Source organism: Squalius cephalus, assembly GCF_949319135.1.
Source record: "Squalius cephalus genome assembly, chromosome: 20".
Taxonomy (NCBI): Eukaryota; Metazoa; Chordata; class Actinopteri; order Cypriniformes; family Leuciscidae; genus Squalius; species Squalius cephalus.
In genome coordinates this window covers 30,155,282-30,211,586 of record NC_137141.1, presented here as the reverse complement: position 1 = coordinate 30,211,586, position 56,305 = coordinate 30,155,282, and the positions used below count along the sequence as shown (strand labels likewise).

At 38.0% G+C, this 56,305-nt stretch overlaps 1 protein-coding gene across 1 annotated transcript; it reads left to right on the top strand.

Moving 5' to 3' along the window:
- The first annotated feature begins 10,943 nt into the window (after positions 1-10,943).
- tmem260 (transmembrane protein 260) lies at positions 10,944-50,949 on the top strand. Its single transcript, XM_079853766.1, has 16 exons — positions 10,944-11,528; positions 18,549-18,580; positions 21,047-21,198; positions 34,137-34,314; positions 35,524-35,637; positions 36,166-36,345; positions 36,478-36,518; positions 38,127-38,213; positions 40,028-40,136; positions 40,224-40,396; positions 43,104-43,275; positions 43,377-43,516; positions 44,711-44,887; positions 48,350-48,403; positions 48,513-48,597; positions 50,097-50,949. The coding sequence occupies exons 1-16, from the start codon at positions 11,423-11,425 to the stop codon at positions 50,349-50,351; spliced, it is 2,055 nt and encodes a 684-aa protein (XP_079709892.1). The 5' UTR covers positions 10,944-11,422; the 3' UTR covers positions 50,352-50,949.
- Positions 50,950-56,305: the final 5,356 nt, after the last annotated feature.

Sequence of the window (56,305 nt, the reverse complement as noted above, 5' to 3'; positions counted from 1 at the left end):
GTCTAGCGCAATTAGTCACTGTTTGCCGCTGAAAATGTCCCATTAATTATCCACGGCCTGTAAGTGGAGCTGCTCGTGGCTACAGTGACTGTCTGCAGATTTAGGGAGAGGTCCGCGTTCACACACACTCACCTCTGGAAATGAATGACGGGTCTGAAACGTCTCTTTAATTGCTTTTAAAACGCGTAATCTTTGCCTCGGTTTGAAAGAACGGCGTGAGCCTTCTCGGTTTGTCTTCTGTTGTCATCACAGATTGTTTACGGGCACCCGAGGGCGCGAGAGTCGTGGCGCACTGCTGTTTCAATACAAATAAAACCCTTTTACAGTAGGCCTAAGTTACACATGACGTCAGATTAAACGTCTGCAGAGACTAGGACTGTCACATGGGCTGGAGACAAAAACCCTATTAACCTATTATCTATATTGTTTACAAGCACCTAGTTGGAAACTTAATTTGTGAAATTGAGTTTTGTTTCATCATCGTTTTACTGATTAAACAACACAATTACCATTTTAAAACAATTATATTGTGGACCATGGCTTTTACTTCAACTAAATTTATTTTTTTTAAGTAATTTAATTTAAGTAAATTAAAGGGGTGGTATAATGCTCTATTCACAAGATGTAAAATAAGTCTCTGATGTCCCCAGAGTGTGTATGTGAAATTTTAGCTCAAAATACCCCACAGATATTTTTATATAGCATGTTAAAATTGTCACTTTTTAAGGGTGAGCAAAAATGCACCGTTTTTGTGTCTGTCCCTTTAAATGCAAATTAGCTGCTGCTCCCAGCACGGGGGGCGGAGCTACAACAGCTTGTGTCCTGAAAATTTCAAAAACTTTTTTTGTTTGTTTAAATTTATGTAGCTGATGTAGAGTTCACTATCTTCTAGTCATTGATTAGCAAATTCTGTCATGATAATCTATAAATCGCATTCCCGGGGGCGGGGTTTATGTAAATTTTAGAGTTAGTGATGTCACTAACCCGGGAGGAATGTGGTGTAGTCTCTACCAGCCATTTGTTGTAGTCCTTAAAAAGCAATTTCTTTAAAAGCAAATTTCTTTCTTTGCTTTGAACTTTGAACATCGTAACTTTGCAGATGTTGTTTATGATCAAACAGCAACATTACACACTAACTAAAGTTAGAAAAGTGAAATCATAATCAACCACCCCTTTAAAAGAAGTTTCTTTGGTCAACTTGTGTTAAAATGTATATTTTTTTCCTAGGCAATAACGATGGAAATTTTCAACCCGATCTCATGAGGAAATTGTTGGGAAATTTGTATAATTCATAGGTTGTTTTTTAAGTATAACTCCTAAAGCTGAGTGGGGCGTAAGCAGATTGTATGAAAACGTACAAATGAGATTGTACAAATTCATATGAATTGGCGAAACGTAAAATAGTTATGAATTGCCATATAGGGAGTTTTCTTGGAATAGTCTTGGGAAAAGACAACGGTAAACAAAATTTCACTTTAAAGGTACACTATATAAGTTTTGGCCATAGCGGTTAAAAAAAAAAAAAACTTAATGCATTTTGCAGAAGAACTTTGTTTTGGTTGTGCTTTGGTTCTTTCTCTCAAATTCCAGCGCAGCGCTACTTTAACCTTAGTGAAATGCCCCTTCACAATAGATAAAACACAATACAATACACAATACAGAGCTACATATGGCAATTTATCTGTTCAATAAAATGCCTTACTCTCCTGTTGAGTAATAAAAACACCATCTCTGCGTCGCTTTACACATTTCAAATCCCTCAGTTCTCGCCATCTCTGAAAAGCCAAGTTAATGTTGATTCTTGTTTTATTACGAGCTCTGTTGCGTTCTCTTTTTGTCAGCAGGTTTCCTCAGTTCTGTGTGTTTTTTGTAACGGGTGATTCCCCAGAGCAACTTTTCTCTATTTACGGATATGACGAGAGACACACGGTCGAGTGATGTATATATGCAGTTCCCCACGATAACCATCCCAACAGGTCTAAAATATAAACACTAATAATATGCTAATCATAGCGAATCAGTGTTAGAAAAAACACGTTTCGGAAGAAAGAATGATGATGTATTGACTCATTATTTAAATTTTGAACAAAAAAGTTACACAATGCACCTTTAAAAATGAGCCCGTGAAGTATTACATGGAGTAAAGAGTGTGACAAGCCCTATTCTCCTCCATACATATTTGTGACCCTGGACCACAAAACCAGTCACATGGGGCAATTTTTTGAAATTGAGATTTATACGTCATATGAAAGCTGAATAAATAGGATAGGACAATATTTGGTTGAGATACAGCTATTTGAAAATCTGGAATCTGAGGGTGCAAAAAAATCGAAACATTGAGAAAATCTCATTTATGTTCGCGACTGTGCCGCATTCACTCACAAAAATAAATGTTTTATATATTTACAGTAGGAAATTTACAAAATATCTTCATGGAACATGATCTTTACTTAATATCCTAATGATTTTTGGCATAAAAGAAAAATCTATAATTTTGACCCATATAATGTATTGTTGGCTATCGCCACAAATATACCCGTGCCACTTGTGACTGGTTTTGTGATCCAGGGTCACAATTATTAAATATAATTCAAATGTAATACACCTACAGTAACTGCGGAATAGTGCTGTGAAAAATATAATTTTTAAATTAGAGCAACAGCCCGTGATGTCTTTAATAATACATTGACCAAGCCCGTTCTCCTTTTTTAACGCAACAATATAATTTCAAAGTAGGGCGAATTGCTTCTACTAACCCACATCGTACATTTCCATCTATTTATACAGTTTCTTGTCTTCATGGCCAATGATAAAACAAGAGTAGAGTATTTATAGGGCTAGGGCTAATACACAAACACATCACAGGCACTGAGCCCCTCTTCTTCCCCCTCTCTAATTTGCAGCTCTATGGCAGCAGTGGCACTCTCAGCTCCACAAGAGGACAAATGACTTTAATTACAGAGTAATTGCCGAGCGTTGTGTTAATTAAATCTTGATCAGTTTAAGTAACTGGATTGCTCCCACATGGAGCCCATGCTGTGATGTGCTGTCTCACTCTCCCTCGTGCACATCTTCAGTCTCACACACACACACACGCTCCTCACACCTGCAGTATCCGCTACGCTAAAACCTAATCTTTCTTGAACCACTTCATTTAGCTCCATCCTTTTGGTTGAAATTTGTCATAACTCAATTAGCTGATACATTAGGTAACAAGAACTGTTTTGTGCAGCATTTATTAATCCAGGTTAATGTTCATTCTATACCGTGCAAAAGTTTGGGATTGTAAGATTTTTTGAAAAAAGTCTCTTATGCTCACCAACACTGCATTTATTTGATTCAAAACAGTAATATTGTAAAATATTATTACAATTTCAATCACTCCAGTCTTCAGTGTCACACGATCCTTCAGAAATCATGCTAATATGCTGGTGCTCAGGTAACATTTCTTATTATTATAACTGCTGATAAACATATGTTGCTAAAATTGTTTGGGGACGTTGCAAAAGAAAAGCATTCATTTTAAATAGAAATCTTTAGTAACATCATGAAAGTCTTTACTCTCACTTTTGATCATGTGCCCTTGCTGAAAAAAAGGGATTCATTTCTTTAAAAAAAACTGCACTGGCCTTAAATGATATATTGTACATTTATTGTTTGTACATAATACAGTGTTCAAATGTAGTAGATGAATTAACAGTAGATGCCGTAAAAGTATTGTTCACTGTACATTCATACCTAAAGCATTAACTTACAATCATTGCACATTTGTGTAAAGTGTTTGCAAATTTGACTTTTTAGTTAAAAGAACAACAACTCTAAATTGAATGTGTTCTTAAAAATGTTTCTTGCTTTATACCAAAACTGTCTCAGTTACATTACGTTTTCTTAACCCACCCCCTTAATGAAGGTTTTGTTGCAATGGCTGCAGGTAATTTGCGAAAATGCCATAACAAACATGATAGAAGCAGAATCAAGAGAGTGGCATCTACTGCAATTTTAGATACATGCATTATCTTTAGGTTCCTGTTGCTTCGGCCAAATTGAATCCTCTTATTTTAATTGGCCGCCATTAGGTGTTCTGCTCAAGGCAATTCCAAGCAGCCCTTGCTTTTGTTGTGCCTCATACTCCTGGCCCCGCTAAAGAATATTAATCACAATTGTCCTAATCTTTGGGATTTTAATTGGAGTGCTTTGTAAACCACAAGGAGGTAAACAGAAGACAAAGGTGGCCTAAATAGTCGGTTGATGTGCACAAGAATCGCCTTTTTGTTTTGCGTCGGCTTTTAAGAAACCGAGATCCCAATGAACTGTATATCATTACATGCCTGTCTCGGAGATTGTAAAAAGCTTGTCTGATAGAGCTGTATAATAATAAAATATAGGGTGCACTAGTAATACATGAGAGACATATTGCATTTACCACTGCAATTAATCTGTTGCAGACCGAATCCTTTCATTGCTGTGCATATTTGTGTAGCTAACACAGAGGATCATGGGATTTTTCTCTACAGATTTTAAAGGGCTTTATTGAAAATCCACTTGTTTGCTAGGCTCTTGGGTTTAGATTAAAACAGACTGTCAGTGTACAGTAAGTAAGCAGATAGGTAAGCAACAGGCTGGAGCTGAAACATATTGCAATGAGTGGCGGATTTATCTGCGATTTAGGAACTCTAATCCAGTTTTCACTGATGCATTGAGCGATTGAATTCATGTGCAGATGTCGATATGTGTGATGATGGCTTTGCTCTTAACATTCTGTGATTTTCTGGTGTCTTCTCTGCACTGGCTGTAGTCAGTAGTCATTTCACACACACACAAAAAGGGGTATAGTAAATACTTGGCATTTGTAAAGTGTTTTGAGGTCATCAAATAAAGATAAATTCTCATCAGATGTGTTTTTTTTTTCTGACTAAGTCTAAAAAATTATTCATACTTGCATTGAAATGGTAAAACAAACCCCTGAACTTTCAGAACGGCAGATTTACCAGTTACAGATTGATGAAGAATTAAGACGCACCAAGAATTACCCAGATTAACCTGTCAGAGAAAAAAAAAATTAAGCCTTCTCCTTTAACATTTCAACCCAGATGAATAATTCTCACATTCTTTGCATTTAAATTGAATGAATGCTGCACTCAAACTGACTCTTAGTGTAGAAATGTACCTAGCACTGCAGATAGTTGCCTATGTGGTTACTTTCTGTTTATGTAGCATCAACGCTCGTCCTCGTAAATCACCTTTATTGGTGATCACCTTTATTTTATTATCAAAAATTGAGTGTAAACTGTATAGAGTGTAACAGTCGTGTTCCATTCATTTTCTCCATAAGGAAACTTGTGCACATGTAAAGACAGCCCTACTGTGAGCTATGGGGTTTTTAATCGATGGTATAGCCGCTAACCCGCATTATTTCAACTTATTTTCTCAAATAATCGTTTAACAGCAGAATTCTTGGTGAAAAACTACATTACCCATCATGCTATACAAATAATTTCACCAATCAGAGTCGAAAAAAGCAAAACGAGCTCTTTAACTCCGCCTACTCTCATAAACATAATCGAGTCTTATGTATATGTGTGTGTATATATATGCGTGTATATATATATATATATATGCATATTTTGCATTAACCTTGAAATATATTGTTTATATATATATAATCAACATTATGTAAATGAGTTACTGTTAAGTACAGTCTTGTACCATTGTATTTTTGTGCGATTTTCTAAAACTTTTTTGTAATGTTATGATTCACTTCGCTGGTTGGTTTGGCTAATGGTTTATAACACTTTAACAAAGACTTTTTTTTAAAATCCCTATTGGAAAAATGAATGGAAAAAAGTGTTATGTTTTATATTGGTTTTAAATTTAAAGTAAAATAGCTGGGTTATGTATTATTTAGGACCTATAATTATGATATAGGATTATAATACAGTATTTGTAATTTTGTATCATTTTCATAACATATTGACCTAGAAGCGATTTTAAATTTTTCTAAAGAGCAATTCATATATTTTGCTTTGGGGAAAGAGGTTTGTGGATGTGTGTTGTAAAAAGGAAGACAGACAGTGCATGTGTGTGTGTGTGTGTGTGTCAGGTAGGTGGTTGAAACAGTGATTAGACAGTAGGGACAGTAGTAAAGGGTGGAGGGGAGCGTGGAGGATTATGAACTCGGAGGTGCTGACACATCTCTACCTCTCAGAGCTCTCAATTTAGTCAAGGATCAGACTCAGTTTAGATAGTGGAGGATTAATGATCAGTCTAGCATGACATTTTTATGAGGGTAACCCTTCCACTCTTCAGGCACAGAAGGGTCTCGTATTACATCCACATCTCGCAACTGCCACCAGAAAGAATTTTACTAAAACTACAAGACAAATAATTTCAGCGCTGAAGCCTGATTGAATGAGTCACACTCTGGAAAATAAACGAAACACACTAATTAAAGGTCGTTAAAAGTGTGCACAAGGATTTTAGTAAGGGCAGATGTCATTTCATTTAACACAAATTAAAATAAGGCTGTGGGGAATGAATGTTTATAGTCTAATTTAAAGTCCCCCTGTAGTGAAAATCAAGCTTTTAACATTGTTTGTCTATGTGGTGTTTTTAATATGCTTTAAAGCTACACTGTAGGATTTCAAGATGGAGGCGCAACATGGCTGCCGCCATTCGAGCAACTCCCTCGTATGTATTCTAAATGGTAGATTCAACGCTTACGAGAATACTTGATTAGTTGGTAGAAGTAATTACAAATTAATGAGCACATATCATTTTGAAAGAACAAAGTGTTTTTAGCTAAGAATCAACTTAAAAAATTACACAGTGTAGCTTTAAGACAAACCATGTGCATATTCACAAGTCAACACCATTGCTAAGTAATTTCTCCTAAAACTGCTGTGAAAAAATACGATTTGAAATCGCTGGTGTTTCTGACGTCACAAACTACATTGTAACCAATCACGTCACGAGGTGGGCGGGCTTTAGCATATTATTAACTGCACTGCAAAGCAGGGCAGTCTCAAGTGAAACTATGTTATCCGGGTATATTTTTCTGTTGATATGAAAAATCGGGAATATTTAGCAATATAGCGAGTGAATTATGTATATGATGTATATCCTTTTGTCCACTGACGTTCTGAGTTGTTCAAAGTGTTTCTAAGGATGCTGATTGTTAGAAGGCATCTGTCTGACTCTGAGATATGAACTTGAACATGGTTTGTGAAACATTAGCAACACATTATTACACTGTAAAAAAGCCAACTTACTGAAAGTTCTCCAAATAAACATAAAACAGTAAAATGAACTGAGATATTTTTATTGGAAGTGTTCATGCATCATACTAAGTTGATTCAACAAATTCGTTACTTAAATGATGAAAACTTACAATGTTTTGTTGTTCAAACTAAATCGTTTTAGTTTTCATTGAAGTCCGCGTTTTTTGTTAGCGCGTGCGCAGTTTGAACCCTGAACGCATGCGCAGTGTGAGACTCGGCGGTTAGGTCTCTGTCTGCAGCTGGTGAGAAGCATAGACGGATGAGAAGTCGGTAGCAAAGCTGCCTTCAATTCAGCGTTTCTGCAGAATCACTGGTATGTATTAATCATTTTTATAATCGACTGTATGTTATTTGTCATATATGATGTTTTGTGCTCTTCCCAAACTGATGGCCTGATGTAATTCACCATCACTGTTACAGGCCGCTGTTACATCACTACCAACTCTGACCAACTAATACTGGAAGAGGCCAATGCTGATGTTATCCTGCCTATTCAATCCAGCGTTTCCAAAGAGTCACAGGTATGTATTAACGACACACTGACGGGAATATTGCTCTTTGTGTTGTTTACTGTTACCACCGGCGCTCTCTGGAAGACTACATTACCCATCACTGCCTAGAACTACAGCAAACTACGGCAGCTCAAATAGCTCAAAATACACAGCACGTTGAGTTTTTTTTTTTTTTTTTTTTTCTCGTGGTGACTCTCCCTGCATTCCAAATGGCATAATGTTATGTATTTTAAAAATAATATTTTTTTTATTGTGAATAATTTTTTTTATTTTAAAGTAATTCATTAATGATTTAAGTAATAATTGATGTGCTATGTTAGACATTTTTGAAGTAGAAATCCGTTTTGAAAGTTTAAAACACTGTTAATTACAATTACTAGGTTAGCTGAAAGAAATATTGTTAAAAAAAAGGTACAAACTAAGACTTGACTTGGCCTTTAGGGACTTGAACATGTCTGGTATTTATCATTTTTATAATCAACTGTATGTTTTGTCATATCAAATGAGATGTTTGCTCATTATGTATTTACACTAGTTGAGGAGTTCAGAGAGAGATGGCCTGCCACCTGCACTTTTTCTAAAGGATGAGGTAAACCATTTAATAGCAACTGTTAATATTATTATTTTTATTATTATTTATAAAGATTATTATTAATTATTATTTCTTTAGAACATTTTAGGAATACTTATAGTAGTAAAACTTTGATTCTAACTGACTCGTTTTTTACAGATCTCCATGGAGTTTTCGTGTATTTGTAACGTCGACCATGAGAATCTACTTTGAATGAACACATATAGAGAGGAAAATAGTAAGTAAATAACTTTATAATATCAGTTATCAATATCATAAACTTAATTATGACATCAGTCTGTTTTTCATGCAGTTGTCAATTGGGAAACTGTATATGATTTATTGACAAATTTTATGATTTTACTTTTTTGATTCCACTGTATGTAAAAGAGCAATCTGTACATTCTTTAAAAAAAATCTTTGTTATGGACCGAGTCATATGGATTTGGAATTACATGAGGAAGAGTAAAAGATGACAGAATTATCATTTTTGGGTGTGCTGTATACATTTAACTCCCAAAGCAGATCCCTATTTTAAATTATTAAGAGTTAAGGTCATAGTGCATCTGCAGATTAAAATATATATATATTTTTTTTTCCTTTCTTTTTAGGTGGGTGACATTACCACACGTCAGAAAACAGATCTTGAGGGATTGCCACTTTTCCAGCATGAAAACTCTACAAGTTTACCCAGGATGCGTCTGGTAAATTACCATTTTCATTTTCATTTCTTGGTCATTTTTTTAATCTATTTATGTTTTACATGTATTCAGGTTATTTACACAACAACATAAATAATAATAATGTTGTTGTTGTTATTATTTTTAAATTTACAGTTCAATTAATACCCCTATCTCATGAATTATTCTCCCAGGATACTGATCCTTTAGACCACGGCACCAAAGATGTAGAGATCTGAATCCTTACTGTGGCCGAAGATGCCGCTGTTACATCCCTACCAACTCTGACCAACTAATACTGGAAGAGGCCATTGTTCTTGAGGACATTACAGATCTACCAGCAGTATATGCTTGTTCGGACTCATGAATGCACTGAATATGGATTGATGATGACTGACTTTTCATTTTTGGGTGAACTGAACCTTCAGGCTAATGTTCTTTAACATGCATTGGTAAGTACCATGCATTGAGTTAACAAATTCAAGACTTGCTACGATAATGTCATTGTTGTGCATCAGACACAAACTGTTTAAATAAAAAAAGTTATCTGACTCGTGTTATGGTCTGTCTCTTATTTAATTAAACTATTTACATAATATATAATAAATCAATATAGGCCTATAAGATAATAGGCCCATTTGTGTTCAGCCAACTAAAAATACTTTGTTCTGTTATTCATTAGCTAAACATGACTATTTATGTTGAAGCAACTTATGATTTTAACGTAATCTTTTTAGTTGCGTGGACTTCAGTCCCTGTTTGTGGAGTTTACTCAAAAAAGAGCTTGCGATAAGTTGCCTTATTTTTTTAAGTTGACCCAACTTTTTTTTTTTACAGTGTAGCTGTTTGATAACGTAGTCAAGAAAAAGACTAATCATATTAATTACCGTTATGTGTCCGCCGCCGTAGAAAGAGCATTACCATTCTGACGCATCGCCTTGAAAACAAGCCTGTATAATTCACTCTTCCTCTTCTTCTTCTGAATCAGTTTCTGGTTCAAACATTTATGGCTGAATTAAACCAGTATTTCCACTTGCCATTGTGCAGCATTCAATGTCAGGAAAAAAAGTCAGAATTGTGAGATGTAAACTTGCAATTGTGAGATAAAAAGTCGTTCTGGCGATCAAAGATGAGCTTTAAGGGTTAAAATGAGCTACAGGGGGACATTAAAGTTGGTTTGTCCAATGTAATTATTCAAATGTTTAGAAATATATTTTCAAGGTTCCATATACATATGCTTAATGATCTATATCAAGTTACATAACAGTGCTATCTATATGCCGTCTACCTTGACCCTAAAAAATTATAATAACCATATAGTTACAAGCTGTAGGCTAGTTACTGTTATTAAACTATGATAAACTAATATGTGATTTCCTTTAAACAGCATACGTTTTCAGGAATATTTGTGTCACTTTCATTTATTATTTTGATAATATTAATGCAAAATACCATGTTTTATTGTAGTAACAGTTAAAGTAACACTTTTAAGGTAAGTATGTTTATAGTAAAGAAATCATTATAGTAGGCATGCATGAGTTTACACATCACCGGATTATAATGGGATTAAAGCCTGAAACGATGGTCCCGCATCTAGAATGGCACAAAATATAGTTAATGTTAGGGGGGAATAAAGAAAAGAAAGGAAATAAACAAAACATGTTAGTTAAAAACAACACTACAGTTAGTTAAAGCAAAAACGTAGCAACTCCGTATTAGCTATTGCCATCAAAGAGAGATTAAAAAGTTTCTGAAAGCTTATATTACAGTGTTTATTTGAGATCCGTATTTATTTGTTTAGATTTTGCAGTAGTCACAAGAACTGTAGCAACTTCGGTAATTTGCCGGAAACTACGGTTACTATGGTAATTTTTACAAGCGCTAATACAAACCCCTCCCAACCAGGAAGTGAAATCCAGCACTATCATCGAGTCCAAGCGGGAAAAAAGTCAAAAGATCAACAGTGCAGATGTAAATGCAGATGCAGTCCAGATTGTGCTTCTGAGAAGACTAAAAACGCACAATGACGCGATGTTTATAAGCTTCAGTTCGGTTTGTTAAGAGCAACATTTGCAAAGCTCTCTACATAAAGGCTGGCACCACCGGGATAGATGAGAGGGCAAGTTAAACGATAACTTTGTTATTTTAACACCTTACCTCGATAATAACGCTTCCGTTTATTGCCGTACAGCATATATGTTTATATATATATATATTTATAAACATGTAACGTTATTTATCGGTGTATTTTGAGTACGCTCCGGATTGCAAACTAGATGCGCGAGACGAATGCTTCTCCAGACACGTTGAATAAACGTGTAAGTTAACATACAGGACGTTTCTTATAATAAGCACTATCTTGAAAGCTCAGAAGACGTCTGAATGTCGTCGGACAGGTGGACATGGACCCTGACAGGAGCGACAGTGGTGTGTGTTTTGTCGGTGTATGTGGCCTCGGCTCCGCGCGCTGTGCCCGGTGGAGACTCAGGTAGGACTGCAGTCAGTCACATGTGTTTGTGTTTATATCACATGCAGCCTATCACAGAACAGCAGATTGTAATATCACATAGTACGCCGTATGACACGACGCTTTTTGAAGTGTGAATCGCATGAGATTATTGTTCATCTTTCTAGAACCCTGTCTCAATCCATCGCCTAACAGTGGAACCCAAAAATGATTTGGACACTCAGGTCTTATATGTATGACACTTGAACCCAGGAAAAGACTTTTGTCCTCTGTAATAGACTATATTTTATTGCATTTCTCTGACACCATACATGTACACCAGCACATTCAGGGCTTTTCAGAGATACCAAATGTTAGGTTTCAACATGACAACAACAACTCCTTGGTCTTTAAAAATGACTGACATTAATTTAGTCATCGAATTTAGCACTCTTATGGAAATATGATAATATTCTGTCGTTTTCATTTAAATCTGACTACTTTTCAGATTTTCGTGAATGTTATGTGTTTTCTAATCAAAATATGACTTTCTGTTTCAAAACAGGCCATTGATTTCATACATGTCCTCTGTAGAGACACCAGGACTTAAAGCATGTTTATCAGGCATTCTGGGAGACACAACAAGTGAATAGGGAAAGAAAATGTTGCCAATTATTACACCAATTATTACTCCCATTATTACACTTCTGTTTTCAGTACATGTTGTCCCAAGAACACATTAATCTGCAAATCAGATACAGTGTATAGATGCATTGTATTGAATGGGACTACCCATTTATGGCCATTTTACCAATATTTCATAAAGCAAAATGGTATATCAATTAATTCCGTTATATATTTCATAGCATAGTTGAGAATCATCTTTATACAGCAGCGTTTGTTATTTTGTTAGGTTTTAAATGACAAAACGACAAAAAGTCAATTTTTGAGATTGCGTTTACAGATGCCTCTTTTGTTTTAGCCTATTATATTTTGTCATTATTCTCTGCAGACATTATCATCTGAGTGAACAAATGGGAAGGTTATTTACTGCTGGGTCAGACTAGAGGAGTGTGTCTGTGTTCCTCTCAAAGCTGTCAAGAGAACAGAAATACTAATCCCTGACTGACGTCAGACCATTAATCACAAGAGAGAGAGAAATACTGTACATGATGATATTAACGCACTGCAGAATTGGTGAAAACTTGCAGCGCTCTGCTTTCATGTAATACATGAAATCTTTTAATGGGTTAGTAAAAAATAGTCAGCAGTGTACCATTTAGATGCTTTGTTTAATTTTCTTTATGTTAGCCCTCTTATCATAAATCCCAGAGAGAACAGTTATTTAATGTTTTTTTATTTGTTATGAGGTCTTATTAATGTAAAGTTACTCTGGCATGTGTAGCACTTTGTGCAAAATGAAGTAAAAATGTCACTGGGATACAACTATCCTGATATCATAATGAAGAAAATGCTTCATTAAAGTGCATTAGTGTAGTTCTTGAAAAGGGCTTCTAATAAGGTTAATAATATTTCTATATAATATATAATATTTATATAATATTAAAGGTTCTAATATTAAGTGGTTTAATATTTTTAATATTATTTATTCTGCTTCACTGCTTCATGTACAATCATGTAAAAAAACTTTTGTCCCTAAATCCTGTGATATTACAAACAAAGTCATCCATAAAAATGCATAATTTTATGCATTAAAAAAAATGCATAAAAAACAAGACAAATAAAAAAAAAATTGTCAGACCATTTGACCTTTTTAAGACAAGGCAAGATTAGCTCAGTTTGTAAAATGTCATATGGTCTGACCTCCCAAAAAATGTATAATATTTAATTGTAATAGTTAAAATATTCATGAAAGACATATTAAAACTGCACAGGTTTAAGTAAAACAATTTACAAGTTTTTAAGTGATAGTTTGACCACATGACATTAGTCATTAAATTTTTTTTTTTTTTTTTTAATGTATAAAACATTTTCAAAACCATATGAAGCCAGCAATAATACAAATTACATTTGCAAGAACTTGGCATGTGTTTTAAACTAGATTTCTTTATTGTGTTTTATTTATACACTCTTTTTTTTGTCATTGACCCATGAATGCACTCTTGCACAATGCTTTTTAAAAAGTTGTCCTATAGACAGCCAGATTCACTAATTGGATACAAAAATAAATGTTTTTCTTCTGGGGGGGGGGGGGAAGCAAACGACAAGCTTCTTTACAGCATGTGCACGGGCAGGGTGGCTTTTGGAGGCTTTCGGGGGGGGGGGGGGGCAAGAAGCTGTTTGGGGCTTACGGAGAGAGAAAAAACAGCCAACCCCTTAAGCGTGGCGTTTAGGGACATTGCAGGATGCTAGTGTGATAGCGCCAGCTGAATGCTCGGCAGAAATTCTCCAGGTCTCCGTCTCGCAGTCCTAATCCCTTTAGGTGTGCTGCGCCCCGGAGAGGCTGAGCGGGCGCCCCGCGGGACCGCTGTTGTCTAGGAATGCGAGTGTGGAAATGATGGGGATTATGGGGGGGGAAAGGCTGCTGTGGGTGCCTATCACAGAGACACTTCGCTCCTTCCGCCGCTGTCCTGCGCTCAACTGCATCTGTACCCCCTTTCTCTGTTTAGCCCTCCCTCCATGGGACTGGGCTCTCTTTTGGGGTCTAGACACACAGAACTGCACTGCCATGAATGAAATTGTGATGCATAACATGAGAAATTTTGATTACAGGGAGATCCACATGCTTTGAAATGCGGTAGACCTGGCCTCACCGCGCGTGTATTTATTTCTATTCTAAATGAGACTGTGAAAGCAGAGGAAATTCAGCCGCTGAAGTGTGAGGGGTCTGCACCTACAGATAGAGGACTTCCAACATGACAACGAAAACAGACGACCGCTAGTGATACGTAGGAAGTGCCAGCTAACAATTTCAAAATTTTGTGATGCACTGAACATTTCACATTGCATCAGAGAGCACAGATTATAGGATTTTACAGTGTTTAGACGAGTATTGCGTCAGGCAGCATTGCTTAGATTTATACAACAGGGCAAAAACATTTGGGATTAGTTGGCGAAAGGACTTTTTGCCCTTTTTTTTGGTTTGTAGATTTCTAGATTTTGGTTGTAAAGTCTTGAAATTGCTACCCTTTCCACACCTAAACCTCTCTGTATCGATACTGTAATGAGCAGGGTTTCCACAGCCATGGAAAACCTATAAACATCTAGGCCTATGAATTTTAAAATGTTGATTTCTAGCATGGAAAAGGAATGGAATTGAATGAAATTTGAAGTCATGGATACACAGTACTTACAGAGTCTGTAAGATTTTTTAATATTTTTGAAAGAAGTCGCATATGCTCACCAAGACTGCGTTTATTTCAGGGCTCTTTGATAAATAGAAAGTTCAAAAGAACAGCATTTATTAGAAATAGAAATGTCTTTATTGTCACTTTTGATCAATTTAATGCACCCTCTGTGAATAAAAGGTATTAATTTCTTTAAAAAAATGAATTAATGTCATTGTAAATGTAAATACATTTATTTAAATATAATTAATTAATTAATAATATATTTGAAATATATAATGTAAAATGGTTTTAAATTTGATTCTCAATTGGTGGGTCTTAAACCAAGTTCAATGGCCAGTTAGTCTGTCTGTTAAAGGGGTCATGTCATGGATTTTTTAAAAATCATTTTAATATGTTCCTTGAAGTTCACTATCACTAATAATGTTGATAAAGTTTCTTGCAAAAAAAAAAAAAAAAAAAAAAATATATATGTGTGTAAAAACCATTTTTTCAACCCTTGTTCTGAAACAGGCATGAGCCTCTGTCTGAAATGATCAGTTTTTAAGGGGCGGCTCGTTTAATGCTGGTCAGTAAATGGCCGCTGTTATGATTGGCTAACGTTATCGCATATGAAATCTTATCATCACCCACTCACTATTGCACGTGATTAAGTGTTCTGAAAACATGATATAAAACCGCAATTTACAGACAAAGCATTATGAAATATATGGTTTGCGATGTAGCCGCTGTCAGGTCTAATACAGCTGACTGCTTCATCTGTCAAGAAAAGTTTCTCTGTAAACTTTCTATCACACTGTGCTTCATTTGCAAAACAATCTGCAGTCAAATTCTCAGAGCAAACATCCTTTGACGCAATCCATGATGGCATTGAAAATAAACCATCCACTTGTTCCTAACACTGGGATCCTTAATGGGTTCTTGTGATGGGTCGATCATGAACGATTCATTCATTTTGAAAGAATCTTTTAGCCTGGCAAACCAGACCTACATCAAGATGTTAGGTCTGGCAACTCACCATAGACATGGCTCAATCCGAGGGGCGGGATAAACGGCTGTCTTTCAAATTCCCTCTGCACGCAATAGGACAGCGCTTCAACCAACCAGAGCGTTTTCCCAACAGCGGAGCTAACGTTAGTTGATAGATTCAACTTTTGGCATATCTGGCCGGCAAAACTACAAACACATCTTCCTTTTTTAAGAATGACTTAAGTGCCGTTCTTTGTTCTTTTCTCTTTTCTCAAAGAAAAGCTTAACTCCAAGTCTTCCAGAGTCGCGGCCAAATCCGATTCGAAAGACCGCTGTTCGCCAGCAGCCATTCTTTGTTTTCAAGTAGCAGGGAATTCACACGGAACCGTCACAACTCTGTCGTCATTATGTAAAGCCCGCCCATCGACTCTATACACGATGTGATTGGCCTGACCTGAGTTTGGTTTTTCCAGCTCAAAAAGTCAACGGAGAGTTGCTAGACTACCCTGGAAGCAAAATAAATGTTGCTGCCGCTAGGGTGTGTCTAGATTTCTAGGCTAAGAATCTTTAATATGACTAAGGGATAACGAGTTGTCTCATAGAGTGATTCGTTCATTTTGTGTTGACCGTGCATGCGCAACATCCCATAGATCAGGGGTGCCCAATCCTGCTCCTGCCGATCGACTGTCCTGCACAGTTCATCTCCAACCTTAATCAAACACACCTGTAGCAACCAATTAAGGTCTTCGGGTTCACTTGAAAATTAAAGACAGGTGTGTTTGATTAGGGTTGGAGATGAACTGTGCAGGACAGTCGATCGGCAGGAGCAGGATTGGGCACCCCTGCCATAGGTTCTGTACAGGAAACAGGAATGATTAGTTCACCTCCAAAGTCTTCGAGTCGTTCGTTCTTTTGTCACGTGACTTGACAACCGTATTGGATACTGAAATAATAATTACCAATCTTCCTAACAAACAAACGTGCTGTTGTTTTTTTTTTTTTTTTTTTACTCTTACGATAAAGTGATGCAGTTCTGGCCTCAAATTTCTTACAATTTATTAATTTCCCTAACTTTTCGATTTTCCTTTCCATAATTCATGATGAACGAACAACTCGGGAGGTGAACTAATAATTTCTGCACAGACTACATAGCTTCTACGGTGACCGGGAGGAGACATGTTCGGTTCACTTAGTTTTGTCGTGGCCACAACATAGAAACATAATAATTTATCGTGGGCACGAGATCGTATGTTGAGGGACATCCGTTTCTCGTGGCTACGAGTTTTATAACATGTGGGAAACGAATCTTCACACGCGACACGTGCTCTCCTTTTACCCCGGGCATAATTTACTTTATTATTTGTTAATTTAAGTTTCTCATAATTTGTTTTTGTTTATTGCCTTAAACGGGACTTTATTCGTGACCCGAGTATTACATTCAAGCCAGCAAATTTCCGACGAAAAAGCCCATTCAACTTAAGAATGCGCTTCAGGTGTCTTTCACTTATAACGCACCAATGTCTTAATGCCAGAGAGCGCACTATATCTTTATATGACATTCCTAATTCAATGTAAAATGTTATTTCATCAGTCATCTCCATCTCCAACTGCTGTATATGGTTACAGTATTGACCGGTGTGGTTCCCTCAACATAACCACGAGAACTACATAACTACGTAGCCACAAGAAATATGTCGTTCTCTCAAAATATGAAGTCGTGGCCACGAGAAAAATATATTGTTCCCTCAATATATGATCTCAAGGCCACGACTTTAAATCACGTGGCCATGACATAATGATTTCGTTACCGATACAAAATGATCTTGTGGCCCTGATTTATTATCACCTTCCCACGACTTAATATGAAGTTCCCACGAATTAATATCTCATGGCAACAAAATCTTATCACGTTCCCACGAGTTTATATGTTGTGGCCACGACAAAACTAAGTGGACCGAACATGTCCCATCCCGGTCACCGTAGCTTCAGCCTATGGTGCTGTGACATTTCAATTATTTTCTGTTGAAATTCTGCTGAGATTTGTTCATGGAGCTTGATTAAACAAATGCTTTGTTTATAATGAGGTGGACATTTTAAGCTCTGAAACTTGCAGGATGTTTTAATGGTACAAAGACCTCTTAAATGTCAAAAGATCAAGGCAAATGTGATTTGTATTCTAATAAATATAATCTGTAAAATCTATTAATTCAGGTGAGATACATCCAAAAATACACTGAACAATCTGTCTGGTAATCATGAACGCCTGGAAAGGTCCTGGAAACTGATTGGTCAGAAAGTGTGGGAACCCCGAATGAGAAATAGGTTTATGATATGTTGATGGTTTACAGGACTAGATATGTGTGAATAATGGTTGTGAGTGGAAACACAGAAGTTCTTAAAAGGACCACAGTCACTCATAGAGTTTTAAAGGGAGCTTTTTGTATGCGTGTGGCTCTGCACAGAGGGACTCACAGGCGTTTACGTCCGACGGATGGGGCTCTGCACATGCATCTCGAGTCACAGAATATGTGAAGAGTGAATAGATTTGCCTGTGTATGTGTGCGTCTGTCTGCTCGGGGATCAGGGGAGCCGTGTGCGATGGAAGAGAATGAGCGTGTCGCTTAGGAAATGTCACACTGGGAAGATTTTGCAGGTTTTGATCCGGGCAAATTAATGCAAAACCCAGTGCAAGTATTTGATTTGGGAAAACTTTCAGGAGCGGACTTGTCTCTTAATAATAATTATTGGGTTTACATTAATTTCCCTCTCTGTTTTTCTACCACAGGAGAGCTGATCACTGCTGCTTGTGAACTGGGGGTAAGCATTAGCTGCATTGTTTAATCAATCCACTCATTAACTCTTATAAGCATTAAGGAAGTTTAATTAAGTATGGGGGGAGAAGAAAGATGATTAATTTACTTTTCAGGCCACAGGTTTTTTATCCTCTCTTCTTTTCTATGCACTTCTTTTTTTGACTAAGTTAGGACTAGAGAATGCTATAATTTGCAACCCTGTTCTTCAAATCCAATTAGACTGAATGGTTAGGCGATGGCTTTTGTAAGCTTCGCCTTATGTACGGTATAAGGCTTATTATACTCAACCCCTCTCCTTTTTGTGCATGCGTGTGTGCGCGTGTGTAAGCCGCAAAGAATGAACTAAATCGGGTTAACAGTTATAATAAGTTTTATTATTTAATAAAGTTTATTACGCCGTCGCGATCCTTTTAGGGAGTCAGTGGCGGTGTCACTATGCCAGTAATCCCTCCCTCTGTCCGTGTGGCCTGCCTGTCTGCGGCTCTCCCCAGGGTCGGAGGGCTCTCTCCGGGCCACAGGCCGCCGGCCCTCCCTTCCTGCTCCCTGGAGCCGTGGATCTTTTCTCCTTTACACTCCTCGTAGCAGGACTGCCCCCTACCGTGCATTTCGCCTTTTTCCACCATGCCACCCGCGCTTCCAGACCCGACGTTTCTTTCCACGCCGTCGGCCTCGCGTGGCACCAGTGCAGGCATTTCTGCCACACACCTCACACGTCACTTGCGCAGTCACGCACACCTTGCTGGCACTTCCAAGCGTGCCCTTCGCGCCCCTGCCATCTGTTTGCCATACTGTCTCTCTCTTTCTTTTGTCCTGTCTTTGTGCCCCCTTCCAAGCCTCTCTGTTCTTCTCTGCCTTGACCTCTCTTTCTTGTCTTCAAGCTGTCCGATCTTTCCTCATATTGAATTAGCCTCTTTACTTTATATTCAGACATTTGGCAGTGTTGGGGAAGCTACTTTACAATCGATTCTACTCATAATTTAAAGTCGCCCAACTAAAGTCAGTTGACAAGCTAAGTAGACAACAATATCATATTATATGCAAGGATTTTCAGTTCAATTAATTCGAATCAATTAACAAACGAATCAATTCACAAAAATTAATTTGATTACCCCATGCTTAATACGAGAGAGTAGGGTCTGCACGACTACCCATTTTTAGTAGTGGACCAATAGTTGATGTCATCTAGGGGTTTCATCTGTAACTTTACGGACCCCCAGATATAACAATCCCCTTGTAAGTGACCCAGTTCCTTAAAATTATGAGACATAAATATGGAATTGTAAGAAATAAAGTATATTTGAGTTAAGAACTCGTAATTCTCAACTTTTTTTTTATTGTGTTTATAAAACAACAATTTATTTATTGCAATTTTAAATTTGTCTTGCATTGAACATCTCACAAATCTGACTGAGATTTTTTTATCTTACAGTTTTGACTCTTTTCCTCACAATTCTGAGTTTACATCTTACACTTCTGACTTTTTTCTCTTTTTATATCTGCCTGTTTTATGGACGAGTGTCTTTTTGGATCACAAAATGTTTTTGCACATTCCATTTCGTATTCATATTAAGTTCAGTGAATATTGAATATAATTCATATTTCGTTCGGGAAATGTGTTTTGTGCTCCAGACAGACCCTTTCACTCTCAAATTAAGCAGGTCACAAGTCCCAGATTGGACATCGGAAGAACCCTGGAGTTTTTTTATGTTACAATTAAACAGTTTCCTAAAATGCTTTATTCTATATCTTTAAGTTTTGTAGACCCCCTAGAACCCTCCTGCAGTCCCCTAGGGGTCCACCACCCCTGGACTAGTCAATAAATCCATGTTGGTGAACAAAAAGTACACTGGTTTGAATTTTTATTTATTTGTCAATAATATATAGTTGAGTTACTTTTAAGTTTAAGTTACTTTTAGTTAGTTACTCCCCAACACTGACTTATCACAGTTCCACAAATCTGACTGACAACTACTTCAGCCTTATGAAATTGTTTAGAGGGATCAGTTGAACGGGGCCCTCTTCCCTGCTTTGATCTTGAACTCACACTAGCTTTTAGACACCCACTTGTCCACCGAATTTTCAATCCATCCCTCAAACAACCTCTTCTCAGAGACGTTTCCTTGCTTTTCGCTCTAGTGTGCAGTGTTTCTCAGCCTGCTGTGCCTGTGTGTGTTATCAGGCCAGTAGGAGTGAGACAGCCTTTAATAGCTCTAGTCCTTATCGCTCCTTAGGGGACTTAGTGCCTAATTGCTGGGAAGGCAAGGAGACAGGAGATCAGGCTTTAAGGGAGGGGGAGGACAGTGTGACGCTGTAACCCGCAAAAGTAAGGTCTGCCTTTGAAAGCTGAACTGTATGGTGGTGGTGATGTGTGTGTGTGTGTGTGTGGGGGGGGGGGGATTCTTTAAATTCTTTTGCTGTTATCAGAATGTTCTGTGAGTGAGTTGTGTTACAGTTGTGTTTTCCCCCACAGGTGGCCCATCCTCCAGGATACCCTCTCTTCACCATGTTGTCTTCTCTGCTGCTCTCACTGCTGCCTCTCAGTTCTCCGGCTCACAGTGTCAATGTCCTGTGTGCTGTGTTTGGGGCCGGGGCTAGTGGAGCCCTCTGCTTCACTGTCTGCAGGTAGGCCACTCTCATGGCCCTGTTTACACCTGGTATTAAGATGAGTTTTGGTCGATTGGATCACAAGTAGACAAGGGAGATATTTCCGTTTACAACTGGTGTTTTAATCCGTTTCTTTTGTTCACTTTCAACCACTTCTGTCCTGATTTCTTCGAGGAGAGGGTGTATGGGTGGGTAAATGTATGTGTTTTTTTCAGATCTTTAAATCTAATGGACAAAATAAGCTGGAACAATTTACATATGGAGATGACGGAAAAACATACAGAGAACAGCAGCTTTCGTTTCTGCTCTGGCAGCCGCTAGATCACACCGAACGCTATGAGTGTGTGTTAGAAATCAGGAATGGTGTGAGAACATTGTGCTTTGTCCGTTTTTCGTCATCAAACCAAACTTGGGTCTTCAGCCGACAAAGTTTAAATCCCGTCTCACTAGTGAGTTCCCATAATGTTTACGCATTAGGTCAGTAGGCGGAGAGTAGACGGCCTTTTGTGGCTGTTCGAACACATTCGACCACATGAGCATTAACACTATGAAAGCACTATGAAATCCAGTTGAATGCCTTTTCAACTACGTCTGGAAGTGGCCGAAAGTGGACAAACTCAAAACATTTTACACCCCGTTTACACCTGTATTTAGCGTCGTCCACTTGTGATCCGATCGACCAAAACGCATACCAGGTGTAAACAGGGCCTCAGACCATTAGACCAAAGAAATACATCAATAGCTACCATGAATGAGGAGCGGGACTCTCTTCTGTTAATATTCTACTACACATACTCAAAGAACATGTGATGCACGGGTTTTTTAGCAGTTTCAGAGGGAATGCATTTCGCCTATAATATGCATTGTTAATTGTAAAGCATTCCAGGTTTACTTTATTTTGCATATTCATATATTATACGTAGATTGAATATTATATTGCAAGGCTTCAGACTGCGCCTAAAACGGTCGCACTTGTGACCAAAAATATTAATATGCGAGTGATATTTTTACTGAGATTGCCACTAGCGACAATATAAATGTACATTTATTTTCTATATAAAAATTTGCATGCAATGCCTTTTTACCATTATTTTGTGATCAAGTTAAAATGCCCTGACATTAACTGCCATCCCAGATTTGGAGTTCAGTCAGCAGAAAAATGGGTCTAAACAGGCAGTAGCTGCTGCATGTATTTTAATATCTACACTTGACTTTTGCAAACGCATGCCCTCACTCAGCTGGGTTTGCGAGCCAAGCTGCCCAGAGATTTGGCTGCGGTTACATGTCCAATGCAACCTCTGCTTTTAAGCCTCAAAGGATTTAGATCCAATTTTGGATTACAACAACCAAAAAAGTCATTTCCTTTGGCCCCCACAACCCCGCAACCCATCTTCCTCCTGTGGCTGATGGCAGTGGGGATTTGGTTGCATATGCACACACAAACACTCTTAGCTCTTAAGTTTCAGTATATAATCTATGTTTTCAATTGAAAACATAAGCGTAATAGGTTTTGATGGTTATCTGTCCGGGCTTAGGCTGAGGTTTGGACTCATGCTTGTCTGTTGGGCTCAGAGCAATAGCTGGCAGGCTTGAGATGCCAGGACTAGGAGGAGGGAGTGTTTTAGGGGTTTCAGAGCTTCCGGCACAGTCTGGGACTCCCTTCTGGGTTGGCATTGGGGTCCTTAGGTGCTTCGCCCGTGCCCAGTGGTAATGCTGAGGTGGCGTGCCACTCCCAGTAGGAACACTACCGGACAGGCCTGTCCCCAGGCTGCTACCCTGGCACCCAACACCACTCTGAGACTCACCATTCTGTGCCCTATACTTTATTTGACATATTTAGATTTGAGGAATTTCAGAGCATAAAGGCCTGAATGCCTGTTTTGTTGTTGCTTGTTACATTCTTGCATAATATTCTTTCCTGACTTTATTGTGCAGTGTGTGGGTCAATGACATTATTAATTTTTTTGTCTGGATTTGTTCATTTATGAAAAAAAACAACTTAAATTCATATGTACAATGACAGGAATGCATACATTTCTTCTATGAAAAACTTTTTTTTTGGGGGGGGGGGGGGGGGGGCTTGGCTTGGCTTGGCTATAAAAGTAAAATATGTCGGTGATAAATTGAAGAAAAATGTTTTTAAGAAAACTAAGTAGTTGACAATCTTTTAACTATTTTATTTTATTTTGTTTATTTTATTTTCATTTTATTTTATTGATTTGTAGTGCACCCACATGATAGATTTTGGTGGTGGATAAACATCCACCTAGCAACCATCCAGAATACCCATGCAACCACATAACAGCACTCTAAAAGCCATTAAGAACATCTTAGAAACTGCAAAGTGATGTGATATTGTGCTTAAAAATTCCCACCATTTCATTCATTCAGTATGTCTAAAATACTACCTACTAAGTGGTCGACTAATTGATCGCGAATGCCGATATATCGGTCGATATTTTTATTTTATTTAGTTATCGGCATTAGCCGATAAGTTTCTCTGTTGGCCAATGTGTTGGGAGCAGTTCTTTCATTTTGATTATATTTAGTCTTTATATTGGCCACCCTGCTCTCTAAGATATTGGTATCGTCATCAGCCATCAAAAAATCAATATCAATCTACCACTAATAGAGCTGCGCGATTAATCGTTAAAAGATTGCGATCTTGATTCGAACATCTACGCAATCTCATCCCTAAATGACGACGATTTCCCTGTGCCTATGAAACCTTTGACAAGGAAAGCAGTAGTCATGTATAAGTATGAAACAGCTTTACAAACAGTCTTTTCAACCACACAGTATTGTTATTTCTGTGTTACAAATATTCATATTATCACAGAAGTACCAGGATATAAACATTGATGTCTGCGGTAGCGATCAAAATAGAGCAAATCCACTTTTGAAAGTAAAATGGCGCTTGATTGTTCCGATTACCAGGTGGCAACAAGACTTTTAAACAAATGTATTTGTCATTGAATCATTCATTCAAGAGATTCGTTCAAAAACGCTGATTCATCTAGTGATGAAACAAGTAAAGTATGAGTGAGTCATTGAATCATTCATTCAACCCGATTTAAAAAAAAAAGTATTAATTCAGATTAATTAAACATTTGAAATAGACTGCAGCAATTAACATTTTGTCAGAACCTCTAGTAAATTACGTTATTTTTTTTTAGTTTTCTGTTCAGAATCATAGGAGAATCATGATCTCAGTTTGAAACAAAAAAATCCTGATTCTCAATTTATCCAGAATCGTGCAGCTCTACTACTAGGGAAAACATTTTGATTGCTTAGCCTTTTACTGTACGTTCATGATGTTGATTACGTAATAGAAGAGGCCGTGTGGCCGCAGAAGGTGACTTCACCCATCCTCCTCAGTCCCGGGTCCACCACACCTGTGAGGGTACACACCAGCCAAGAGCAGACGGCTCCAGCTCAGCTGACTGGGCTCCAGTGCCCACCTGTCCTGGTGCTTTTGTGTCCATATAAGGCACTTTACCATATGGTCATGACAGTGCTTTCCTCACTGGACCCTCGACTCGCTCGTAGTCACCCCATGGCTCTCTATGGTGAGCTGTGTTTATTAGCAAGATGGTGGCTTTGTGAGAGCAGTACCTGTGTTAGAATGTGACAGCATATGCAAATATGAGCATTTAAAGGGTTAGTAACCAAAATTAAAATTCGGTTATTATTTACTCAACCTCATGTTGTTCCAAACCTGTTTGACTTTCTTTTTTTGTGGAACATACAAAACGATATTTTGAAGAATGTTGCTAACCAAGGTTTAGTCTGTTCCAGTTTTTTTCGTTTTTTTATGTTCCACTGAAGAAAAAAAGTCATAGATGATCAGAACGACATGAAAGGTGAGTAAATGATGACAGAATTTTCATGTTCTGATGTTCAATATTTTGTTCTCTGCCATATTGATACTTATACAATGTGGATTTCATAACTTAAGCTCAATATGTTTGTCTGTGTATTTGTTTCTCTCTAAGACTAAGAAAAAAACGCTGTCATTTCCCACGTCCCTTGGCTGCCCCCTCCAGCATACCTCTGTTGTCAGGTAAATCACCGACCCAGAAACAAGAGCTCCTGGCAGCTTAAGCATATGCTTTATTAGCCAGTCTAATCTCTAAAACGCTCTGGTTTGCAGCCATTCGTTTTTGGTAAATATATTTCCTCTTTAGCTGTGACACCCACCTTTTGTTTTTCTTGCCAAGAACCTTGATATCTTTAAATATGAAGGAAAACCCTTACAACTTAAACCCTATTGACAGCTGCTGTCGAGTACCACAGACAATAATATGAACTTGTCAGTTAGTTTGAAATAACAAACAAGCATTCAGTAATGCGCTTATAGTAGAAGTCTATAGCCCTGTTTACACCTGATATTAAGATGCGATCTGGCCGATCGGATCACAAGTAAACAAAGGAGACACATTCCTGTTTACACCTGGTGTTTTAATTCGTCTCTTTTGTCCACTTTCAGCCACTTCTGTCCTGATTTCGTATTACAATGCAAAAACATACAGAGAGCAACAGCTTTAGTTTCTGCTCTGATAGCCGCAAGACCACACCAAACGCTGTGAGTGTGTGTTAGAAATCAGGAATGGAGAGAGAACATTGATGCGTTTTCGACTACGTCTGGAAATCGTCGAAAGTGGACAAGCTCAAAACGTTTTAGACCCCGTTTACACCTGTATTTAACGTCGTCCACTTGTGATCCGATTGACCAAAACGCATCTTACTACCTGGTGTAAACAGGGCAGCAGTGGCAGTTGTACAACGGCAGAATAAGCATTAAAAATAACAAAATGTTTTTTTTTTTTTATTATTTGCCACAACTTTATAGGTCAATTATTTTTTTTAATTAAAGAAAAAATGACTGAATAATTCACAAATGTATTATCAAATTCAATGTTCATATTTCGGCTTTTAAACTGTTATGATCACCCCAAAGACCCATTAAAACTGCATTGCCATAAACTTGTTTTTATATAAACTCAGATGCTTTTGATTGAGCTTAAGCTGTATTTAACCTGGAATGCTTCTTTAAACATCTCCATGCACTACAGGCCTCATATTTTACAACTCAGCATGACCAATGGCACTATTTAAAGACGTGCAGTAATATTTCCTTAACAGATGTTTAATGAAGACGCCTAAACCCTCATTACCCCATTCAGAATGGGGGAAATAGGGCCATTTCACTGTGCTATGCCATCACTTTAATTTCCCCTTGCCTGGAGGCCTAAGATTGTGTCTGTTGCATCGGAAGTCAATATTGCTGTAATATTACATTTCCTAAACTGTCTCCACAGGCGGTTTTTAATGGGAGTCATGCAAGGAGAGGATCAGCCTTTCCCGAAATGCAAGTGTTCCATAGGGCCACATAATACTACAGTTGATTAATGAATTGATTAAAATAATAATACAGTAATAGTACAACAATGCACATTTGCTGAATGATATACACAATTTATTTTTGGCTATTATGTCCACATAAAATGCAGTGGGGGATTAAGATGGAATTGGGTGGAATTGTTGAGCCATTGGCTGTATTTTTGGAGGTGGATTGGAGTTATTAGTTTTTAACATGCACTGTCCTGTGGAGAGGGCCGCCTGAGCCCAGCAGAACACAGTCTATACGTAAAATACATGCACACAGTAATTCTATTGGAGATTGTATGGCAGTCATATTTTGCACAGCTTCCATCTAGGATTCAATTCATGGTCACTCCATAATTGCACCATCAAGAACTGCTAATAAATATTACACCTTATGCTCAAAACACGTCTAGAAAGAATCACACACAGTATCCTCACCGCATTTCTCAATAATAATAAGACCTCGCATTATCATAAACATAAGGCTGTCTAGATAAGCATAGCTCAGCTGGGACATACTTTTGTCACATAAGATAACTGACGTAAGATACAAACTAAAAGATCAGAAATTTTACCCAAAAGTGTAATCACTCTGGCACTATCAAAACGTTTGAGCAAAGTTGTCTCAACCAATGGCATGAGTTTGGGGCAGGACTATATAAGCTATATATATATATATAGCTGAACATACTGTATGTACAATGTATAATATACAATTTGAATTGGACTGAAATGATCAGCCCTGAAATGATCTGATTCTATTGATGTCCAGATTCACACTGACACTGATGATTGATAAAAGTATGATTGATCAAATTGGCCAGTACTAATAGGGTGCAACAATGCCTGCCTACTTTTTCAGCGAAAGTATTTTTCCCATTCATTTTTCCCATAGGGATTTTAAAAAGTCTCAGTTAAGGTATAAGCCATGAACCAAACCAAACAGCTGCAAGGTGAATCACAACATTACAAACTTTGATTTGAAGCCAAAAAATTTAATTGAAAATCAGACAAAAAGACAACAGTACAAGACTGTGTACTTAACGGCTTTAACGAGAGAAAGGTCTACAATCCCAATCCCCAAAAATGATGGAGAAATATAAAACTACATGTATCCGTCATTCACAGTGCTTAATGGGAGTGGGCTTGCACTGAAGAGTTCTTTTGGTGCGTTTCTATGATTAATGGAGATTTCTCTTCAAAATCATAGATAATGTATTTTTTCCACCAGAATACCCGCTGTTAAACAAAACCTTTTAAAAAAACAAGCTGAAATAATGCAGGCTAGTGGCTTCAACAATAGCAAATACTACAATTAACAACCTCGTAGCTCACAGTGGGTCTATGTGTACAAGTTTATAAATTAACTTTCAAAATCAATTCCCCTTTGGAGAAAGCGAATGGAATTTTTACTTCTGGAACCAGACTGTTGCACTCTATAGTCACAAATGCACTATTCATTCCTAATAATTCGAGGGGTGTGTTCACACTTGGCATGATTGGTTCGATTAAAACTAACTGGTGCGATTGCTCTGTCAGTGTGGTTCATTTGAATAAGTGTGAACGCTGCCATCCGAACCCTGGTGCACCAAACAAGCGGACAAGACCGCTGAAAAGATGGGTCTTGGTCCGCTTCCAAGCGAACTCTGGTGCGATTTGACTGAAATATGAACTCAACACGGACCAAAGTCATCTAAACTAACCAAAACACCCTAAAAAGGACAGAATGCTGAAGTTTACTTGTTTTTTTCTCGTCATTAGAGCTACGTTCCCCATTACAGTTTGGGACAGGCATCAGAAACGCTGTCTCCTTGCAGCAAAATAACCAAGAAAACCGAACTACAAGTGTGAACACCCTAAGAGTGCTTTCACACTAGCACTTTTGGTGTGCACCATAGACCAGGGGTGGGCAAACTTTTTGGCTCAAGGGCCACACTGGGTTTTAAAAATTTGACAGAGGGCCGGCCCAGTAGCAGATTATGAAGCACGATCTCATGAAAGTGCGTATCTATACCACAAATTTTATTTCTCGTGCCATTTATATGCCAAAAATGTTTGTTTTTTTTGTTTGTTTTTTGCGTGCATGCTACACACTGTAAACCCCTTGGTTAGGATTAGGGGTGTGGAGTGCGTGCCTATTACACGCCATAAAGTGCATATCATATGCACACGAAAACATATTATGCACTACAAATACAATTCGTGGTATTCGCACTTTCATAAGATCGGGCTGAGCAAACAGACAACGACAACAGATACATTTTTTTATGCTAGATATCCCCCATTTAGCATGTTTTGATGTTAATTTTTAAAGATGTTAGATAATTATAGCCTATACTTTTTAAATATTGTTTATCCTTATTATTATTTAATGGCCTAACAGTAAATTAGAAACAAAACATCTGCAAGTGTACACTTAGAAGAGTAAAAATTACAGGTTACGTTAATTCAACTTTATTAAAACTGAATGGCAATTTGCACTTCCAAAAGTCATACATTTGTGGAAATAAACGATTTTAAGAATAATAAAATAAAACATAAAAGGCAAAGGGAGATCAGAACATTTAATGGAAAAAAAAAACGGGTTCTGTACATGGCAGACAGGGGAGCGTAGTCGAAAGCCGGACGATAAAGGTCGGTAAACGGAATCGGGCAGGATACATTACATCCACAAATCCAGAGGAGCAAAGAAAGGAAAAACTAAGGTGTGCAAGCGGTTACCAAACATTTTTTTTCTCATTGAGTTTCCAAAAAAGGAAAAAACATTAACGTGCAACAAGTCTACGCGCTTAAGTCGCTGTCTGTTTGGTTTCCATGGTGACGCGTCATTGCTTGTTACGTGACACACCGCAGCCACAACAGCGCTGAATGAATGATGATCTGCTTTTATGTCATTTTTCCTTTTTTACATTTGTTAGCTATGGCATGCAATATCTGATATTCCGATTGTCAAATATATGCAACGCATATATATATATATATAACGCAAAGTATTGCAAGAAAAAAGGCAAAATTAATGCGATCTTAAGACAATTTTTTTAAATACTCGGCGGGCCGGATTAAACAGCCTAACGGGCCGCATGTGGCCCGCGGGCCGTAGTTTGCCCACCCCTGCCATAGACTGTAAAGGTGTGCACACGGTTTCACCTGACGTCAGAGTTCGGTTCGTTTGGATGATGTGATCACTGTTTTTCAGAACTCGAGTGTGCACTTGCAAACCGTACTCGAGTCCGCATAAAAAGGGTAGTCTCTAGGGTATGGTTCATGTGAACTCCAGTATGGTTCATTGCTGATATGAATCGCAATCGCACTAAATCACGGAAGGGAACCAAACCGAATTTGTTTGCTATTGTCGTTTGATTCGATAAAACAGTTTGTGTGTGTGCGTGACTGGTGCACACTGCAAGCAGAGAAAATGTATATCTCATTTCTGATCGCCTTGGACTCCCACGTTCTTTAGAAAGTTTGCAGTACATTCCCATCTGATAGATGCAAGTGCCGTTATGCGCTGTTTTTTTAAAAACAAAACCAAAGGTTCGAAAAACAAAATTAACAAAGTGAGATGAGCAATGCTGGGATTTTGTCGCCTTCTCCTGCGCCGTCGTTACCAAGAACCAGGGTAAACAGCTGCGGCTTTGAGGATGCAAACGCACTGTGGTTCAGACCCAAACAATACAATGTGAATACAATCCAGAAAGCACAGGGGGAGCAATCGAACTTGGGTTTGGATCAGGCAATCGAACCAAGTGTGAAAGCACACTAATAGTATTCATGATAATTATACCAATTTCTTAGAATGCTCATACTATCATTATAATGATTATATTTCTAATAATGCTAATACTATTTTAATACTTTGTGAAGTTTTAATGAAATAATTTGCATGATGTACTGATTAATTAATAAAACTGATCACAGTTAATTGCATATATTAATATTTGCTAAATAGTAAGTAACATTAATTAACAGCATTTATTTGCTATAGGGTTAGGGTTATTATTATTTTTATTACATTTTCTATGCAATAATGCAGTCAAGCATGTTTGCATAGGCCCCGTTTACACCTATCAGGTGTTAAGATGCTTTTTGGTCAATCGGATCACAAGTAGACGAGGGAGACACATACCCGTTTACACCTGGTGATTTAATCCGTTTCTTTTGTCCACTTTTAACCACATCTGTCCTGATTTCTTCAAGGGAAGGGTCAATGGGCAGGTAAATGTGTGTGTTTTTTCAGATTTTTTGATCGAACTGCCAAAATAAGCTCACGCAATTTACATATAAACACGAACGGAGACGATGGAAAAACATACGGAGAGCAGCATTTTTTGTTTCTTGCGGTATTTTGTGGACAAGCTCAAAACATTTTAGACCTGGATTTAGCGTCGTCCACTTGTGATCCGATCGACCAAAAACGCATCTTAATACCAGGAGTAAACAGTACTACAGGGACACTAACACAGCATGATCCTACACAGCAGACATGATAGCAGCAAACAAGCCTGTGATGCTGCACGCAAGTGTCACTCTCTCACCTAATCACTGACGGGAGAGAGAGAGAGGGAGACCCAGGTGGTCCTACATGTTTTGGAATGAAGGACGTGTCACATGCCTTCCTTCAAACAGACAGACACTCCTAAAGAGGTCCGTGTCAAGCCCCCTCCGAGGAATAAAGACAGGAGGAGGAGGACATCAAGCGACTGTCAGAGACGGGAGGATGTGATATTTGGTACCGAGGACCCCTACCTCCAGATAGCACCCCTGCTATAACCCTTCCTCTGACGTGTGCTGAGGGTTAATTGTCTCTCAGCGGGAGCAGAATCAAGGGTGCGGGGGGTCCGCACCTTCACTGAGCCCCGTCTTCCTCGCCCCCCTCCTCAGCGTACGCGAGCAGTAAAGAGGGCTAGAGAGAAGCCGATATCACCAAGAATCCCCCCGCCTGCTTCTGACAAGCTATTAGTCCAACCGCGCGCACACACGCACGGCCTCGTCTCGTACGAGACAGGAAAAGAAAAGCGGGGAAAGGCAAGTAGTGTGCAAAAAAGCGGGAGAAGAGAAAAGAGAAGTAGTCAGCAAGTGCGAGTTCCACACACACCATCCTTCCTCCTTTCTTCCATCCGTATCCTTCTCTCCGCTCCCCTTTTTCCTGACTTACTTTGCTTTCCCTGCGAAAGCTCCATTGTTCCCCTTCCCCTAAGTCTCATCAGCCTCTTTTGTGGCCGACTATCACAGCGGCAGGCAGAGGCGCGCTGGAAACGTCTAAATGGTATCATGGCTCGTGATTAAGCGCGCGAGCTTCGGCGGTGCCGGCGCTGCTTATGAGTCAGGTCTGATAAGGCGAGGGCCCTGCTCTCTACTCAATTTCAGATACCGTTAATGGAATCTGTCTTGTGCGATTGTAATGTGAGAGCGCCTAATTTGCCATGGAGCTTGAAGCTGTCAGCGGCGAGGGATTGCGGGGTCAGGAGGGAGCTGGCAGCCGCTTGGCCCGCGGCGTGTATCTGTGCCGCTGAATAGAGCAGCTCTCCGCCTGTCACTTAGCTGATAGGCTGATGAGGACTCTAAGCCACTCGGCACAATGAGGAGAGGGCCATACTGCCTCGCTTCCCCCCACCACCACCCCCCTTTAATTGTCAAGCCCGCTAAAATTTTTCAAGCCAGTGTGTTGGAGACCGGGCTGAGTTTTTTTTTTTCCCTCTGCCGCTCTCTCTCTTTTACGTCTTCCCAACTTTTTTTATTCTTTTCCTTCATTTCTGTGTTCTCTGGTCTCAAACAGACGAGGCTGACCCCACTCGCTCATCCTTTCATCCATCGTTTCTTTTTACCTCGCCTGGCCTTTTGTCCCATCTCATTCTTCTCAGCTGGAGTCCAAGTCTGAGTCAAGTCTCAAGGCTTTTTTCACAAGTCGAAGTCAAGTCCTAATTTTAGATGCATTGCAGGTGAATCTGCAATTATATTATGGTAACCAGGAATTGTTTAACATCCAGATTTCTGCGCCTATACAATTTGAAGCATACAATCTAGCATGCTTTATGTGGTGAATTTCTACATAAAAGCAATTTTATGACACTTTTTGTGTTTTTTCTTTATAAACAATAACAAGCAACATTTTATTTTAGTGTCATAGTTAGACGTTACATGTGCATACTATAGTAATAACAGTAAATTATGCATAATTACAAGCAACTAAACCTACAGTAAGTACATGCTTTTAATTAATATTACACAGTACTTATAAGTAAAGTCAAGCCAATTAAAATGTATGTGCTTTTCACAATACATCATTTCAAAGCAGCTTTATGATGATGTTATTGTTTGTAATATTTTAATAGCTTAGATTAGAGCTGGGTGATAGCATAGTTTACATTTTGTATGCTAGTATAGTTTAGTATAGTATAGGCTATTGTAGAGTTTTTGGGACAGATTTTGCAGGTAATTGCATACATGCGTCATTTGCCCGTGTGTGTCACTTCATATCCGTACACTGAGAAAAATACTCTGGCCGTGGGTAGCATGAAGATGAAAGTTTGTCACACAAAACAGAAAAAATGACCATGGATCATTCATAGCGACAAGCATCTGCAAAATGTGCAGAAGAAACCAATATTTTTTGGTCCATCCACTCTTGATATATGATACATATACACCATATACTGTATACACCAGTACTTCAGATCACAAACATTCAGAGGAGCACAACCAAAACAATATTCTTCCTCAAGATGCTATTTTATTTAACGGCTAAAGTTGAATAGTGTAGCTTTAAAGGTGCACTCAGTGTGTTTTTGTTTATGCTTAGCTGGTCCCTAATTGTCCCAGTAGTACCAGTGGATTTGGACTCTGTACTGACACCTATTGGTCTGGATGTATTCACATTTTGCAGATGATAAAATTAAGCAGAAGAATAGAAAACCACAATGATTCTACTTTACTTTCATTTAGACATTAATAATTGGATACCACAATGATTCTGCTGTACTTTCATTTGGACATTAGGTTTCCTAAAGATCACTGACTAATTTTGCAATTCTTTCTTATCTTTCTACTTATAATAGCCCATTGTTTTGCTCTATTGTCAGCGCAGACTTATCTGACATAGTTCTTTGCTGTGGCTTGACTTTGATTAACCTTTAAAATGTTGTATCTTGTAAAGGGATACGTTACATCCATCCATTGATCTGCCATTTTTTCTGGTGAAATTATTTGTGAAACATAAGTAACTCAATCGATGCAACATCCCACAGCATAACACCATCACTATAAAAATGTTTATTTAATTTTTTTTTTTTTTTTTTTTTTTTGGGATGGTAACAAAAAATGTATTTAGCATTCTAATCGAATTGATTTTCATTAAAAATAATTTAAATTAAAATAATACAGATGATTCAAATTGATTCATAGATTTAAGAATTTAGAATCTGTTTCCTTACCAGTTTATTTTGCAGCATAAAAGTGAGTGCACACGCACTATGGTTTACGTCATGTCAGAGAACATTGTAAAACCATTCCTGATTTGTAACACCCTAACTCGGGTGAGAGTCCTTCACTGTTGCCTTGTGTGTGCTCAGGGTGGCGGGACCTGGTCCAGGGGCCGTCCTGGCTGGTGGAGTGTTTGCAGTGTCCAGGCTGGTATGGCAGTGGTCGGTCGTGGCTGAAGTCTTTTCTCTTAACAACTTGTTTGTGGGCGTCCTCTTCTCCCTCTCAGCCTGTTTCCACTGTGCAAAGAGTGTTCAGCAGAAGAAGAAGGTACGACAGTCTAGGGATGCACTGAAATTAAGATTCTGGGCCGAAACCGAAAATTCAGGATGGACTTGGCTGAAAAACGAAACCGAAAATAAATAATAAATGAATAATCAATGAATTAATCAAACTTATTTAATAATCAACACTCAAATGGCTAACTGAGTTGTACAAAGATTTAAATTGCTGTTTTTATATCAACTTTTTACATAACAGAATAGTTTCTACTCCAGTTTGTTGATGAAATATAAACATTTAAACAACAATAAACTGTAATAACTTGTTTTCATGACAGCTTTATTCAAACATGCATTAAATAATGAAAACATCACTAACAGGTTAAGTTAAAATATAATGAATATGTAATACAATGCATTTATTTAGCAAAATGCTCTTCTATTGAGTTATTTTTTCTAGCTAACTAATGAGTTTATGGATATTGAATAGCTTTATTGAGGTAAATGTAACGTAAAGTTTAATTGACGTCTTTCCCCGGTTTAAACACTGAGTGAGTGATTATGTGAGACAGGATTCATTTAGGTAACATACCTTCTGGTGTTCACCCATGTTTATTTTGTGCTGTAACTAGTAGTAAAGAGGAGATGATCTGTTTATGTGCTCTTGATCCATGCTGCCGCTTGAACTGAGGCGCTACAGCTGTATTAGAGAGCACCAAAACGACATTTACTGTTTGAATTTCCTAATAAATTTGACAGTATTTTAAAGTTGAGATTTTGCTTCATATTAAAAGTTACAAAGCACAAAGCTTTTTTAAATTATTGGATGGCAGGCGTGCTACAAAAATGTTGTGAAGTTTTGTTCATGCATCATCAACAGAAAAAACAGCACAAACTAAAAGATATTAGAAGAAACCATATCATTAAAATCGAGAAATTAATATTGTCGATCCACAGCTAGTGTCTACACAGCTAACTGTTGTAGCTTATCCATGGTTTGTGCACGAAATAGATGCTGAACACAGTCAATACGTGCCATCAGATTAAATGTCTGTTTCGGTCACTGATTTTAGCCCTCCTAAACCATTTGGATCAAAACCAAAAATAGCTGTTTTGGCCGGGAATATTCGGTAGCTGAAATTACGGTGAATTCCTACTACAGTCCAAACCATTTGATACTCAGTAATGCTGAGCCTGCTTGAGTAATGCTCAAGGTGTAAGGTGCATTCATGTATTTTTGTTTTGTTGCTTTTCTCAGTTTGCTCAATGGGGGGCGCTGTTCTGTGGGCTGAGCCTGTGTAATCAGCACACACTGGTCCTGTATGTGGTCATCATAATTCCCTGGGCCCTCCTGCACCTCTACACTCATAATGTAAGTATTGATAATCACTCAGCGGTACAGGGTTCAACGCCTAATTTGTCAGCTTTTCACAGTAAGGTAATAGTAGGTAATAAATTAATAGTGCAATTTAAAAACCTTTTATATTTGGTGATATCATTCCCTTATGCCACGTCATGTAATAAATAAAACAGGTCTAGAGAGATGTACATTTAGGTATGGTTTTATGCAAAATTTTGAAAGCCATAAAAAAGGGAAAGAATTACAGTATATAAACAAATTACTATGTATTTTAAATCAATTTATATAACAAAAAAAAAAAAAACTTTTTGGTGTTTAGTTTGGTATTAGTGTCTATTTGAATAGTTAAAAACCATGAGATTAGTATTCATAACTGAAGATCTAAAGGCACTGGTACTTACAGTTGAAAGCAGTGCAAAGCCATAGAGGAAATTGTTCCCAGATGAGTGTGTTGTACAAGTGTTATGTCCATGTATGCAAATTTGAACATTTGGCATTTGAAAGAATCTATCCATTACAAGTGACATGTATTTCCCACAGGGTTTGTCCTTTATTGGTCTGGTGTCTTTGGGGATGTGTTTCCTGGCTGGCTTTGTGCCCTACATCTACCTGCCCATTTCCTCCTACCTCAACAGAGCTCGCTGGAGCTGGGGAGACCAGACGTCTCTCCACGGCCTCCTCACACACCTGCTCCGAGCTGAATACGGCACCTTCAGTCTGGTACACACACGTTCATTAGTCTTTTATCATTTAAAAAAGATTAAATACAGTATATGTACTTGGATATGAGGTTTTCATGCTGTGTTTATTTTCTGAAACTAATGCACCACATGTGGATTTCTTTGGCTTCAGGCAAAAACAGATGAAAATTTGAGCCTCCAAAATATGTTACGGTGAGTGTAACAAAATTGATTTGATGAATGATTTTATTTTAATTTCCAGAAGGAAATATGAGTTTGAGAATTATGTAGTGGCCAAAAAACAAAACATATCTCATATGTTACATATCATATAAAAATATATGCAACAACAGGAACACAAAAGTTGTGATTCACTATGCAAATACTACAATGATACAATTGTTACCATTTAGGGGCCATTTACACCACACCATTTTCAACTAAAAACTGTCAACTTTTTATGCATTTAGGCCGTTCATTTTCATGACAACAGCGTTTTGGGGGCCTGAAAACGTAAACTTTTGAAAATGCTAATTAGCGTATATGCTATTACGTGTTTAGTCTATAGGTGCATAGTGCTTCTTGCAACATGACATCGCCAACTACTGGCCTGGAATGAATAATACAGTGTTTTTAATCGTTTTCACAGATCCGTGCAAACGGGGATCATTTTGACAACGTTGCCGTCTGTATGCGAAAAACGCAAAGGAAAAACTTCGTTTTTAGTACATTGTTATCATGTAAATGTTGCAGGATTGTGAGAAAAATAATAACTGTTGATTATATCCCTTGATATTGTAACTGCAATTATGAATTGTAATTTAATACTAAAATATTACTATAATTTTATATTAAAATACTCATTTTGTGCAAGGCAACAGCTCACCATATCATGTAGCACTTTATTTTACAGTCCTGTTCCCCAAGATACTATGACTTTATGATAGTAATTACAATAACTGGGTATTAACTAGGTTCTAACCCTGATTTTATACATTAGTAATGTTGGAATGTAATGTTGTAATCAATACATTTCACAATTAGTTCATCTTGACTGTGAGATTTTCAAATGTCAAATCTTAAATCTTAATTTATTCAATTTATATACATATTTACCTTACTTTTTTCATGATCAACCAAGAAAAAATTTGTTCTGTGTTATATTAAGTATTAGCTTTAATAAAGACTAATGACTCTGTTAATACCCCTTCCATAGCCTTCCCTCTAAAACAGCAAAGCTGAACCTGCTAGGAATAACAAATCTGTTGTGTTGCACTGGCTTTGAAATGATCAGTGATGTTCACAGCGCTTCTGATGACGCTAGTGTAAGACATCATGCGAGGCTCGGGTCGTCTCCTCAGCCCACCCTCATCAAACGTTTGGGTGTCCCCAGAGAGACAGCTTAGCTTATGTCCCGCTAGTACCAATCAGCCGTTTCCCATCACCCCCCACAGCTGCCACATAGCATGATGGACAGGTGAGAACGAGAGAGGGGAACACAACAAGCATGTCACAGCATAAACCTGCCATAAGGAGCTCAAACACTCTCTCTCTCTCACACACGCACGCTTTCACACGACGCTTAAATAAGCTGTCAGAGAGAGATGGGTATTAAGGCACAGGCACTATCTCTTTCAGCGGGGAAATTGGCCATTGACTGGGTTTGGGATACAGATAGAAGGGAAGGCTGTCACAAAACTGCACTTAATGTTGAAAAACACTTTCAGACACTCTCACTCACTCACAGCACTTTGAGTTTGAGTCTCTGTCCATCACAAAGACATAGTGGGTGTATTGATAAGTGTGTCTCCTGTGTCTCAGGGCTCAGTGGAATCACTGTGTGAATGATCTGTCTTCCCCAGTACTAGCGCTGACAGTTCTAGGCATTTTGCTGTCTTCCCGGAGCAGGTAAGACATAACTGAATGAGATCTGACCATCAGTTGAATGCTTAATGCCACTGAAGTGAAGAAAAGCCACACAATCTGATTCTGAAGTTTAGTTCATGTGGAGAGACTGCTGTAAAGGTAAACACTAGGGCAGTGTGCAGCTTTCAAAACGTCGCTTTGGTTTTTTGAGCGGTCCAACATTTCCTCTTCTGGCTCAACCAATGGCAGAACTACCAATTTGTCGGAAACCTGTTTGAATTGATCTTTTTTGCAACTCCATGTGGTGCTGCTAGTGGCACAGATGTTTAACAAGGGGTTGGTTAAATTTTTAAATGTTTTTGAAACAAATGTCTTATGCTCATGAAAGCTGCATTTATTTGACCAATAATACAGTAAAAACAGTAATATTGTGAAGTATTTCTACAATTTAAAATAATTGTATTATATTTTAATAAATATTTTTAAAGATTTATTCTTTATTTAGATTATAGATAATGACAGGAATAGAAAGTTCAAAAGAACAGTATTTGTAGTACATACCATTATAAATGTCTTCACTGTTCTTTTTGATCAATGTAATGCATCCTTGCTGAATAAAAGTATTAATTCCTTAAAAAAAAAACTTACTGACCCCAAAATTTTGAAAGTGTATATTGTTACAATGGCTAATTCTGGTCCAGTAATCGGATTGGAGAAGTGGTGTTGAAAGTTTTAGTGTTTGTAAATGTAATTATGGCTGTAAAATACAATAATTTAATAATTTTTAATAATTAAATAAAATAATTTAGTTTTACTATTTTGACTAGATTTAGTTATTTCATTAAAGGGATTATTTATTACTCACCCTCATGTCGTTTCAGACCCGTAGACTTTCGTTTATCTTCGGAACACAAATGAAGATCTTTTTAGTGAAATCTGAGAGATTTCTGTCTCTCCATTGACAGCTATATAAAAAGTTCATAAAAAGATTGAAAAACTAATCCATATGTATTGAGCGGTTTAGTCCAAATTTTCTTAAGAGACTCGATAACTTTATATGATGAACAGATTGAATTTAGGCTTTTATTCACATCATTCATCAACTCATACATCAGATATGGTAGCAACAAAGTGGTAGTTGCGTAGCTGTCAATGGAGGGACATAAATCTCTCAGATTTCATTTAAAACATCTTCATTTGTGTTTCAAAAATGAGCAATTAATGACATTTTTTCATTTTTGGGTGAACTATCCCTTTAAACATGTCGGCATGGATAAAAGCAACAAATTAGCTAACCATAAATGTTCATTACTAGATATTATCTTCTTGTTTATAGAACTGAATGAAAGCAATATCAATATCACATTCATTCTGATATTCAGTACACAAGCAATTATGTTCATCTGATATTACTTAAAGGGATAGTTCACCCAAAAATGAAAATTCTTTCATCATTTACTCATCCTCATGTTGTTCCAAACCTGAATGAATTTCTCTCTTCTGTTGAACACAAAAGCAGATATTTTGAAGAATGTCAGTAACCAAACATTTGATGGACACCATTGACTTTCCTATTTTCCTACTATGGAAATCAATGGGGTCCATCAACTGTTTGGTTACCCATATTCCTCAAAATATCTTCATTTGTGTTCAGCAGAAGAAACAACTTCAGGGCGAGTAAATAATGACATAATTTTCATTTTTGGGTGAACTATACCTTTAAAACTCACAGGCAACTGACTAATATACATACCAATTGTTTTGCTGTCATACTGTATATCAAATGTAGTTTCAATGTATTCATATAAGTCAACATCATCATCATAATTTTCTTTTTTACTGTATGTGGCCCCCAGACTGCACTGTGTTTTTGTCTGGTTGATTGTCACCATGGTGAGCATCTACTCTGTGTTCTTTGCCTGGAGAGCAAACCTGAACATTGAGAAGCCTCTTCTCCTGGGAGTGGTGAGTTCAAGTTTAAGACACAGTTCTAACAATTATGTCTTCTATAATGTAAGATATTTCACTTCAATGTATGTACTGCATGTGTAGGTGGAGCGCTTCTGGCTGCAGGCTGATGCTGGGGTGTGTGTTCTGGCTGGTCTGGGTCTGAGCTGGGCTGTGTGTTGGCTGAACGGGCGTCTGAGTCGGGGGACGGTGTGGAACACAGGAGCCTGGATACTCACTGCAGGCCTCATCTCACACATGATCAGCTCAAACCACAGGTGAACCGTTCACACACAGTCACTTACACAGGGTGCCAGTGGACGCTATAAATCTATTCAGACGTCTTTTATTTACCTTTCAAAATTTAAAATACCTTAAATGCTTTTGAAATGGAGATCTTTTTTATTTATTGGAAAGACAAGAGACATTTCTATTAAGGCAGCTTCACACATGATGGCTAGAGAAATTTTTTTCATACTGATTTGTTGAACAGCACAACAGTAAGAGATTTTATTTGTGAAAGTGTTCAGACGAGAAGGTTTCTGATAATTCGCTTTTGTCCTCATTTAAATGTGTTCTCAGAAAGTCCCCATGTGGCCTTTTACATGAAGCGTTTTGTGTATGTCTTGGTAAATATGGCTAAGCATCTATAATGTTATGATAGATTTCTATTTGAAATAAATCCTGAACAAAATGTATCAGGGTTTCCACAAAAATATTAAGCAGCACAACTGTTTTGAACATTGAAAACGCAGCAAAATCTGCAGATTAGAATGATTTCTGAAGGATCATGTGACTGAAGACTGGAGTAATGATGCTGAAAACTCAGCTTTGATCACAGGAATAAATGACATTTTAAAATATATTAAAATACAAAACAGTTTTTTAAAATTGTAATAATATTTTACAATATTTTGGTCAAATAAATGCTGCCTTTGTGAGCTTGAGAGACAGTTATGATATTGAATATCAACAAAAGGCTAAAATATCAGTTCAAACATTTTGTATAATTGTTTGGTTTCCTACATAGAGCTGTTTAATATATAATTTCTCGTATTGTCTCTTTTTTGAAAGTTTTTGTGATATTGACCACCTGCCATTAGCCCTTACTTATAGTATTTATGTCCATTCCATCTATTGAATTCAGCCATGATTTCTCCCCATAATCAGTGCAGAAAATAAAAAAGCATAAATATCCATTTTTTTTATTGTAGATCTAGATTAGAAAATCCAAACAAATGTAGATATCATGTATTATTTGCTGTCAAATACTGATTATTTTGCAGTGGGCCTATCAATGTGCAGTACTGCATTATTTTGCAACATCTCAGACTCACTGAACCTTTGAACGTTTGAGTTTTTTGTATATTTGTGGTCGATCATCCAGACCATGGCAGTCACTCTCTGAATTCCTCATTTCCTCCATGCTTCAACACACATCAAAGCAAAAGCTCTCTTGCACTCTTCTGCAGCTTTGACTCTATGCTTGATTAGCCGTCCTGGCCACGCTAGTCATGCAGATTAAAGCAGCCGAGTTCTGTGCTTGATTAGACATCCTAGCCACGGCAGTCATGTAGATTAGAGCGGTGAGGTTTGGTACATCGCTGACACAAACTGGCGCTTTGATCAGTGTTGAGACTGACGCTCTTGTCAGCGCTCATCACACCTGTCCAAGACTGATTACAGCCGAGAGATGTTCCACCTCATCACTGCTCACAGAGAAACACAGGAACTGACTTCAGAACAGCTGGAAGAAAGAGAATGTCATGGATCCTTACACTTTTGTGCAAACTCTTCAGAGTAAACATCACTGCTGATGTGGTTGAAGCATTTGTGAATAAATGTGCATGTACTTTTACACAAACATTTGTATCACTTTCAGCTTGCAAATTTCCTAAAGGTTCTACAACAAACTTTGTTTTACTAAAGACTTTAACAAACAGGCATTATTAGCCAAAATTGGGATTTCGGAGGTTCAGTCATTACTAAAATCTGCTGGTGACTCTCCACAATTACACATAAAAGAGCAACAATTACTTATGTAAACCCTTTTGTTTACCATATACACACATTTTCTATGAAGAATAAACAAATAAAAAGTCCACGTATGTTTTCCCCCTAAATTAGTTCTCAAAAGAACAGTATTTAATCATATTTTTTGATGTACCACAATGTATAAATGAATAAATAAACAAAAGGGGGTTGCTAGGTGGTATTTTTAGGTAGAAATGTTCACCTAAAATATTGATAAAATATATTTAAGATAATATTTTAACAATTTTCTTTAGTTTGCAATAACAATATAAAAGGCAATTGTTTAATTTATAAAGCAATATGTAATTTTGTTGTCTTTGAAATATTTCATTAAAATGTGTTATGTAAAGCAATTCATATTTATATAATATTAATACATACATGAAAATATTTAGATTTATATTGTAGGAAGAGCCTCTCTTAAGAGGATCATATTTGGCACAATATAATTTATATTCTATTATAGTTTTTATTCAGATTTGAATCTGCTTTTTAAAAATATTTATTTTATATATTTTTTTTATTTAGTAATTTTAATGTGTTTTTGTCATTTTAATTTTTTATATATCACTACTTAGCAATAATTAATTTTTATTTATTTCCATTTATTTTAGTTGAACATTTTTGCAACGTTTTTTCTTGCAAATATTTGTTTATTTTATTTAATCTTTTTCAATTAGGAAAAAGAAAAATTGTAATAGTAATTTTGGTTTTAAAATTTAATTTTTTAAATAATAATTTTAGTTTTTATGTAATGATAACTCTGATTCAGGGTCCTTGGCATCAAAGAGTAAAAAAATAAAAAACTCTGCTGTTTATAGATAATTATACATTATACAAAATGCTGTTGTCATGCAATTTAACCCCTGACTGCCACTCAAGTGTTTTCATGCTACATTTTATACTTGGTATTTTCAAAGTGTTTTTTTCTGTCTGTGTGTGTGTGGACAGAGAGTGTGATCAGAGCGGTAATGACGTCGTGGACAGGTTTGCTCGTGAGGTTGTGATGTCATTTCCTGAGGGCTCGTTGGTTCTGACTCGTGGCGATCTCCCGGGAAACACGCTTCGCTACCTCCACTACTGCCAGGGTCTCCGGCCCGACCTCAGCCTTGTTGACCAGGAGGTCTGTAATCCAGCATGTCTCATTTATTTCAGCCATATATATACTACTCTATCACTGTTTTTCAATTGTAAACTTGTAAAAACTGTCATTATATTACGCAGATGATGACATATAGCTGGTATGTGGCAAAACTCCAGAAGCACTTGCCTGGAGTCACGTTTCCTGGCCGCTGGTGGGATCCGGTCAACACCACAGAAAAGAAAACGTTCAGCATTGAGCAGTTTCTCAAGCACAATCTGCAGTAAGATTAACACACATTGGTCTATGTTCACATTCAAAGGCCCTCAATGTATATATCCACTGACTTTCTCATTTAAATTGTAATTTGTGTATATTTTTACTATTGCTGAATGCACTGGAGTTTAGCAAACCAATTACACATCTTCTATTAGCCCTTATACCACACTGGAAGAGCAAAGCAAATGCTCAATCTGTTCTGCCTCCCTCCACCAGACGGCAGTATTTCCTTGGTAAAGCTCCCGGCCTCTGAGAGGGGGGCAATAAACACGACAATCATTTCCCTGGGAAGCAGAACGGAGAGAATAAGGAATAAATACTTGAGAAAAACAAGCAGCAACCTGCTTGTTTAGTTAAGAGAGACAGTTGCCAGGTGTATCCCATGATTTAAGATCTGTAATGGCTCTAACAAAACAGACAGGCTAAGAAGCTTTTACTCAGTTTCTCAGTCTACTTCTAAATACTTCAATTTTTATATTACATGTAATAGTACCTGTTTCTATAGTATCTTTTTCATCCATTTTAATGTTTTTTTTACTTTGTTCCATCTAGGCTGGATTATGCAGATAATGAAAGTATAGATTTATACTTTTTATTTTACCAATTTATTTTAGTTTTCTTAGAGTGCCATTAAACATGTTGCTCGGTAACAAACAGCAGCCAAACACTCGGTTACACTTTATTTGAAGGTGTCTGTGTTAAAGAGTAATATTAATTAACTATGTCTACTTACTATAGGGTTAGGATTAGGTTTTGGTTTGGGGTTAGTTGCATGTAATTATGCATAATTTATAGTTATTTCTATAGTAACGACATATAATGTAAAATACAGTATTACCAAACACTCTATAGCAGCAATTTTTAATAATAAGTTAAGTGTTAACATTATAACAACAACAAGCAATGTTACTGTTCATTATATACAACATAAAGAGATCTTTGTTTTATGTACCTTTAATAATGAATATATATCGCAACTTCATTTGCGATTTGAATGTACATTAACTGTTGATCAGTAGGTCATTATTTGAATGTACATAGATCAGGAAAGCATTATATCATGTAATAACATGTGTTGTTATAGTTTAACTAATGAACATTATTCCGAAGTTTTACCCACTCATTAAAAACCCTGCACTCAGAGCGATGCCATGTTGTTCTGACTGATGGTCAGTCTTTGCTCTGGGTTTGTCTACAGCAGGCCTGTGTTTGTATGCATCGGTCTAACCGAGGGTGACCCCAGCTGGGAGAGGAGTTTCTCTCGTTGGCCCTGGGGCGTCTGTGAGCAGTTGGTGCCTGTCAAGACCCCTTTTGACCCTGAAAAATGGGCGCAAAAAACACTTGACCTTTACAACTGGAGCCAGCCACATGACAGGTAGCACGTCATTTTTGTTTGTGGTTAACTAGGGAATGACTTTATGACCTTGTAGGCCATAATATGTTCTGTTAATATGTAGATTGAAATGTTTCCAGCTGAAATGAACACTAGATGCAGTAAAATGCCAACAAATTTGATTCAGTTTCAAACTAATTATAATTAAAAGAGCAGATTATTGATAAATTAAGAGTTACATTTGTACAGTTCCTTGCACAATACTATGTCATGACCTCAAAACACTTTTACCACTGTGCATGATTTTTAAACTAATACATTTTGACATTTGCATCACATAACCAGCTCCATATATGGCTTTTCTGATGAGTAAACTTGCTCAGTAGCTCACATGATACAGCATTAACCGTTTAGCACCACTCACCGGGCATCTCATTTCCGAACTGCCATGATACATACAACAACCAACATAATAAAACAGTCAGAGAAAATTGAACAAGCTGTTTAGTGCCAGTCACTGGACATTTCACACTGAAAGTGTCGTAAAACATGCTACAAGCGTCGCAATGTCATTTTGCCAAAATGTACCCACTTTTTTTTTCATAACACTAGGGCAGGGGTTTTCAACTGGTTCTGTGCCAGGGACCACCATTCTGACTAACAAGTAATCGGCGGCCCACTATTGTGTGTGTGTGTAGTGTGTGGATTCCTTTGTCAGATAGCACAGTCGGACGTCGAATTGAGGAAATGGCATTTTTACAAAAAAAAAAAAAAAAGAGTTTGTCATGTAATTTTGCTGTGTACTGAACCTATTCACTGCTCCATCAACGTTTCATGCCAAATCGCTATATTTCCTTGTTTAAAATGTACTGCAAGATGCAGTTTCTTTCCAAACCGCGATAAGCGCCGAACCTATTTTTAGCCTAAACGCGATATATCCTCTCGACTAATCAGAATTCTCTCTCTCTCTCTCGCTCTCAAATAATTCGCCTCATTCACGCGTCCGCGCCGCGCTAAACGCCTCATTCGCGCCCCAGGACCTCCAGATGCGCGTAAACGCGTCTTTACATTGACTTGACATGAAAATCACTTGCGCTAGACGCTCTATTTTCGTTTGGTGTGAACGCCACTCACTCACTCACTCACACAAGGTCATGTCGTGATTTGTTTTATGTAAAGCGGACAATGGTTCTACTTTTTATGGGTTCGACACTTTACTGAATGCCAATGTATTTATTACATTATAAATACATTGGAAATTTTATGGAAAAAAGTGATTTTAATAGTGAAATTACGTAGGCTGGAATGCATGTCACGGACCACATGCAATGCCGCCGCGGACCACCGGTTGAAAACCCCTGCACTAGGGTGTTTAAAAAAAAAACGTCATCTGCAGTGGAGAAAAAAATTATATGGCTTATAGCGCCTCTTGCGAACGAGTCACCGCAAAATTTACTTGGAGCGTCGTATTCTAGGTTTAGCAGAAATGTAGGCAGAGTCACGTGTTTCACGTGATAATATCTACCATGATACTAAATAATTACTTTTTTCATGTACCATAGCTTTCAATTGATACATAAGTTTGGTAATTCCATGGTGAATGTCCATAAACATGGCTATTAGTACTTTTGGATACTTAAAAAGTCCATGGTCCAGTTGTTTTTAACCATAGAATAGAAACGTTATGATAATGGAGAGAATAACTACTATGTAGTTCCCTACATAGGCAAGATGGTCAATTACACATTTTGTCAAACAGCCAGGTTTGGCTCAGCTATGCTCCGATTTTGTAAAGTAAATAAATTATGAGGTTGATCAAAATTCAGCTCCAAAACTTTTAATCAATGTTTCTTAACTCCAATGTCAGCTCAGCTTGTTGCCTTTTTAGGGCAGTATACTGTAGAGAACTGGTATAGCCTGTGGCTAGAATTGCTTAGGTTATGGGTTCGATTCCAAGGGTACACACATACTGATAAAATGAAGCATGTGCCCAATGAATAAATGCATATGTAAATAAACGTTTGAAATGATACTAGTCAATTTACCGTCAGGTTCATCACTAGTCTGAGCATCATTACCAGGTGCGGCCCAGCATTATTCTCACCCCTCATGCATCTCCACTGAAGTGTTTTCAGTCCTCATCGGTATTAAAGTGTACTTAAACACTGCTCTGACTCCATGCTGTGCAGACAGCCTTCGTTTCCAGCTTCAAAGTCGTTATTAGTCCGCTGACCCCACCCTAATGACTTTCTAAACTGCGGCGTGTCAATATCTGTGTATAAAGTGAAATTAGTTCTAGTCTCCAGCACTGAGGCTCTCTGCAGCCGGCTGGTATTCAGCAAGTTAATCGGGGTTGAATGGTGTGACATTACTCTCCTCTCACCCACTACAAGCGTGTCCATCCCTGCCTGCCAGCCAAATATTAGCGGGGAAGTCACACGCTAAAATATTCCTTTGAAGGAGAGGCCGCACGTTTATGAGCGATGTAGTGGAAAGGAAGAAATACAGAAATATATGGGTCGTTCACCAGAGAGACAGAGAGAGAGAGAGCTTCCAAAGACAGGCGAGGTTGAAGATCAGCTGTTGTATGGTTTGAAGATATGCAGAATATATGATTCGCTGGATTATTGGCTTGTATTTCAAGTCTGTACTCGACAAGACTGCTTTGATGCCATCTGAATATACATAAAAAGTAATAATGCTTACAAAATTATTTCTTTCAAAATTACACTTCATCAACTTGTTATTTTATGAAAGGATCACATAGAGGAAGCTTTGGCGTAATATCCAGAAGATTAACTAAGGGTGTGTTCACACTTGTAGTTCGGTTCGCTTGGTTCAGATCAAAAAACATTTAGTTCTGGTCCGCTTGGCGTTCACATTGCCATTTTTAACACCAAACCTAAATGCATATGGATATGTTCACAACCTGACTAGTCGGATTTTATTATGTATATATTTCTTACCGAACATCCAAAACAATGCTGTGTGCTGGGCTAAATGCGCTCGATGTGTGTGCGTAGCTTACATGTGATGGGATTTTGACCAGCTGAGAACTCGTGAAGAGCTTATAAAATGTGTAAAGGACTCAAAACAGTGGCAGGAATCCCTCCGTCTCACACAAACGAAGATCTGCTGCGAGGAGACGCGGTTCTGACACCTGTACTGAGCATTCTGTCCTTTTTAGGGTCACATCTTGTGACATCATGTTTCATTTTTGGTTTGTTTACGTGTATTTGATCCATGTTGCTTTCATATTTCATTTGAACCGCACCAGAGTTGGTTTGGAAGCGGACTGAGAACCATCTTTTCAGCGGTCTCGTCTACTTATTTGGTGCACCAAGGTTCGGATGGCAGCGTTCACACTTATTCAAATGAACCGCACTAACAGAGCAATCGCACCAGGGTTAGTTTTTAATCCAACCAGACATGCAGAGTGTGAACACACCCTAAATAGCAAATCAAATGACATTACATAGATTTTGTTTTATTCCACCCTATCAGCTTCCACCCTGGCTCCTGGGAGAGAGTTGCCAATGAGGAGATGTGGCAGGCCAGGTAATACTGCCCTCATCGCTGCCAGATTCATTGTTCGGTCTTGTGTTTTAGTGGCACGAGACCTTCATATATAGCTACATGTTTATACTTAGGTGCTTTTACTTTTTAGGATGAAGACAGCCTTCTTCCTATTTGACCTGGCTGAGAACATGGAAAGAGAACAGCAGGCCCGTCTCTATGAGCTGTCTTACTATGTGAGTAGGAAATTACATCATACATTTTTGGGATTACAGTGCTTGCAAAACAGCGCTATATAAATGTCTCAGTATATTCAACTTTTTCTTCTTAAAGTCGGCATGAAATGAAATCCTTATTACCCTTATCCTTTTCTAAATGCATGTTAAATGTCTTATTGTGAGCAATTTTCTTTTTTCTTGTTTTGACCTTGTAATGTTTAATCAAAATGTCATAACTGGACCTTCCAGTGAAAATGACAGACTTCGTTCTGGTGACGCATGTAGGACTTCTCCAATTTTTTCAATTCATTTAAACCCTGCCCCTGCAAGCTTAAGTTCATCTTCGTCTATTTTTGATAGCCCCATATCTCAAAATCCAATCAACAACCGATACATAAAACCAAGCAACAAATGTTTTCTTCTTTGATCATCTGTTTTATACGGATGCTTGTTTCTGCCACTGAATAAAAAATAAAAAATGTAATTGACTTACAATCTCACAATTCTGACTTTTTTCCCCGCAATTTTGAGTTTATGTCCTGCAATTCTTACTTCTTTTCTCAGAATTGTGAGATATAAAGTCACAATTGTGAGTTATCAAATCAAATTCTGAGGGAAAATATATCACACAATTCTGACTTTACAACTCTCGCAATCGTTTATATCACACAATTCTGAGAAAAAAGTCAGAGTTTCGAGATGAAAACTCTTTTTGAGAAAATGTGATGAGGAAAAGTCAGAATTGTGATATAAAATATTCACAATTACCTTTTTTATTTTATTTTTATTCTGTGGAGGAAACAAGCTTCCGTGGATTTATTTGGGTGTGCATCACAATTTGAAAGAGAAATCTGTCGCTACTTGCATTTTTTATGACTTTAACAGGTTTTTGTAATTTGGTTTAAACTCTTTTTTTTGTTGTTGTTGATAATTTCAGTTAGGTGTGCATTTAACTTTAAGTTTGAAGATTGAAAGTCTCCATTTGGCACACTTTGATAGAATGTTCACCATCCAAAATTCACTCAATAGAAATGTGCATGTTGAATTTTTTCATGTTTTAATGTCAGAAAACGATGCACACTGAGCATCATTACAGCAGCAAAGCAGCACTAATGCAGCATTATACACAGAATCAAAACCTAAAACCTAAGCTTACCTAAAACCTTTAACACTTTTCTTTTGCTACTACCTTACAAGCTCTGCTATTACCTTCAGGAAATGAACATGTATCTTATGTCACGTGAGATTATTTGTAGACTAAATGCAGTTTTTTAAAATCATGACAGTTGGTGATAAAATGTTTTCTATAATTAATGTTAACCGTTGATTCAATGTTTTGTTTTAAAAATCTTTTAAGTCTTATGCAAATAACCTTTTAAATCTTATACAAATATATAATATAATATATTAAAAGGTTTTTAAAATACAACATTGAGTCAGCAGTTAACATAAATTATAGACGACATTATCTTTAAGTTAAATTAATTGAAATCTTTGTGGTATTTTTTTATTAACAGCTGTATTGTCAAATAGTGGATGCCCAGGTCGACTACCCAGCGAATTGGGATAAGAACCTGGCTCTTGCCGCAGAACGTCTTCTCCAATCAGGGGGCAGAGGTTACGATCTGGATTCCCTCCTGAGTCGCAGCATCCGCCACTTCAGCCGTTACCTTCAGAGAGAACCCACCGATCCCCAGAGCAAAGCCATCCGCTCCATCATCACACACCTCAGGAAAGAGCGGGACAAACTCAGAGACAGACGGAAGGGTTGACACAGGAAGTGACAGAAATTGTCTAAAACAACTCAGAGAGCCTTCAAAACACTGAAAACACCTACGACACATAGGTGTAGATAGCACAAGAAGGTAAGAGGGAGGGTTATAAATATAAAGAGCCATAAAGAGAAAATACATAGACCATGTTTAATGTGTATTTTACACTGAGATTCATCTCACAGTAAAATGAACTCAAAATGCTAAAATGGGTCAATATGTCAGAGTTAAGATCTTTTATATTGTAGGGTATGAGCTACTTATCCATAACCGCATCATTGTAACATTCATTTAGTTTAATTTCATTAACAATATGATTTATTGGTCAGTTTTACAAAAATCAGGGATTAATTATATTTCCTCAACATGCTAAAGTCAAACACCCAAGACCTATTGTTTTTCATAGAATATGGCTGTTGTTATTTCATTGTTATTGTTAACCTTAGCCAATTTCTGTCCTACATGAGGAGAATTTCCACAGTGAATGTAAGGGACTCAAACTTCTGAACTGAATCTGAAGTGAAACTCTAATAGAATTTGCTATATTTGTGTGTGTGTGTGTCTCTTTTGTAATAAAATTTCACACTTTCAATATGTTAATATCCATTGAGTTGATGATCAAAGGTGTGCTGAACCTCAAATCCCACCTCTATCAATCTTTCCCTCTCTTCTCTTTTTGAGTAATTATTCTTTGCCCCCTGCTGTCAGGCATGTCTCTCTCTCACTTTAGGATCACAAAGGTCTGAGATTGAGATTGAGGGAGGGTGGGCACAACCATAAGAGATTAAGAATGACCCATTAATCTGGGACAGATTTGAAAATGCAGCATCCTTTTCCCTGTCTCTTTTTTTTCTGCTTTGTCTCTACCCCATCATTTTCCAAAACAGTTCTAATTCTCTTTAATGCAGAGGTCTTCAACAGTCCCCTAGGGAGCCCGCCAACTATTATTTGTTTCTGAACAATTATTGAACTCTACATTCTGATTGCGTTTTTGCTTACTTTGTAAGATAAACAAATTTGATTCTGTGTTGTCGGCTCTTGATGACCAGTGTAAAAGACGAAACCTTTACAGAAACAATGATAAACGTTATTAAGGGGAGGGCAGGGACAATCAGCTGGTTTTGGATTCTTGAAGAATGGTTTCATCCTGAGTTCAGGATGTCAGCTACACCTTATCACAATATATATATATATATATATAACATTTCCCTTTCTCATGTACATTCATTTCTTCTTCCACTGAGCTGCTTTCTCTCAGTCCCTCTCCGTCCCTGTTTTTTGCCTCTCTCTCATCTGAGGGATTGTGTGAACCCATGGAATCGCCGTGACCGTGGATGCAGGCAGGGAGCCACAGCAACACTGGAATGTGGGGTGCCTGAGCAGATAAGAGCTGAGAACCCAGCCAGGGAGAGGGAGCAAAGACAAGCAAGCGAGAAGTAATAAGTACATAGGATGGTGTACATGGCATGATAGGACAGAGTTAGACGGGAAGAGCTAGAAAGAGGCGAATGGACACTGACAAGACAGAAATGAAATCGCAGCACAGGGACTTGGAGACAAAAGAAGGGAAGGTAAGAGAGAGGCCCACGAGTGGTAAACTCTGAGAAGGAGCCAAAGAGAGCAGTGCAGTTACACACACACACACACACACACACATAACATGGGAAGCCAGCCTTATTCCTCTTTGCATTTCATTTACATCCCTGGCTGTATCGACCAATCGGATTGGGAGCAAAGCCCGAGGCTTAGGAGGGGAATAAAAAGACAAAAATGCCTTCGCTGCTCTCATCCCTCTCTGATAATACCCCGTCTGTTTCTCCTTTCTCCTCCGCACCCGGAGAGAAGTAGATACTGTCCGAAATGCCATAGCAGAAGCGACACCTCCGCTCCCTATGCTTTGCCGATAGACCTCGCCAGCAGCGGGCCTGAAAAGGGGGCTTTAGCTGCGGGGCCAATCTCCTCTACTTCCTCCTGCTGAGGGAGTGAAAGGAAGGGATGGAGGACAGTGGAGGAGGATGGAGACACAATATGTGGAATTGGCTATAATGCATGTGTCACATTTCAGACTGGAAGAAAAGAAACTTGTCCAGTGTGGCAGATCGCTCTCTGTTTAGACATGCTTTTCTTGTGTCTGTAACCGAAGGCCACTGTCTTCCTGCCCAGTCAGTCAATGACTGTGTATGAATTTGTGTATGAAGGAACCTGGGGTACCAGGGTTGTCCAGCTCTGCTCCCACCTTCCTGCAGGGTTTAGCTCCAAACGTCTGCCTGGAAGTTTATAAAAATCCTGAAGACATTGATTTGTCAGTTTAGATGTGGGGTTGGAGGAAGGTGGCCGTTCAGGTGCAGGACTGGACATCCCTCTCCTAAGGTAGCTCGACCAAAGATCTCAGAAACTGTACTGAATCTCTTTCTGCCAGAAGAAAACCCACTGTTAGAGATGCTGCCTGGCCCTTATCTTCTCACTGCGCTCCAATATAACCCTTCTGTTTTTGACCCTACAAACAATCCCCAAAGACCTGTCATCTGCCTCACTATCATCCCTCTTCCTAAATTCTGCCTTCTCCATATCCTCATATCTTTCTTCATTAAACCTCTGAACAATGGAACGAGATATGAGAGGGATTAGGCTGAGGCAGAGATTGTCTCCATTTCTCTGGATTGATTCTTGAACCTGTGTTTAATCCCTGGCCTTGGACACACATAGCTGTGGTTGACTGTCTGGGGTGGGCTTTGGAAGCTGGTTGAGTGGGAAGAGATGAAAACTATGGGCTGCTGTACTGGGGGTGACACTGAGCAGCTCATGTCTGTGTTGTTCCCGGAGTCTTTGGAAAGCCCTGATAGAAATGAGGCCATGGAGGAGCCATTGAATCAATAGATGAATTGTGAGTGCTTCTAGACAGTAGGTTGGGTCCCTTTGATGATTTCAGTGTAGGCAATGTGTGTACTGTATGTGAGTGTGTTTGAAAGCCTGTGGATACCTGAACACTTAATCTTATTCTGAACATGTAGACTTTGGTCATTTATAGGAGTGACAACTGCTTTCAACCAATTTAACTCCCAAAAGACCCCCAAATATTCATAGTGTAGAGGATTGAACCAAGGTATATCTTGTTTTTATTCATTTATCAATTCCACCGTAAGTTGCTCCCACCAGCTCTGTAGTTTAGGAAAGGCCCATAACTTAGATTTTTTAGGGTCCAGGACAGAAGTTGTTTAATGGTACTATAGGTAGGTCTTTCTCCCTGGGAACAAATGATAGACCAGAGTTCTTCAACACCTGAAGGGCCATTGTCCTGCAGAGTTTACTTCCAAACCTGATCAATCTAACCTGCTTGTAATTCTCTAGTAATCCTTAAGACGTTGATCAGGAGTGTTTGATTAGAGTTGAAGTCTACAGGACATTAGCCCTCAAGAAACACAGTTGAACAGCTCTGTATACAATAATATCAAAGAAGACCTTATTTAAACATCTTAGTAACAGGACGAGCTGCCAAATGATTTCTTTCTTTTTTTGGCTGTACAGATTATTTTCTATACGTGGAATATCAGATTCGAGTGTGTCATATTTAAGTAAACACAGAAGTTACTGAAGTAAGTGTTTAAGCGTTCATTTATAAGGTGATGTGCCGCTGAAGCCAGTGAATTTGTTGTGTAGGCGATAAGGAAGGAGGGAGGAAGCAGACAATTTTTTCTTGTGCAGTTTTTCCAAGTTTTGCTTGTTTAGAGAGCTGTGTAACTTATGAGTGATATATTCTTATGAGTGTAACAGCTCACCGTCCCTCCACTGACTAACTTCACTGCCGTCTTCCATATTCACTGAGTGACCGAACTACCAGTATGTAAAATCTTTGGAGTGACTCCAATCAGTGCAGAATTGTGATGAATGAAGAATTGTGATATGACCGTTCAGACTGAGGTCTCATTGCAAAACTTCAGACCTGTATCTGATATATGACCATGTACGTAAGTGGCCCAAATCAGAATCGAAAAGATCAGATTCCATATAGCTTGTGCTGTTCTTACTGTTATGTAAAAGACAGATCCAAGCAAAAAAAAAAATTGGATTTCGGCAACTTTTGCAGGCAGTCTGGACCGTAGCTGTAACTTATATCACTCATGCATACTGTTTAAGACCAGCTTATATAATATCTGTCTGCATTCAATCATTTGTACAACTGAGCAACAGGCCACACTGTGATAAGACCGTGATCCTTTTGGAATATCAAAAGATACTAAAGATACTATGACCAACAGCCGTTTCATACAAGATCCTTAGCTTTGCAGCTTAACATAGGAATAGCCTCATTTTCTGATACTTGTATAGATCTATTTAAATAATGGTGAGGTAAACTCACAAATTAAACACCTTTATGAATGCCTGCAGGCGCTGAAAAAATATGTCTCATTGTACAAAAAAAAAAACCCCTCAGAAAGGGTGAGATGATATCTTACCTTTCATGTGATGAGTTGCTCTAAGTGAGTGGATGTGTGTTTGTGTGTGTGTGCCCAGAGCAGTGTTTCCAATTAAACGGACCTGTCTTCCTTCTCCCTCCGGTTCTAATTTTGTGCCACATTAAAGGAGTGCGACGCCATTGAGGACACAGAGCCACATTTTCATAATTTGCTGCCTGAACGTGCTTGCATCTGTGGCTGTGAATGCATGCCTGAGGAAGAGGAACAGCCACCATCCACCGAGAAAGAGAAACAATATTCATAGCTGCAATATCAAGTATGTTTTCTCTAATTTACTGGTCGAGGATGCGACGAGACACAGACAGATGCCTCAATCTATTTCTGACATACTCCACATGCTTTCTCTACTTCCCAACAAACCCACAAATGGTTTTGGAACGTTCTTTTTGGCGTGTTCAGTGTAGAAAATCTCAAGCTGTTGCAGTGCAATATGACACTGATCATGCCTGGTGTAGATATGCTGGACTAAAGGTAGTATACAACATGAATGCTGTAAGTCTTAAGACATAAAAATAACTTTTTATAATGGACGGACTGCAATTTCTCTGAATAACAATTGGTAGTTTTGAATATGAGAAGTGAAAATAACATTTAAAAATTGAGTGATCATTTTTGGGTGAACTATTCTTTTAAACTCTCCGAATAATAAATCATGTTTGGATCCAAACAGCATGTTTTAATAAAATACCAAGTCCAGCTTGTTCATTACAGCCATGTTGATGGTCAATCAATGGATTAACTTAGAAGGTTTCTACATACTGTAGTTTCATTGGTTTACAATTCATATTGCAACAAACATTTAATCAGGGATTGCTTGGTTGACACTTTTTCATCATTTCTTGTGGAAAATATTTGTGAAGGGCTTAAACGGATGAATCACGTTCTGAAAAGTTTACATTTCCACCCTGACAGACAGGAGCTAATCGCAGCATTGGGGGAACATTGGGAAAATGTTTCATAATGGGCAGACACCGGCTAATCTAAAAAGCTCCCCATTTACAAATGGAAATCCCAGGATCCAATTGGGCTAATGAAGAGAGTTGAGCGGGATAATACGATGTGCTGTAATGCTGTGTAAGAGGCCTGTAATGTTGTGTTGGTGGTGAAGCCTCTGTGCTATGAGTTGTGTGACTGACTGGAGAGACTTCCAGAGCCCGAAGGCCTGGCTGCGACTCTCAGCGCCTGCCTCAAGAGACCTCTTCCTAGTAAGATCTGCCTTTCTCACCCTTTTGGAGGAGGAGGGAATTCGGCATGCTGAAGTGGTGCAGAATGGACTCTCCTCTGATCTCTTGCCCCATCCGTTCCTACTGTTCTCCATCTGTTTTTCAGACGTGGGTTCGAACAGAAAATGAACTGAATGAGTCTGTACTGTACATTTTCAGTCTTTCTCCATCTGTTACTCTCGCTTGTTGTCCCGCTTGCACTCGTTTCTCTAATACTATACTGTGTTGGTACCATGGGACGGTGGGGGTCATGGGT

Bases quoted from the DNA above. Each gene is read 5' to 3' on its own strand.
- tmem260 (XM_079853766.1), top strand. From the start codon at position 11,423: ATGTCGTCGGACAGGTGGACATGGACCCTGACAGGAGCGACAGTGGTG. The intron at 18,581-21,046 runs GTAAGCATTAGC...TTTCCCCCACAG, and splicing joins CTGCTGCTTGTGAACTGGGG to GTGGCCCATCCTCCAGGATA. The intron at 48,404-48,512 runs GTAATACTGCCC...TTTACTTTTTAG, and splicing joins GAGGAGATGTGGCAGGCCAG to GATGAAGACAGCCTTCTTCC.